The sequence below is a fragment of the Salvelinus namaycush genome, chromosome 26 (assembly GCF_016432855.1).
Source record: "Salvelinus namaycush isolate Seneca chromosome 26, SaNama_1.0, whole genome shotgun sequence".
NCBI classification, from domain to species: Eukaryota; Metazoa; Chordata; class Actinopteri; order Salmoniformes; family Salmonidae; genus Salvelinus; species Salvelinus namaycush.
The window spans coordinates 39,527,022-39,587,158 of NC_052332.1; the positions used below are offsets into that span (position 1 = coordinate 39,527,022).

Sequence of the window (60,137 nt, forward strand, 5' to 3'; positions counted from 1 at the left end):
CCTCTCCTGCTCTACTGCCCTCCCCTCCCATCCTCTCCTCTCCTGCTCTACTGTCCTCCCTCTCTCTTTCCTCTCCTCTCCTGCTCTACTGTCCTCCCCTCCCATCCTCTCCTCTCCTGCTCTACTGTCCTCCCTCTCTCTTTCCTCTCCTCTCCTGCTCTACTGTCCTCCCCTCCCATCCTCTCCTCTCCTGCTCTACTGTCCTCCCTCTCTCTTTCCTCTCCTCTCCTGCTCTACTGTCCTCCCCTCCCATCCTCTCCTCTCCTGCTCTACTGTCCTCCCTCTCTCTTTCCTCTCCTCTCCTGTTCTACTGTCCTCCCCTCCCATCCTCTCCTCTCCTGTTCTACTGTCCTCCCTCTCTCTTTCCTCTCCTCTCCTGCTCTACTGTCCTCCCCTCCCATCCTCTCCTCTCCTGCTCTACTGCCCTGCCCTCCCATCCTCTCCTCTCCTGCTCTACTGTCCTCCCTCTCTCTTTCCTCTCCTCTCCTGCTCTACTGTCCTCCCCTCCCATCCTCTCCTCTCCTGCTCTACTGCCCTCCCCTCCCATCCTCTCCTCTCCTGCTCTACTGTCCTCCCTCTCTCTTTCCTCTCCTCTCCTGCTCTACTGCCCTCCCATCCTCTCCTCTCCTGCTCTATTGTCCTCCCTCTCTCTTTCCTCTCCTCTCCTGCTCTACTGTCCTCCCATCCTCTCCTCTCCTGCTCTACTGTCCTCCCCTCCCATCCTCTCCTCTCCTGCTCTACTGCCCTCCCCTCCCATCCTCTCCTCTCCTGCTCTACTGTCCTCCCTCTCTCTTTCCTCTCCTCTCCTGCTCTACTGCCCTGCCCTCCCATCCTCTCCTCTCCTGCTCTACTGTCCTCCCTCTCTCTTTCCTCTCCTCTCCTGCTCTACTGTCCTCCCTCTCTCTTTCCTCTCCTCTCCTGCTCTACTGTCCTCCCATCCTCTCCTCTCCTGCTCTACTGCCCTCCCCTCCCATTCCCCCCTCCTCTATGCATGCTCCTCTACTAACCCACAGTCTTTAGCATCTCTGATGAGCAGCATCTCTGATTGGTTCTCCTGTGTCTCCTCTACCTCAGGCCACCGCTCTTGATAAGGAGGGGCAGGTTCTCAGACGAAGATGCAACCAGGATGTGAGCTCACGCCTATTGCCGTTGACAACACAAACAACAACAACAACGGAAAAACCGACTAGCTGCCTCCCCAGCCCGACCCTCGCCCCCCTCTTTCTGACCTTTATCCTCGGCTCCGTCCCTAACCCTGACCCCTCCACCAGCCACCTAACCCTGACCCCTCCACCAGCCACACCCCAGCGTTGAACCATGAGGATATCTCTCTCAGCTCAGCTGGGACTGTTCGTTCTCCTAACTCCCCCTTTTAGAGGTGGGACTGTTCGTTCTCCTAACGCCCCCTTTTAGAGGTAGGGAGAGGGATCAAATGTTCTCCTAACGCCCCCTTTTAGAGGTAGGGAGAGTGGTAATATGTTCTCCTAACTCCCCCTTTTAGAGGTGGGGAGAGGGGTCATATGTTCTCCTAACTCCCCCTTTTAGAGGTGAGAAGAGGGGTCATATGTTCTCCTAACGCCCCCTTTTAGAGGTAGGGAGAGGGGTCATATGTTCTCCTAACTCCCCCTTTTAGAGGTAGGGAGAGGGGTCATATGTTCTCCTAACTCCCCCTTTTAGAGGTGGGGAGAGGGGTCATATGTTCTCCTAACTCCCCCTTTTAGAGGTAGGGAGAGGGGTCATATGTTCTCCTAACTCCCCCTTTTAGAGGTAGGGAGAGGGGTCATATGTTCTCCTAACTCCCCCTTTTAGAGGTAGGGAGAGGGGTCATATGTTCTCCTAACTCCCCCTTTTAGAGGTAGGGAGAGGGGTCATATGTTCTCCTAACTCCCCCTTTTAGAGGTAGGGAGAGGGGTCATATGTTCTCCTAACTCCCCCTTTTAGAGGTAGGGAGAGGGTAGAGATGGGAGAAGAGGGGTCATATGTTCTCCTAACTCCCCCTTTTAGAGGTAGGGAGAGGGGTCATATGTTCTCCTAACGCCCCCTTTTAGAGGTAGGGAGAGGGTAGAGATGGGAGAAGAGGGGTCATATGTTTTCCTAACGCCCCCTTTTAGAGGTAGGGAGAGGGGTCATATGTTCTCCTAACGCACCCTTTTAGAGGTAGGGAGATGGTAGAGATGGGAGAAGAGGGGTCATATGTTCTCCTAACTCCCCCTTTTAGAGGTAGGGAGATGGTAGAGATGGGAGAAGAGGGGTCATATGTTCTCCTAACTCCCATTTTTATAGAAGTAAGGGGGGAGAGATGCGAGAAGAGGGGTGATACGTTCTCCTAACTTCCCCTTTTAGAGGTAGAGAGATGGTAGAGATGGGAGAAGAAGGGTGACATGTTCTCCTAACTCCCCCTTCTAGATGTAGGGGAGGAAAGTAGAGGAGATAGGGGAGTGGTCTTTCCTCCTCCCCCTTTCCCCCCCATCTCCCCCTTCTAGAACAGAACAGAGGGACTGGGGACAGGGGAGGGGAGAGATAGAGAGACTGGGGACAGGGGAGGGGAGACAGAGGGACAGGGAATAGGGGAGGGGAGAGATAGAGGGACTGGGGACAGGGGAGAGATAGAGGGGCTGGGGGCAGGGGAGAGATAGAGGGACTGGGGACAGGGGAGGGGAGAGATAGAGGGACTGGGGACAGGGGATGGGAGAGATAGAGGGACTGGGGACAGGGGAGAGATAGAGGGACTGGGGACAGGGGAGAGATAGAGGGACTGGGGACAGGGGAGAGATAGAGGGACTGGGGACAGGGGAGAGATAGAGGGACGGGGGACAGGGGAGAGATAGAGGGACTGGGGACAGGGGAGGGGAGAGATAGATGGACTGGGGACAGGGGAGAGATAGAGGGACTGGGGACAGGGGAGAGATAGAGGGACTGGGGACAGGGGAGAGATAGAGGGACTGGGGGACAGGGGAGAGATAGAGGGACTGGGAACAGGGCGGGGGAGACAGAGGGACTGGGGACAGGGGAGGGGAGAGATAGAGGGACTGGGGACAGGGGAGAGATAGAGGGACTGGGGACAGGGGAGAGATAGAGGGACTGGGGGCAGGGGAGAGATAGAGGGACTGGGGACAGGGGAGGGGAGAGATAGATGGACTGGGGACAGGGGAGAGATAGAGGGACTGGGGACAGGGGAGAGATAGAGGGACTGGGGACAGGGGAGAGATAGAGGGACTGGGGACAGGGGAGAGATAGAGGGACTGGGAACAGGGCGGGGGAGACAGAGGGACAGGGAATAGGGGAGGGGAGAGATAGAGGGACTGGGGACAGGGGAGGGGAGAGACAGAGTGACTGGGGACTGGGGACAGGGGACAGGTCGGTGGCCGATGGTCAAGAAAAAGGAGAAGAGGTGAAGAAGACATAAAGGACTTTTCCAAACATCTTCTCATGGAACAGAGCACATGTTGGAGAGCTGTAGATCTGAAGAGGGTTGACATGCTAGTTAACCCTTTGTGAGGATCAGAGTTCTACGTAGTAGCAAGGACTGACTCTCCTCTAGATACAGTCTGGGTCAACCTGTACCAGCAGCCACCTATGGGACACCTTTTAATACAACACTCCATGTTTGTATTTGTCTTTTAAATTTAGTCATTTTTTCCACTGAAGTTTGAAGAAAAATGATGTCGTATGGTGGTTAATGTTTCTAAAGAACTTGTTTTGGAAACAGAACAATTGAAAAGTAGTGAAATAGAGAAAAATGTATAGGTATATTTAGCTACAGTTAGTTTTTCTGGATCAGGCACTTCCTAGATGAACGGTCTGATCTCTCTCACAAGCAGCTGAAAGAAAGAGATGAACAGAAAGGAGAAAGCGAGAGGTGGTCGATACGCAACTCCATACTCTTCCTCTTCTTCCTCACCCTACTCTCTCCAGAACACTGATGTCTTTCTGTAGTGTTTGGCTACTAGCTATACTTCAGTACACATGAACAATTTACAGACCATAGCTCAACTACATGCTAGCTGCACCTGGACTCCACTTCCAGTCCAGTAGACAGGGGTTTATTATGGCTAAGACAAGACCAGAGGTCTGTTCAGTAGACAGGGGTTTATTATGGCCAAGACAAGACCAGAGGTCTGTTCAGTAGACACAAAACATTTCTAAATGTAGTAGGAACCAAACTAACTTGGCTAATTAGAAAGCTTTAATTAACGTTTTCCTTATTTTGTGCTCTTCTGAACACGACTCGACCCCGAGGTACTCTCTGTCCGTCGACACACGGTGTTGCAGGTAGAAATAAGTAACATAGATCACATTTCACAAGGAAAAGAGAACAATGTATTTTCTATAGATGTAATATCTATATCTGCAACACTATTCACTGTTCTCTCCATGTAGCCAGAGGAGCACAGTGGGAGACGTCTCAAATGGTACCCGTAGTGTTCTGGTCAGACGTAGTGTACTATATTGAATAGGGTGCCATCTGGGACTTACATCCGGACTAACTAACTCTTTAACAGAACATGGTTTGGTGACAGGGTCTTGTTTGTACTCTATGTAAATAATATAATTTAATTTATTTTAATAGTTCACAATATATTTCTTTATCTACATCTAAAAAACCCATAACAATACGAGTCAGTGTACATTCATATCTAATAAACAGACAGTCGGCCTGGATCAACTTCCTGTCACACGACTCGGGGAATGACGACAACTTTCCTCTTCACGGTGTCTTCAGGGTACCGTAGTCACATAGTTTCTAAACTCGCGAGACTTATGGGAACGCTTGCGAATCAGACTCGGCGGACCTGACCGAGGTTAAGAGAAGTCAATGAGGGAAGTTGAGAATTATTCCTTTTAGTTGTTCATTTTCTTTATTTTTGAAAAGGCAACAACCTAGATTTAAACCGATGTTCTGAGTAGCTGACCATGTTCTTACTACGACCTCGTCGACGTGTCACACGGACACCTTCTCACTTTCCTCAATAAACAAAAAAGACAAACAAACAACTTGATATGGAAGGAGTGCGCAGTTCAGCGTGTGACGACCGTTAGACCGCGATGACGTGTTTCTGTGCATGCGTTTATGCTAGCCAACGTCGTCATGACATCGCCATGATCGGGGGGTTTCTATTGGAGGAGTTGTTTCTACATATATCTTCACACTTAACCAACTTTGCTGTAGTGTTTAACCAGTCACCACCGTAGCTATCTGGGAAACGTGGTGCGTTCAGTTCAACTCCTCTCCCCAGTGTATTAGAATCAGTTGTATGCGATACCTATACCTCTGTTCAACTATTAAAATCAATACTGTTGACCTGCGTGTGGGATTTTATTTAATGAATATACTCTAAATGAAATCAGAAATGAATTGTGTATGTACCAGCCTGCGTGTTATTACTGTGTCTGCTGCAGCATCCACATTATGGGTTCCTCCTATGGGTTCCTCTGGGTTCCATTATGGGTTCCTCTGGGTTCCATTATGGGTTCCTCCGGGTTCCTCTTATGTGTTCCATTATGGATTTCATTATGGGTTCCTCCGGGTTCCTCTTATGAGTTCCATTATGTGTTCCATTATGGGTTCCTCTGGGTTCCTCTAATGAGTTCCATTATGGGTTCCTCTTGGTTCCATTATGGGTTCCTCTGGGTTCGATTATGGGTTCCTCTGCCAAGGTGTTGTTGATGCATGCCGTCAACTCCTGGATGGTATTTTAAGTATCAGCTAAGCACATTATATGTTATAACAATCTGTTACTCGACGGCAAAGTGAATGACGAAGCACGCAACCGTTGGTTGGTGCATGCAACGTCTGAGTAAGGGAACGCGACCAAAAGTTCCCACCCCAGAGAGTTTGATTAGATGGCACATTTGAGGGCCTTTTCTCAATCTGATTACGTTGACTCCTTGCATCCTCTCCTCCTTTCCTCTCCTCCTTTTGAAACTGTCAAATGGAAGGAAGGAGAGGAAACCTGGAAACAAATGTCTGACTTGCGCCTATATGGGCTCGTTCAAGTTTCATAGTGTTGCATTAGGTTTTAAAAATGGTCAGAGTATGGCCTACATGTCGACGGCATGAACTTCACAAAAATCATGTGATCAAAGGTCATGAAGTTCTGACTGCAATCAACTGCAAGTTTCTGCAGTTGCTCTTTAATGACTTCATCCATTTTGGGAGACTTTATTGTCAACCAATTATTAGGATGTTTTTGTTTGACCCACACAAACGTGACCAAAGACATGACTGAAACAGGAACCAACTTGTTGTGATTTTTGTGTTCAGTGGATACAGTGCCTTCGGATTCAAGTATTCAGACCCCTTGACTTTTTCCACATTTTGTTACGTTAAAGCCTTATTATAAAATGGATTAAATACAAATAAATCCTCAGCAAACTACAAACAAATACCCCATAATGACAAAGAAAAAACAAGTTTTTTGAATTTTCTGCACATTTATACAGTAAAAATATATATATAAAACGTATTTATATAAGTATTCAGGCCCTTTGCTAAGAGATTCAAAATTGAACTCAGGTGCATCCTGTTTCCATTGATCATCCTTGAGACATTTCTACAACTTGATTGGAGTCCACCTGTGGTCAATTCAATTGATTGGACATGATTTGGAAAGGCACACATCTGTCTATACAAGGTCCCACAGTTGAAAGCGCATATCAGTGCAAAAATCAAGTCATGAAGTCAAAGGAATTGTATGTTGAGCTTCGAGACAGGACTGATGAGGCACAGATCTGGGGAAGAGTACCAAAACATTTCTGCAGGAATGAAGGTTCCCATGAACTCAGTGGCCTTCATCACTCCTGAATGGAAGAAGTTTGGAACCACCAAGACTCTTCCTAGAGCTGGGCACCCGGCCAAACTGAGCAATCATGGGAGAAGGGCATTGGTCAGGGAGGTGACCAAGAACCCGATGGTCACTCTGACAGAGCTCCAGAGTTCCACTGTGGAGATGGGAGAACTTTCCAGAAGTAGAACCGCCTCTGCAGCACTCCACCAATCAGGCCTTTATGGCATTCTGAAGCTGAGCTGCAGCCTTCATTATTGGAGGAGATAAACAATGCTATTCTGTCCCTATTAATAAACAGGTAGGCCCACCTATTATTTTTTAAATAGGAAGAACATAACAATAATATCGGGGACACCAGGCCTGGTTTTCATAGCTGATTTTGAAAAGGCTTTTGATAAAGTACGACTGGAGTTTATATATAAATGCCTAGAATATTTCAATTTTGGGGAATCTCTTATAAAATGGGTTAAAATTATGTATAGTAACCCTAGGTGTAAAATAGTAAATAATGGCTATATCTCAGAAAGTTTTTTTTTTTTTTATATTTTATTTTTGCATTTTCCAATTAACAACATTCAAGACAAACGTGAAAAGATATTAGACAACAATAGGACAAAATGACAATAACAGATGAGCATAACAAAGAAAGAAAAAATAAAACAAATTATAATTATATATACAGACATACAATAAAAAAAAATTATAATGAGACATTGGATCATATGGTCACCTGCCGTAGGCTACATATTATACGTTATGTGTGAAACATTATATAAGGATAATATAGAGATTCATTCAATGTGATGTGGGGGGAGATTCTCCATATAGTCAATAAAAGGTTGCCAAATTCTGTAAAATGTATTTAACTTATTCCTCAAGCGGTAAGTAATTTTCTCCAGTGGGATACAACTATTAACTTCTGATAGCCACATTGCAACTGGCAGGGGGGAATCCATTTTCCATTTCAAGGCGATACATTTCTTGGCAATCGCTAGCAATATTTCTGTTAGCTTTATAGTATGGCTTTGCCTAAGATTGGTGTTAGTAAAGTTGCCCAGTAGACAGACCTCCGGGTCTAGAGGGAATGCAACCCCATGAATTGAGGATATGGTATCGCATACCCCCTGCCAGAAACCGTGTAGTTTTGAACACTGCCAAGTGGAATGGAGGAATGTTCCTTCATCTGAGCCACATCTAAAACATAGGGAGGAGATATCAGGGTTGAACTTGTGCAGTCTAGATGGGGTGATATAGAGCTGATGGAGGAAATTAAACTGGATCAGTCTGTATCTGGAGTTCAATGTGGATGTAACACCATCCCTGCATAGGTCACTCCATAGACCCTCATCAAGATCAATACCCAGATCTTTTTCCCATCTAAGTCGGGGTTTATCTAGCCCAGGCAGTGTTAGTCCTGACATAAGAGCATCGTAAACACGGGAAATGGTCTTGAACAGTGGTTGGTCTGCGTGGCAGAGTTGTTCAATAGGTGACATCTTAGGTAGGTTCCATTGTCCCTTGAGAGACACCCTAATAAAGTTTCGTAGTTGTAGGTAGCTAAAGAAGTCCCTGTTAGGCAAGTGGTATTTCTGTTTCAGCTGATCAAAAGACATAAGAACTCCCTCCTCGTAACAATGTTCCAGAAGAGTGATCCCCTTATCAGACCATGGTCTAAAGTTACTATTCTGGAAAAACATAGGAATCAATCTATTGTTCCATAAAGGGGTTTTAGGGGAAAGGAATCCCCCTCGTCCGAACAGCTCATGCAGTTTGCACCATGCCAGGACAGAATGTATGATTAAAGGGTTGTCTGTGATGGTTTTTATAGATTTTCTGTCCCATTTGTAAAACAATTCTGCCCCAGTGTCATCATTTACCTCAAGCTTTTCAATGTTCAACCATGAGGGAGAGGGACCCTTGTCAAACCTCTGAGCCAGAAACCTAGACTGTGCTGCCCAGTAGTACATTCTAAAATTGGGGAGGTTTAAGCCCCCTTGACTGTAATCCAGGGTCAGTTTATCCAGGCCAACCCTAGGGGTTTTGCCGTGCCAGATAAACCGTCTGGTCATCTTGTCGAGAGAGGAAAAGAATGCTGCGGGAACAGGGATAGGGAGAGATTGAAACAGATATAGAAATCTGGGCAGGACATTCATTTGAATTACATTGATTCTACCCAGTAGAGTGAGAGGTAAGTCCATCCATTTACAAAGGTCACCCTCCACCTTTTGCAACAAATTGGCCAGATTGAGTTTATAGAGGTTGTTCAGGTTACCATCCACCATTATGCCCAAATATGTGAAGCCCATAGGCGACCATCTAAAAGGAAACTTGTGCTTGATGGTATGATGGTCAAAGACAGACAACGGTAAGATTTCGCTTTTATCTAAATTGACCTTATATCCAGAGAAAGAACTATAACACTGTAGTAGGATCTGCAAGTGAGAGAGGGAGTGTTCTGGGTTTGTTAGAAATAAGATAAGGTCGTCCGCAAAGAGTGATAATTTATGGGTATGGGGGCCCACCTCAAAGCCATGTATGTCAGGGCACGTTCTAATAGCCTCAGCCAACGGTTCGATGGCGAGGGCAAAGAGGTGGGGGCTAATTGGGCAACCTTGTCTGTTCCCCCTATGGATCTCAGAAAGTTTTAAACGATCTAGAGGAGTCAAACAAGGTTGTCCACTATCGACATATCTATTTATTATTGCCATCAAAATGTTAGCTGTTAAGATTAGATCAAACAATAATATTAAGGGATTAGAAATCCGTGGCTTAAAAACAAAGGTGTCATTGTACGCTGATGATTCATGTTTTCTTTTAAAACCACAATTAGAGTCTCTCCACGGCCTCTTAGAGGATCTAGATACTTTTGCTATCCTCTCTGGATTAAAACCAAATTATGATAAATGTACCATATTACGTATTGGATCACAAAAAAAAGCAAATTTTACATCACCGTGTAGTTTACCAATTAAATGGTCTGACGGAGATGTGGACATACTCGGTATACAAATCCCAAAAGAAATAAATCATCTCACTCCATTAAATTCTTATAAAACATTAGCAACAATAGATAAGATCTTGCTACCATAAAAAGGAAAATACCTGTCTAATTGTGGAAAAATCACCCTGATTAACTTTTATTCATATCACAGTTGACCTATTTGCTTATGGTTTTGTCTTCACCTAGTGACCTGCTTTTCAAGTGATATGAACAAAAAAATATTAAATTTTATTTGGAACGGCAAGCCAGACAAAATTAACGAATATGAATTCGGAGGGCAGAAATTATTAAATATTAAAGCATTAGACCTCTCACTAAAGGCATCAGTCATACAAAAGTTATACTTAAATCCAAACTGGTTCTCTAGTAAATTGGTAGAAATGTCTCATCCTATGTTCAAGAATGGCATTTTCCCCTTTATTCAGATTACACCTGCTCACTTTCGGTTGTTTGAAAAGGAAATAATCTCCAAAATATCTTTATTTTTTAAACAAGCCTTAGAAAGTTGGTTGCAATTTCAGTTTAATCCACCTGAAAAGACAGAACAAATAATACAAACAAATATTGTAGTTAAACTCAAATATACTAATTGATATGTTTAAAAATTATACCTTAAAAAAGGTATAATTTTAGTGAATGATATCATAAATAGGACTGGTGGAGTTATGTCACACATGCAGCTAACACAGACATATGGAAATGTCTGCTCTACCCAAAATTACAACCAATTAATTGCAGCATTACCACAAAAATGGAAGAGGCAAGTAGAAGGGGAAAAAAGTAAGGAACTTGTATGTCGGCCCTGTATTAAAGAACATAAATGGTTAAAGAAAAGTGTGATAAATAAAAACATATATCAATTTCATTTAAGGGCCAAAAAACTGACAGCTGTGCCAAATAAATTGCTAAATAGTTGAGAAGAGATTTTTGATGTACCCATTCCATGGCACATGGTTTATGAATTGATATGCAAAACAACGCCGGATTCAAAATGTTGAATTTTTAATTGAAATTACTGTACAAAATAGAATGTTATATATATGGGGGATACAATCTTCCCAGCTCTGCAGATTCTGCTGTGAGGAGGCAGAGTCATTAGATCATTTATTTTGGTATTGTCCATAATTGTCCATATGTAGCTCGATTTTGGTCACAGGTCCAGGAATGACTGAAGAATTGCAGCATTTGCCTCGAACTAACGCTGCAGATAGCAATACTGGGCGGTTTGAAAAGCCATAGTCAATCAATCAATAATATAATAATTATTTTAGCAAAAACTTTTTTTTTAAATTTACAATCTGTAGAAGCTATGAAAATTGAAAGGTTCAGTATTTTTGTGAAGCATCACAGCACAGTTGAAAAATATATGGAAAATATGAATGCAAAATGGATGATGTTGAGAGATAGATGGGAGGGGTTGAATGGAGCTGAAGGGTGGGACTAATAACAAGATAACCAATGTAAATCATATGATGTCTGTAAAATGTATATAGGTTCAGAAATGTTGTGAAATAGCACAGTTACAAATAGAAATCAAACTGGATGGACATCAGAAATAGAGGAAGGAATAAAAACAAAGAAAATATAACTATTGTAAAATAGACTGTGTCTGTAAAATGTGTATAAGATGTATAAATCGAAGGTAAAAGCTGAAGTGTTTATTAGTTTACTCCAATTGGGGGAATGGTGGCAGGGTTTGCAGGGAATAATAACGTTTTTTTCATAGAAAAAGTATGTATATCTATATAGGTATGTGTGTACCTATATAGACATACATATACATATATATACACACATACCTATATAGACATACATATACATATATATACACATACCTATATAGACATATACATATATATATATATGTATATGTATGTCTATATAGGTATGTGTATATATATGTATATGTATGTCTATATAGGTATGTGTATATATGTGTATATGTATGTCTATATAGGTATGTGTATATATGTATATGTATATCTATATAGGTATGTGTATGTATATATGTGTATATGTATGTCTATATAGGTATGTATATATATATGTATATGTATGTCTATATAGGTATGTGTATATATGTGTATATGTATGTCTATATAGGTATGTGTATATATGTATATGTATATCTATATAGGTATGTGTATGTATATATGTGTATATGTATGTATATATATATGTATATGTATGTCTATATAGGTATGTGTATATATATATATGTATATGTATGTCTATATAGGTATGTGTATATATGTATATGTATGTCTATATAGGTATGTGTATATATATGTATATGTATGTCTATATAGGTATGTGTATATATGTATATGTATGTCTATATAGGTATGTATATATATATATATATATGTATATGTATGTCTATATAGGTATGTGTATATATATGTATGTCTATATAGGTATGTGTATATATATATGTATATGTATGTCTATATAGGTATGTGTATATATGTATATGTATATCTATATAGGTATGTGTATGTATATATGTGTATATGTATGTATATATATATGTATATGTATGTCTATATAGGTATGTGTATATATATGTATGTCTATATAGGTATGTGTATGTATATATGTGTATATGTCTGCATACGTGTATGTATATGGATATATATATTTACCCATTGGAAATGATGCAGACAATTACATTGATGGAAGCAACAATCTTTCCGCAATATTAAGCTGATCCACCCCTTAAAAATAAATAGTTAGAACATAACCCCAGAGGGGCAACGTTTACTACCTAAAATACTGGAATCATCTGGTTACCACCAGTGTTGTGAATACAGTGAGGTCGTTGACACAACAAACAATGGGACGCCTTTTCACACTGAGATTTATTTGTCAAAGGTCCGCGGCGGCTCTGTGTAAACTATGCGTTTATATTGGAGACACGTTTATAGCAGTGATTGGCATCTAACTACTGTTATTGTATTTCTAAGTAGCAGCCATTTTGTTATTGTATCTCTAAGTAGCAGCCATTTTGTTATTGTATCTCTAAGTAGCAGCCATTTTGTTATTGTATCTCTAAGTAGAAGCCATTTTGTTATTGTATTTCTAAGTAGCAGCCATTTGGCAATCAGGGAAACTATTGTTCTGCCTGACTGTGGTGCCTTTTATCTGAATTGTTAGGATTATCTTGTGACGAGAACAAAACTACTTATTTTGCTCAAATAGAGAGATAATTAAATTGTGTTTTCTTTGAAAAGATGGGCCTGGCTGAGAATAGAACATTCAGTTTTCTGCCTCAGTGTGGTGCTGTTTGCTGCAAATTTTGGGGATTATCTTGTTATTTCTGGATTATCTTGTGATGAGAACAAAACAATTAATTTTACTCAACTAGAGACTGAAATTAAATGGTGTCACTTAAAAAAGATGTCCCTGACTGGGACATCTTATTCTCCTCGTGGTTATCCAATAGTTGTTGGTTCTTTACCTGGTAACAACAAGTGAAAAGGACTGAAACAATAGACAACTTATTTTACTCAACTAGAGATGTAAATAAATGGTGTTTCTTTGAAAAGATGTGCCTGACTGACATGAAAAATACATTAAGGGGAAATTATCCACAGACATGGAGTCTGATTATCTCTTTATTTACAATGCTGGTTGCCATGGTTAACACAAACACAGGACATTGAATGCTACCTAAATTGACTCAGATAAGTAAAGTGCAGTATCCTACAGTATCACAGAGGTCAAACAGGTGTTAGTCAGATTATCCAGTGTCCACAGCAACACTATTGATTATTCTCTACCCCCAGTGTATGTGGTGTACTACGGTCTTAACCCCCCAGTGTATGTGGTGTACTATGGTCTTAGCCCCCCAGTGTATGTGGTGTACTATGGTCTTAGCCCCCCCAGTGTATGTGGTGTACTATGGTCTTAACCCCCCCAGTGTATGTGGTGTACTATGGTCTTAACCCCCCAGTGTATGTGGTGTACTATGGTCTTAGCCCCCCAGTGTATGTGGTGTACTATGGTCTTAGCCCCCCAGTGTATGTGGTGTACTATGGTCTTAGCCCCCCAGTGTATGTGGTGTACTATGGTCTTAGCCCCCCAGTGTATGTGGTGTACTATGGTCTTAGCCCCCCAGTGTATGTGGTGTACTATGGTCTTAACCCCCCAGTGTATGTGGTGTACTATGGTCTTAGCCCCCCCCCCCAGTGTATGTGGTGTACTATGGTCTTAGCCCCCCAGTGTATGTGGTGTACTATGGTCTTAGCCCCCCAGTGTATGTGGTGTACTACGGTCTTAGCCCCCCAGTGTATGTGGTGTACTATGGTCTTAGCCCCCCAGTGTATGTGGTGTACTATGGTCTTAGCCCCCCAGTGTATGTGGTGTACTATGGTCTTAGCCCCCCAGTGTATGTGGTGTACTGTGGTCTTAGCCCCCCAGTGTATGTGGTGTACTATGGTCTTAGCCCCCCAGTGTATGTGGTGTACTATGGTCTTAGCCCCCCAGTGTATGTGGTGTACTATGGTCTTAGCCCCCCAGTGTATGTGGTGTACTATGGTCTTAGCCCCCCAGTGTATGTGGTGTACTATGGTCTTAGCCCCCCAGTGTATGTGGTGTACTATGGTCTTAGCCCCCCAGTGTATGTGGTGTAAAACGGTCTTAACCCCCCCAGTGTATGTGGTGTACTATGGTCTTAACCCCCCCAGTGTATGTGGTGTACTGTGGTCTTAACCCCCCAGTGTATGTGGTGTACTATGGTCTTAGCCCCCCCCAGTGTATGTGGTGTACTATGGTCTTAACCCCCCCAGTGTATGTGGTGTACTATGGTCTTAGCCCCCCAGTGTATGTGGTGTACTATGGTCTTAACCCCCCCAGTGTATGTGGTGTACTATGGTCTTAGCCCCCCAGTGTATGTGGTGTACTATGGTCTTAACCCCCCCAGTGTATGTGGTGTACTATGGTCTTAACCCCCCAGTGTATGTGGTGTACTATGGTCTTAACCCCCCCAGTGTATGTGGTGTACTATGGTCTTAACCCCCCAGTGTATGTGGTGTACTATGGTCTTAGCCCCCCAGTGTATGTGGTGTACTACGGTCTTAGCCCCCCAGTGTATGTGGTGTACTATGGTCTTAACCCCCCAGTGTATGTGGTGTACTACGGTCTTAGCCCCCCAGTGTATGTGGTGTACTATGGTCTTAACCCCCCAGTGTATGTGGTGTACTACGGTCTTAACCCCCCAGTGTATGTGGTGTACTATGGTCTTAACCCCCCAGTGTATGTGGTGTACTATGGTCTTAGCCCCCCCAGTGTATGTGGTGTACTATGGTCTTAACCCCCCAGTGTATGTGGTGTACTACGGTCTTAACCCCCCAGTGTATGTGGTGTACTACGGTCTTAGCCCCCCCAGTGTATGTGGTGTACTATGGTCTTAGCCCCCCAGTGTATGTGGTGTACTATGGTCTTAACCCCCCAGTGTATGTGGTGTACTATGGTCTTAGCCCCCCCAGTGTATGTGGTGTACTATGGTCTTAACCCCCCAGTGTATGTGGTGTACTACGGTCTTAACCCCCCAGTGTATGTGGTGTACTACGGTCTTAGCCCCCCCAGTGTATGTGGTGTACTATGGTCTTAGCCCCCCAGTGTATGTGGTGTACTATGGTCTTAGCCCCCCCAGTGTATGTGGTGTACTATGGTCTTAGCCCCCCAGTGTATGTGGTGTACTATGGTCTTAACCCCCCAGTGTATGTGGTGTACTATGGTCTTAGCCCCCCAGTGTATGTGGTGTACTATGGTCTTAGCCCCCCAGTGTATGTGGCGTACTATGGTCTTAGCCCCCCAGTGTATGTGGTGTACTATGGTCTTAGCCCCCCCAGTGTATGTGGTGTACTATGGTCTTAGCCCCCAGTGTATGTGGTGTACTATGGTCTTAGCCCCCCCAGTGTATGTGGTGTACTATGGTCTTAGCCCCCCAGTGTATGTGGTGTACTATGGTCTTAGCCCCCCAGTGTATGTGGTGTACTATGGTCTTAACCCCCCCCAGTGTATGTGGTGTACTATGGTCTTAGCCCCCCTCCAGTGTATGTGGTGTACTATGGTCTTAGCCCCCCAGTGTATGTGGTGTACTGTGGTCTTAGCCCCCCAGTGTATGTGGTGTACTATGGTCTTAGCCCCCCCAGTGTATGTGGTTTACTATGGTCTTAACCCCCCAGTGTATGTGGTGTACTATGGTCTTAGCCCCCCAGTGTATATGGTGTACTGTGGTCTTAGCCCCCCAGTGTATGTGGTGTACTATGGTCTTAGCCCCCCAGTGTATGTGGTGTACTACGGTCTTAACCCCCCAGTGTATGTGGTGTACTATGGTCTTAGCCCCCCCAGTGTATGTGGTGTACTGTGGTCTTAACCCCCCAGTGGATGTGGTGTACTATGGTCTTAGCCCCCCCAGTGTATGTGGTGTACTATGGTCTTAGCCCCCCCAGTGTATGTGGTGTACTATGGTCTTAGCCCCCCAGTGTATGTGGTGTACTACGGTCTTAGCCCCCCAGTGTATGTGGTGTACTATGGTCTTAACCCCCCAGTGTATGTGGTGTACTATGGTCTTAGCCCCCCAGTGTATGTGGTGTACTATGGTCTTAGCCCCCCAGTGTATGTGGTGTACTATGGTCTTAGCCCCCCCAGTGTATGTGGTGTACTATGGTCTTAACCCCCCAGTGTATGTGGTGTACTATGGTCTTAGCCCCCCAGTGTATATGGTGTACTGTGGTCTTAGCCCCCCAGTGTATGTGGTGTACTATGGTCTTAGCCCCCCAGTGTATGTGGTGTACTACGGTCTTAACCCCCCAGTGTATGTGGTGTACTATGGTCTTAGCCCCCCCAGTGTATGTGGTGTACTGTGGTCTTAACCCCCCAGTGTATGTGGTGTACTATGGTCTTAGCCCCCCCAGTGTATGTGGTGTACTATGGTCTTAGCCCCCCCAGTGTATGTGGTGTACTATGGTCTTAGCCCCCCAGTGTATGTGGTGTACTACGGTCTTAGCCCCCCAGTGTATGTGGTGTACTATGGTCTTAACCCCCCAGTGTATGTGGTGTACTACGGTCTTAGCCCCCCAGTGTATGTGGTGTACTATGGTCTTAGCCCCCCCAGTGTATGTGGTGTACTATGGTCTTAGCCCCCCAGTGTATGTGGTGTACTACGGTCTTAGCCCCCCAGTGTATGTGGTTTACTATGGTCTTAACCCCCCAGTGTATGTGGTGTACTACGGTCTTAGCCCCCCAGTGTATGTGGTGTACTATGGTCTTAGCCCCCCAGTGTATGTGGTGTACTATGGTCTTAACCCCCCAGTGTATGTGGTGTACTACGGTCTTAACCCCCCAGTGTATGTGGTGTACTATGGTCTTAACCCCCCAGTGTATGTGGTGTACTATGGTCTTAGCCCCCCCAGTGTATGTGGTTTACTATGGTCTTAACCCCCCAGTGTATGTGGTGTACTACAGTCTTAACCCCCCAGTGTATGTGGTGTACTACGGTCTTAACCCCCCAGTGTATGTGGTGTACTATGGTCTGAGCCCCCCAGTGTATGTGGTGTACTATGGTCTTAACCCCCCAGTGTATGTGGTGTACTATGGTCTTAGCCCCCCCAGTGTATGTGGTGTACTATGGTCTTAACCCCCCAGTGTATGTGGTGTACTACGGTCTTAACCCCCCAGTGTATGTGGTGTACTACGGTCTTAGCCCCCCCAGTGTATGTGGTGTACTATGGTCTTAGCCCCCCAGTGTATGTGGTGTACTATGGTCTTAACCCCCCAGTGTATGTGGTGTACTATGGTCTTAACCCCCCAGTGTATGTGGTGTACTATGGTCTTAACCCCCCAGTGTATGTGGTGTACTATGGTCTTAGCCCCCCAGTGTATGTGGTGTACTATGGTCTTAGCCCCCCAGTGTATGTGGCGTACTATGGTCTTAGCCCCCCAGTGTATGTGGTGTACTATGGTCTTAGCCCCCCCAGTGTATGTGGTGTACTATGGTCTTAGCCCCCCAGTGTATGTGGTGTACTATGGTCTTAACCCCCCAGTGTATGTGGTGTACTATGGTCTTAGCCCCCCCCCCAGTGTATGTGGTGTACTATGGTCTTAGCCCCCCAGTGTATGTGGTGTACTATGGTCTTAGCCCCCCAGTGTATGTGGTGTACTATGGTCTTAGCCCCCCTCCAGTGTATGTGGTGTACTATGGTCTTAACCCCCCAGTGTATGTGGTGTACTATGGTCTTAGCCCCCCAGTGTATATGGTGTACTGTGGTCTTAGCCCCCCAGTGTATGTGGTGTACTATGGTCTTAGCCCCCCAGTGTATGTGGTGTACTACGGTCTTAACCCCCCAGTGTATGTGGTGTACTATGGTCTTAGCCCCCCCAGTGTATGTGGTGTACTATGGTCTTAGCCCCCCAGTGTATGTGGTGTACTACAGTCTTAACCCCCCAGTGTATGTGGTGTACTATGGTCTTAGCCCCCCAGTGTATGTGGTGTACTGTGGTCTTAGCCCCCCAGTGTATGTGGTGTACTATGGTCTTAGCCCCCCAGTGTATGTGGTGTACTATGGTCTTAGCCCCCCCAGTGTATGTGGTGTACTATGGTCTTAGCCCCCCAGTGTATGTGGTGTACTACGGTCTTAAACCCCCAGTGTATGTGGTGTACTATGGTCTTAGCCCCCCAGTGTATGTGGTGTACTATGGTCTTATCCCCCCAGTGTATGTGGTGTACTATGGTCTTAGCCCCCCAGTGTATGTGGTGTACTATGGTCTTAGCCCCCCAGTGTATGTGGTGTACTATGGTCTTAGCCCCCAGTGTATGTGGTGTACTATGGTCTTAGCCCCCCAGTGTATGTGGTGTACTATGGTCTTAGCCCCCCAGTGTATGTGGTGTACTATGGTCTTAGCCCCCCAGTGTATGTGGTGTACTACGGTCTTAGCCCCCCAGTGTATGTGGTGTACTATGGTCTTAGCCCCCCAGTGTATGTGGTGTACTATGGTCTTAGCCCCCCCAGTGTATGTGGTGTACTATGGTCTTAACCCCCCAGTGTATGTGGTGTACTATGGTCTTAGCCCCCCAGTGTATATGGTGTACTGTGGTCTTAGCCCCCCAGTGTATGTGGTGTACTATGGTCTTAGCCCCCCAGTGTATGTGGTGTACTACGGTCTTAACCCCCCAGTGTATGTGGTGTACTATGGTCTTAGCCCCCCCAGTGTATGTGGTGTACTATGGTCTTAGCCCCCCAGTGTATGTGGTGTACTACAGTCTTAACCCCCCAGTGTATGTGGTGTACTATGGTCTTAGCCCCCCAGTGTATGTGGTGTACTGTGGTCTTAGCCCCCCAGTGTATGTGGTGTACTATGGTCTTAGCCCCCCAGTGTATGTGGTGTACTATGGTCTTAGCCCCCCCAGTGTATGTGGTGTACTATGGTCTTAGCCCCGCAGTGTATGTGGTGTACTACGGTCTTAAACCCCCAGTGTATGTGGTGTACTATGGTCTTAGCCCCCCAGTGTATGTGGTGTACTATGGTCTTATCCCCCCAGTGTATGTGGTGTACTATGGTCTTAGCCCCCCAGTGTATGTGGTGTACTATGGTCTTAGCCCCCCAGTGTATGTGGTGTACTATGGTCTTAGCCCCCCAGTGTATGTGGTGTACTATGGTCTTAGCCCCCCAGTGTATGTGGTGTACTATGGTCTTAGCCCCCCAGTGTATGTGGTGTACTATGGTCTTAGCCCCCCAGTGTATGTGGTGTACTACGGTCTTAGCCCCCCAGTGTATGTGGTGTACTGTGGTCTTAGCCCCCCAGTGTATGTGGTGTACTATGGTCTTATCCCCCCAGTGTATGTGGTGTACTATGGTCTTAGCCCCCCAGTGTATGTGGTGTACTATGGTCTTAGCCCCCCAGTGTATGTGGTGTACTATGGTCTTAGCCCCCCAGTGTATGTGGTGTACTATGGTCTTAGCCCCCCAGTGTATGTGGTGTACTATGGTCTTAGCCCCCCAGTGTATGTGGTGTACTATGGTCTTAGCCCCCCAGTGTATGTGGTGTACTATGGTCTTAGCCCCCCCAGTGTATGTGGTGTACTATGGTCTTAGCCCCCCAGTGTATGTGGTGTACTATGGTCTTAGCCCCCCAGTGTATGTGGTGTACTATGGTCTTATCCCCCCAGTGTATGTGGTGTACTATGGTCTTAGCCCCCAGTGTATGTGGTGTACTATGGTCTTAGCCCCCCAGTGTATGTGGTGTACTATGGTCTTAGCCCCCCAGTGTATGTGGTGTACTATGGTCTTAGCCCCCCAGTGTATGTGGTGTACTATGGTCTTAGCCCCCCCCAGTCTATGTGGTGTACTATGGTCTTAGCCCCCCAGTGTATGTGGTGTACTATGGTCTTAGCCCCCCAGTGTATGTGGTGTACTATGGTCTTAACCCCCCAGTGTATGTGGTGTACTATGGTCTTAGCCCCCCAGTGTATGTGGTGTACTATGGTCTTAGCCCCCCAGTGTATGTGGTGTACTATGGTCTTAGCCCCCCAGTGTATGTGGTGTACTATGGTCTTAGCCCCCAGTGTATGTGGTGTACTATGGTCTTAGCCCCCCAGTGTATGTGGTGTACTATGGTCTTAGCCCCCCAGTGTATGTGGTGTACTATGGTCTTATCCCCCCAGTGTATGTGGTGTACTATGGTCTTATCCCCCCAGTGTATGTGGTGTACTATGGTCTTAGCCCCCCAGTGTATGTGGTGTACTATGGTCTTAGCCCCCAGTGTATGTGGTATACTATGGTCTTAGCCCCCCAGTGTATGTGGTGTACTATGGTCTTAGCCCCCCAGTGTATGTGGTGTACTATGGTCTTAGCCCCCCAGTGTATGTGGTGTACTATGGTCTTAGCCCCCCAGTGTATGTGGTGTACTATGGTCTTAGCCCCCCTCCAGTGTATGTGGTGTACTATGGTCTTAGCCCCCCAGTGTATGTGGTGTACTATGGTCTTAGCCCCCCAGTGTATGTGGTGTACTGTGGTCTTAGCCCCCCAGTGTATGTGGTGTACTATGGTCTTAGCCCCCCAGTGTATGTGGTGTACTGTGTTCTTAGCCCCCCAGTGTATGTGGTGTACTATGGTCTTATCCATGATCTCGCTAACCCTCATCTTTTCTCTCTCTCTGTCTCCCCTTCCGGAGGGCCTGAGGCTCTTGGACCGCGACTGAGGACAACCCTGTCCCAATCCCACCCAATGCCACTCTACCAATTACACCTGGCCCCCTCAAGTCACTGACAGCTCCAAACACTCCCCAAACACCCAGAAATTTGGATTCCATTACTTACCATGATGTCTTTATGAAAAGTAATCTGACCATAGGGTCTTGAAGTGTTAGGACTCTCTCTGTAGTCATTATGGACATTGTCAGAGCCTGCTGGTTATTAATACTGGTATTGTTCTATCCTTATTGAATGTATGAATAAAGAAAGACTATTCTTTTATTTTCAATTAAGACAATGAAGACATTGTTATATTGAATGTATGTCTTTTATACAGTCTTTATCTCTGTATTACAGCAAGTCAAATAAAGATGAGTGCAAAATCAGGAAGTGTGACTTCTTTCTCCATTGGTTTCCTAAGGCTGAGGTATTTCGTCAGTTATCAGTTATTCCATACCAAGGTCGAATGGTAACTGCACCACACACAACTGCAACGGGAACTAATTCATCTCATTGGTACATGACTGTTCAGTCTGTTAAATATTCCACCAATGAAAATATGGATATCTTAAACCTCCAAAAACACAACAAAGGAAGTTTATAAATTAAAGTAATTAATAGGAAAAGTATTTTTATTTGATACAGTGGTTCTTCTTTTAAAAGTATTGAGCTTATGCCGCACCCGTTAGTGGTAGATGGTGGCATTGTCACATCCTGATCTGTTTCACCTGTCTTTGTGCTCGTCTCTACACACCTCCAGGTGTCGCCCCATCTTCCCCATTATCCCTAGTGTATTTATACCTGTGTTCGCTGTTTGTCTGTTGCCAGTTTGTTTTGTTCATCAAGCCTACCGGTGTTTTTCCCCTTGCTCCTGTCTTTTTCTAGTTTTCCCAGTTTTGACCATTTCTACCTGCCCTGACCCCGAGACTTCCTGCCGTTGTGTACCTTGTCACACCACCCTGGATTATTGACCTCTACCTGCCCTGACCCCGAGACTGCCTGCCGTTGTGTACCTTGTCACACCACCCTGGATTATTGACCTCTGCCTGCCCTGACCCCGAGACTGCCTGCCGCTCTGTACCTTATGGACTCTGATCTGAATTACTGACCTCTGCCTGCCCTTGACCTGTCGTTTTGCCTGCCCCCTGTTCTAGTAATAAACTAGTGCCCCTGCATTGATTATTGAACTCTAAATAAAGCCACCGTTAAATTCAGCTATCCTTTACCCATCATCCCACAAATCATCGAACAAATACACGGGGCGCAGTACTTCACGAAACTGGACATGAGGTGCGCCTACAATCTGGTGCGCATTTGTGCAGGCGACGAATGGAAAACGTCTTTTTCTATGACCACGGGCCATTACGAGTGTCTCTTAATGCCTTTTGGCCTGTCTAATGCTCCTTCAGTCTTCCAGGCCTTCATTAACCTCTTTGGGCTCAAGGGGCAGTATTGAGTAGCCAGATAAAAGGTGCCCATTTCAAAAAGGCCTCGTACTCAATTCTTGCTCGTACAATATGCATATTATTATTACTATTGGATAGAAAACACTCTCTAGTTTCTAAAACCGTTTGAATTATATCTGTGGGTGAAACAGAACTCGACTTTTAGGCAATTGGCAATTTTCCTATGTGTATGTCAGAATGCAGAATTTTGCTGGCTGTTCTGAGACCTGTGTATTAATTTGCCTGTCCTCTATTGGTTGAGATGCACTGCATACGCCTTCCCCTGGGTGTCAGCGAATAGGGAGACTTGAAATGGAGTTTCTACGTAGTTCCCAAAGGTTATAAATTGCTTGGAACCGAAATGTCCCATCTTTCCACTCTTCGCTCTGACGCAGGGAGGGTCTTGGCATGTCATGTTAGAAGCTCTTGTTTTAGCTCCTAGTTATATCCGGCACTGTTTTTATTCGATATAGGTGTTAAAGACATCGTAATGTTGTTATTTTAAACCGAATTATATCAGTTTATGTCAGTATATTGCAATTTTCGGGTATTTATTTTCGTGACGTTGTAGGAAGTTGGGTATCTCTGGCCCACATGGCTATTGTTTACTGCTAATTGCAACGTTGAAGACGACGTTCTCCAACCTAGCAACGATTCTTTTGGACAAAGGACACCTTTCCCAAGATTCTGATGGGAGTTCATCCAAAAGTAAGAACTATTTATGCTGATAATTCATTGTTCTGTTGGAAAAAGTAAAATGCATAAGACGCCATTACTTGCAGTGTAGCCTTGCTTTATCGCACCCTGCATTGCGCAGTAACGTTAATTTTAAAAATGTAATTCAGCGATTGCATTAAGAACTAATTTGTCTTTCAATTGCTGTCCAACCTGTATTTTTTTAGTCAAGTTTATGAATAGTTTTCGATAAGAATAGGGGCCTTTCCAAGATGGCGCCGGACAGATTGCTTGAGTATTTGGACACATTCATTGTATAAGCACGATTTGTGCCGCTAAATATGCACATTTTCGAACAAACTCTATATGCATTGTGTAATATGATGTTACAGGACTGTCATCTGAAGAATTCTGAGAAGGTTAGTGAAAAAAATTAATATATTTTGGTGGTTTCTACGTTATCGCTATTTTTGCCTTGAATCAATGCTGTTGTTATGTTTGCTATTGTGCTAAGCTAATATAACGCTATATTGTGTTTTCCTGTAAAACACTTGATAAATCGGAAATATTGTCTGGAATCACAAGATGCCTGTCTTTCAATTGCTGTACACTATGTATTTTTCAGAAATGTTTTATGATGAGTATTTAGTTATTTGGCGTTGGTGTCTGTAATTTTTCTGTCTGCTTTCGGTGCAATTTCTGACTGTAGCTGCAATGTAAACTATGATTTATACCTGAAATATGCACATTTTTCTAACAAAACATATGCTATACAATAAATATGTTATCAGACTGTCATCTGATGAAGTTGTTTCTTGGTTAGTGGCTATTTATATCTTTATTTTGTCGAATTTGTGATAGCTACTGATGGAGTAAAAAACTGATGGAGTAAGAAAAGTGGTGTCTTTTGCTAACGTGGTTAGCTAATAGATTTACATATTGTGTCTTCCCTGTAAAACATTTTAAAAATCGGACATGTTGGCTGGATTCAGAAGATGTGTACCTTTCATATGCTGTATTGGACTTGTTAATGTGTGAAAGTTAAATATTTAAAAAATTATTTAAAAAAAATATCTTTTGAATTTCGCGCCCTGCACTTTGAGCTGGCTGTTGTCATAAGTGTACCGACGTCGGGCTTGCACGCCAAACAGGTTAACATGGTGTTTCGGGACATGCTGGGACGGGGCGTAGTGGTTTATACGTGCCCAGCACGTTGTGCTGCGAAGATTGTTGTAACATGATCTATGGAGATGGAGGAGCCTCGCATCAGCGCAGTCAGGTCATGGCCCATCCCCAACTCCGTGAAACCAGTCCAGCGATTTCTGGACCCCTCACTTCCCTTCATCGGCGAGGTGGATGCCTCCGAAGTAGGAGTCGGGGCAGTGCTGTCCCAGCGCACCGGAACCCCCCAAAACTGCGGCCCTGCGCCTTCTACTCCAAGCAGCTGAGCCCCGCCCAAAGGAACTACTACATAGGGGACCGTGAACTCTTTTTGGTCAAGAAGGCTCAGAAGGTGTGGAGGCACTGGCTGGAGTTGTCCAAACACCCTTTCCCGGTGTGGAGGCACTGGCTGGAGTTGTCCAAACACCCTTTCCTGGTGTGGAGGCACTGGCTGGAGTTGTCCAAACACCCTTTCCTGGTGGGGAGGCACTGGCTGGAGTTGTCCAAACACCCTTTCCCGGTGGGGAGGCACTGGCTGGAGTTGTCCAAACACCCTTTCCAGGTGTGGAGGCACTGGCTGGAGTTGTCCAAACACCCTTTCCCGGTGTGGAGGCACTGGCTGGAGTTGTCCAAACACCCTTTCCTGGTGTGGAGGCACTGGCTGGAGTTGTCCAAACACCCTTTCCTGGTGTGGAGGCTAAACCAGAGCCAGGTTCCAATTCACACTTTCTTATACGTCTCTTCCTGCTCCATCTGTGCCCAGTCAAAAACACCTCCCTTCTGGAAAGCTCCTTCCCCTGCCGGTTCCACAACGACCCTGGTCAGTGACAGAGAGAGAGAGACGTTGACAATGTAAGTAATAATGAACTTGCCATGTCAATAAAGTCAATTGAATTGAATTGAATTGAATTGAGAGAGAGGCTCAATTTAATGACAGTGCCTGACGATATCCTGCTTTAAGATATCGTACACGTTATTATGGCTCTAACCATAATGATGAGACAACCTTTGATGAAACTTTAACTGTTTACTTAAGGTATTTTTTTATTCCTCATTAAATATTCAAATGATACTGTATCTGTCCTACATGTGTGTGTGTGTGTGTGTGTGTGTGTGTGTGTGTGTGTGTGTGTGTGTGTGTGTGTGTGCGTGTGTGTGCGTGTGTTTGTGTGTGTGCATGTGCAATTGTATGCATGTCATTGTGAGTGTACGTGCATGCATTTGTGTTTGAGTTTGTGCATGAGTTTGTGTGTGTGTTTTATGTGTGTCCCCCCTTCTGAACACTCTAGCCCCTAGCTCTATGAATAATGTATGTATGAAGAGTAGGGGTTTGGCAATTTAAGAATCCCTGAATCCTCTTCCTTTTAAATTATTCATTCAAAGAAATCCAGACTTTGGAGGACACTTTCTCTTCTTCTTACTTCTTCACCTAATATATTTCCTTCTTCCCTTTCAGATCGTCACGGGGTCTACCAGAGGATCTGGGTTCAGATGGTCAAGGGGCCTACCAGAGGATCTGGGTTCAGATGGTCAAGGGGCCTACCAGAGGATCTGGGTTCAGATGGTCACTGGGCCTACCAGAGGATCTGGGTTCAGATGGTCAAGGGGCCTACCAGAGGATCTGGGTTCAGATGGTCAAGGGGCCTACCAGAGGATCTGGGTTCAGATGGTCAAGGGGCCTACCAGAGGATCTGGGTTCAGATGGTAATTTAATAGGATCTCTATGTGGTGAATTGTAGTGTTGCTGATGTTATAATATTTCATTTAACTGATTGGGTTCAACCAAAGATTTTCTATTATATTGACAAGATATTAGAGTTACCGCTCCATATAGATCCTATTAAATTACTAGAGGGGCTGTGTCATAAACCCTTAAAGTTCCAGAATGGGGTGAAAATGGCAGCCATATTGGTCAGGGAGAAATCCAAACCAGTCTAATTGGAATGAATGGCAGTAGAGGCAGAATCCTGATTTAACAGAAAACTAAAACAAAGGTATATGATATCTCACAAATTGTGTAATAGAATTATTGCCAACCTAAAATGTAACAGTTTATAAATACAGTTTAAACGAGTTTTATGCAATTTGTCTGTGTATATAACCTCTAAAATATATGTAAACAGACCATAAATGTCTCAACAACAAAGACATCTTTGAAAGCTGAGACTGCTATGATACAGTATGAGACAATAGCAGTACTTGTTGCATTGACAACTTGTCTAAGTCCCATCATGTACTGATTTCAGCCAGTGTTTGTCTGTGGATTCACTGCCTTGTCTGAATGGAATGTTGCCATTTTGGAATGTTGCCATTTTGTCAGTTAATTTGAAACATGTATGGAATCATTCCTCTAAAACGGTCTGGCTAGCTAGCTAACAAACACACAGTGCAGATAAATTCTTAAAAAATCATTATTTTACACAATATCTTATCAAAGAACTGGCAAACCAACAGTTGACCAACTCCCTGACCAAAATGGCTGACATTTATCCCATCATAAGAAGATTAATGTCCATTCTGGTATTCTAATTCCTAATTCTTTGGGACAACTCTAACAATGGAAATACATGTCCTCAAAGATGGAAGGCAGGCGGAAGGAAGCGAGATCAGGTGGGACCATTCTGACCAATGGAAGGGCAGATCCATGTGTGAACAACAGGTCATAGAGATAGATAGAGCTCTCATATTTGTATCTGTACCATTATAGCTTCTGTGACAGCATGGGCAAGCGTCATTGAGGCTATCTCCATTTTAAAGTGGTCAATTTCTTCTTCTTCATTGGCTGATTGCTCCCAACTCATAGGATCCCATCCAGTTGACGGAAGCCCTCAATGGCGACGTCCATGCTAAAACCAGGTTTATCTATGATGTCCTCTATCTATCTCTATGACACCAGGCACAACTCTGATATAAGGTTAAAAAAAATCTATGTTGCCGAAATGCCACGTGCGTTCATTTTTATCATTTATATCAGTATATTCGTAACAACATAATCATTACAAAACTTATATTAGATCAAATAAGCCTCACATAGCAAATTAGCAAATCTATTTTTTGTTGACCAAATTCAACACTCGTTGACCACCATACAAAAATTCCTCACTCCGTGGGCTTATTTTCATGGACAGATTTTGGGTGGAGTAAAACCTTTCGCTTCGCCTGCCTCATCCTCACTAGTTCAATGTGGTGGTAGTGTGTGTAAGCTTAGTATCTGTGGTCATATCTCATTGGAATTCTGGAAAGATATATCCTGCTAAGCCGCTTCAGTGGCTGAGAAAGAGCGAGAGAGAGAGGCCAGGATTAAGCCAGTGAAGGGACAAGATAGAAAGACAGAGAAAAAGAGAAGAGAGACAAATAGAAGCCATGAGAGCAGACAGAGGAGAGAGAGAGACAGGTAGAAGCCAAGAGGTAGAAGCCAAGAGAGCAGACAGAGTAGTGAGAGAGAGGAGAGAGAGAGACAGGTAGAAGCCAAGAGAGCAGACAGAGTAGTAAGAGAGAGAGACAGGTAGAAGCCAAGAGAGCAGAGAGAGGAGAGAGAGAGACAGGTAGAAGCCAAGAGAGTAGACAGAGTAGAGAGAGAGAGACAGACAGGGAGGCGAGAGAGTAGACAGAGTAGAGAGAGAGAGAGACAGGTAGAAGCCAAGAGAGCAGACAGAGGAGAGAGAGAGAGAGAGAGGTAGAAGCCAAGAAAGCTGACAGAGGAGAGAGAGAGACAGGTAGAAGCCAAGAGAGCAGACAGAGTAGTGAGAGAGAGGAGAGAGAGAGACAGGTAGAAGCCAAGAGAGCAGACAGAGGAGAGATAAATGAGAATATCACAGTATTAGAGGAGACAGAGGAGAGAGAGATGAGAATATCACAGTATTAGAGGAGATGAGAATACCACAGTATTAGAGGAGATGAGAATACCACAGTATTAGAGGAGATGAGAATACCACAGTATTAGAGGAGATGAGAATACCACAGTATTAGAGGAGATGAGAATATCACAGTATTAGAGGAGATGAGGTGTTACTCCCCTGTGTGTTTTTATGTTCTTTCAATTAGCACGGCATTGCTCCCATAGTTGGCTCAGCCTTTGTTCTAACATGTATGAAATATGCATAGCCTCCTGTCTCGTATACCATACATTACTGGATGTCCTGCGGCAGCCTTTTTCAAACCTCTCCTTGGGGACCGACAGCCATTCCGTGTAATTTGAACTATTCCAGAACTAGCACACCTGATTCAACTTTGTCAACTAATCGTCAGGAGCTTGACATGTAGAATCAAGTGTGCTAGTTCACTAGCCTGACGACTCACAGTAAATTCATCCGCTGCTCTGTCGTTCGCTACTTACTTTTGTCTGAGACTGCCATATTTGAAGTCGTTTGTGGTGACGAGGGACACGAGGAGTGTCGTACCAAACAAAGTCATCAGAGACCGGATCGTCTTTAACCAATCAGAGTATAAAAGCCACTGATGAATTTTCAAACCGTCGTTTTTCCCACTTGTGATCTGGCTCTGAGCCAAAACATTGGTTTCAGGGCCAGACGGCCCTGAATGTGTTCGCTGAAGGGTCGGGGATGTACTCAGATCCAGACTCACTATGGAGAAGAGACTAACGTCCATGGGCGTGGAGAAGCATTTGGCCGGAGCAAGGATTCTGGGTAGACAGGCAAAAAAAGAAATGTCCTCTTACTGTCAACTGTGTTTATTTTCAGCAAACTTAACATGTGTAAATATTTGTATGAACAAAAGATTCAACAACTGAGACATAAACTGAAAAAGTTCCACAGACATGTGACTGACAGAAATGGAATAGTCTGTCCCTGAACAAAGAGGAGGTCAAAATCAAAAGTAACAGTCAGTATCTGGTGTGGCCACCAGCTGCATTAAGTACTGCAGTGCATCTCCTCTTCATGGACTGCACCAGATTTGCCAGTTCCAAGGCACTTGCAAGTTCCTGGACATTTCTGGGGGGAATGGCTCTAGCCCTCTCCCTCCGATCCAACAGGTCCCAGATGTGGCCAATGGGATTGAGATCCGGGCTCTTCGCTGGCCATGGCAGAACACTGACATTCCTGTCTTGCAGGAAATCCCGCACAGAACGAGCATTATGCCTGGTGGCATTGTCATGCTGGAGGGTCGTGACAGGATGAGCCTGCAGGAAGGGTACCACATGAGGAAGGAGGATGTCTTCCCTGTAACGCACAGTGTTGAGATTGCCTGCAATGACAACAAGCTCAGTCCGATGATGCTGTGACACACCGCCCCAGACCATGACGGTCTCCACCTCCAAATCGATCCCGCTCCAGACCTCCACCTCCAAATCGATCCCGCTCCAGAGTACAGGCCTCGGTGTAACGCTCATTCCTTCGACGATAAACTCGAATCCGACCATCACCCCTGATGAGACAAAACCGTGACTCGTAAATGAAGAGCACTTTTTGCCAGTCCTGTCTGGTCCAGCGACGGTGAGTTTGTGCCCATAGGTGATGTTGTTGCCAGTGATGTCTGGTGAGAACCTGCCTTACAACAGGCCTACAAGCCCTCAGTTCAGCCTCTCTCAGCCTATTGCGGACAGTCTGAGCACTGATGGAGCGATTGTGCGTTCCTGGTGTACCTCGGGCAGTTGTTGTTGCCATCCTGTACCTGTCCCGCAGGTGTGATGTTCGATGTACCGATCCTGTGCAGGTGTTGTTACACGTGGTCTGCCACTGCGAGGACGATCAGCTGTCCTTCCTGTCTCCCTGTAGCGCTGTCATAGGCGTCTCACAGCACGGACAATGCAATTTATTGCCCTGGCCACATCTGCAGTCCTCATGCCTCCTTGCAGCATCCCTAAGGCACGTTCATGCAGATGAGCAGGGACCCGAAGCATCTTTCTGTTTTTCAGAGTCAGTAGAAAGGCCTCTTTAGTGTCCTAAGTTTTCATAACTGTGAACTTAATTGCCTACTGTCTGTAAGCTGTTAGTGTCTTAACAACCGTTCCACAGATGCATGTTCATTAATTTATATGCTTCATTGAACAAGCATGGGAAACAGTGTTTAAACACTTTACAATGAAGATCTGTGAAGTTATTCAGATTTTTCAGAGTTTAGTTAAGGGCTACAGCTAAATTGTGAATCGTCCGAGAGGTTTGAAAAAGGCATTTGTCCTTTCCCCTTTTTAACATGGACAGCATTGACTCAAGTCTTCACAAAGGCACTGACACACACACAGCCTGGAATTAGAGCAGGCTGGGATATCAGGGAGCAACATGGAATCAGCATCTTCAACCACTTCCCTCGTCTTCTGGGATTAGTGACAACAGCCGGCCTATGTGTGTGTGTGTGTGTGTACGTGCGTACGGATTAGTGACAACAGCCGGCCGAGGCCAACGCTCTTATCTCCATGCTTCAGTCGTTCAATCCTTGCATAGACGAAACACATTCATCCAGTGGCCCACAGGACCAGCTTGGCCTCGAAAGGAATCATGGGAATTACCGAGCAGCCCCTAAGGATGGCATGCTCGGCTATGATTGGTCAAGCAGTGTTATGACATGTACTCTCTCTCGACTCTTGCCTTTGGGTTCCTCTTAAAAGAGACAACCAAAGACAGACCTCAACTATTCAACTCAACCTTCCCTGCCTAAACAAATTGAGTCAGACTCTGGCATCATTACTGAGAAAAATGTGATAAGTGATGCTTTTAATCAGCATTTTGTATAGGCAAGCTTTTATTTAAATTCAATTCTAGTTTAATTGACCCTGGTCAGCCAGTCGACTGCTCTTCCCTCTCCGCTCTTCCCTCTCCGCTTTTCCCTCTCCGCTCTTCCCTCTCCGCTCTTCCCTCTCCGCTCTTCCCTCTCCGCTCTTCCCTCTCCGCTCTTCCCTCTCCGCTCTTCCCTCTCCGCTCTTCCCTCTCCGCTCTTCCCTCTCCGCTCTTACCTCTCCGCTCTTCCCTCTCCGCTCTTCCCTCTCCGCTCTTCCCTCTCCGCTCTTCCCTCTCCGCTCTTCCCTCTCCGCTCTTACCTCTCCGCTCTTCCCTCTCCGCTCTTCCCTCTCCGCTCTTCCCTCTCCGCTCTTACCTCTCCGCTCTTCCCTCTCCGCTCTTCCCTCTCCGCTCTTACCTCTCCGCTCTTCCCTCTCCGCTCTTGCCTCTCCGCTCTTGCCTCTCCGCTCTTGCCTCTCCGCTCTTCCCTCTCCGCTCTTCCCTCTCCGCTCTTACCTCTCCGCTCTTCCCTCTCCGCTCTTCCCTCTCCGCTCTTCCCTCTCCGCTCTTACCTCTCCGCTCTTCCCTCTCCGCTCTTCCCTCTCCACGCTTCCCTCTCTCAGACTCTAGTTGGCTCGATGGAAGATCAGTGAATCTTTTGTTTTCATTTCAACAATGTTGTAGTTGTGATGTGCTAGATGCCTTGCTTAAGGCCTCTACTCAGTCTGTAAAGCTGAAGCGTTACAGAATCCACAATAGAAATGTAAAGGTGATTTCCCATTGAGCCGACGTACTGTATGCAGCGTTTTACCGTGATTGCAATCTCTGCTAAAGCGGGAACATTTCCTTTAAATTTCAATCATGTTGTAAAGCTGAACTTCTGTGACACGGATTGAATAGAGCCCTAAGATTGATGTAAAAAAAAAGAATCCACTGTGCAAATTTACTCAATCCTTTCTTGCTACAGCTTGCTACTCCCCTGATAGCAGAAACCATTTTTTACCTAACGGTGGTTTCTGGTTCCATCCCTAGGGTCTGGAAGGAGGCCCATATCCTCCCCTGGTTCCATCCCCAGGGTCTAGAAGGAGGCCCATATCCTCCCTCTGGTTCCATCCCCAGGGTCTAGAAGGAGGCCCATATCCTCCCTCTGGTTCCATCCCCAGGGTCTGGAAGGAGGCCCATATCCTCCCCTGGTTCCATCCCCAGGGTCTGGAAGGAGGCCCATATCCTCCCCTGGTTCCATCCCCAGGGTCTAGAAGGAGGCCCATATCCTCCCCTGGTTCCATCCCCAGGGTCTGGAAGGAGGCCCATATCCTCCCCTGGTTCCATCCCCAGGGTCTAGAAGGAGGCCCATATCCTCCCCTGGTTCCATCCCCAGGGTCTGGAAGGAGGCCCATATCCTCCCCTGGTTCCATCCCCAGCTGTTTAAATCCCTGCTGTTTGTTGCTGTTTCTATCGGCCCTACGAGCTGTGCTGGCTGGAATTGCATGGCGTACCAGCGTTAGCCAACGTTGATACCGACATTTTGCCCAAAGTTATTGAAGGTTGGAGTAATGGAGAGGACAGTGTTTCGCTATTACAGGTGAAGGATCTTTTAAATCAACAGAAATATGTCTTCAAGCAATTGTTACAGCAACAAGAAAATCGCTTCAAGAGCTTTGTCCAAATACTCAACTAACAAATGAAAGGACGATCTGAGACGTCCAAGACCTTAATAACAGCTTGCAGTTTTTCCCAGGGAGAGGTGGATGTCCTAAATTAAAAGCGTTCTCCCAGAAGCTTGGCTGGTGCATAAAACCCTGTGAATTCAGACTGACTAAGAGGTGTAATGGGTTCACACTAAAAAAAGGATGTCTCATAAAAGCTAATTTCATTATTCAATGTTTTAAATGTTTTACTGCATCAAGGGATGGCGTACACAGACACTTTCGTCTTTACAGCCTTCTTCATGGTGTAGGTATAATTTTCTTTAATCCATAACAGGATTTAAAGTATGTAAAGTATTTAAAGTATGTAAAGTTGTAAAGAACAACAGAAGAGGTGGATGTCCTGAAAGAGACTTGTGTCACGCTCTGACCTTAGAGAGACTTTTTATGTCTCTATTTGGTTTGGTCAGGGTGTGATTTGGGGTGGGCATTCTATGTTTTGTTTTTCTATGATTTTGTATTTCTATGTTTTGGCCGGGTATGGTTCTCAATCAGGGACAGCTGTCTATCGTTGTCTCTGATTGGGAACCATACTTAGGTATCCCTTTTCCCTCCTTTCTTTGTGGGAAGTTAATTTTGTTTGTGGCACATAGCCCTTGAGCTTCACGGTTGTTTTGTATTGTTTATTGTTTTTGTCGGCGTCATTTCTAATAAAGAGGAATATATACGCTCACCACACTGCGCTTTGGTCCACTTCTTTTGACGGCCGTGACAACTTGCAGCAAGATGACAACAAACTTTAAGTCCATGCGAGATGGCATCAGCACTGTGTGTGAATCATTATTACAGATGACTGGAAAAACAGACTATCTAGAGGGACACTCCAGGAGGAATAATATTGTTGTGGATGGCATACCAGAGTCCATATGACACCTGGATGGAGTCTGAGGAGTAAGTGTGAGAAAAATTATCACAGAAAAGCTGCAGATGGATCATAGGTAGATTGAGGTGAAGCCACGCCCACGGGTCTGGAATACCTGTAACGAGCCCAGGTGACAGACCCAGGCTGGTAGTGGTCAAGTTCCTACGTTTCAAGGACAAGATGGATGTTCTAGAGAGAGCCAAGAACTTGAGAGTAACCAACACATTCCTCAACGAGGACTTCTCTGAAGCTGTGCGCCAGAAAAAACTTATCAGCTATGAAAGCTGCCAGAGAGCGTGGGGACATTGCTTACATCCGAAAGACTCATTGTCCACCCTCCGTTCCAAAAGCCTGGGAGGAGTGAGATAGCCAAGCTACCGGGTCAGTAGCTTCAGTCCAACATCACACACACACACACACACACACACACACACACACACACACACACACACACACACACACACACACACACACACACACACACACACACACACACACACACACACACACACTCACAAGGGAATGTTTGACTGACTAATTTAGTGAAACAATGTTTTCCTCATCAATCTACACACTGAGCAAAAAAACTACATTTTCCACAGTTGATTCTACAAGGAACCCAGCAGGGTTCTACCTGGAACCATAAAGGGTTCTACCTAGAACCAAAAAGGGTTCTCATATGGGGACAACAAAATAACTCTTTGGGAACCCTTTTTTCTACGAGTGTGTCGTTTCCTATGTATTTGTATGTATTATGTATTTAATATAGATCCCCATTAGTTCCTGCCAAGCCAGCAGCTACTCTTATTATGGAGCTCCGTTAGTTCCTGCCAAGGCAGCAGCTACCCTTCCTGGGGTTTATTATGGATCCCTATTAGTTCCTGCCAAAGCAGCAGCTACCCTTCCTGGGGTTTATTATGGATCCCCATTAGTTCCTGCCAAGGCAGCAGCTACTCTTCCTGGGGTTTATTATGGATCCTCATTAGTTCCTGCCAAGCCAGCAGCTACTCTTCCTGGGGTTTATTATGGACCCCCATTAGTTCCTGCCAAGGCAGCAGCTACTCTTCCTGGGGTTTATTATGGATCCCCATTAGTTCTGCCAAGCCAGTAGCTACTTTTCCTGGGGTACAGCAACATAAGACAGTTACATACAATACTACATGACATTACATTTCATAAAACCTTACCCAACACATTCAATGTGTTCCCTTAGGCCACCACTCCACCACATCTATGTGTACGTGTAAGTAGAGTGTGTGTCTAATCATGTGTATGTCTGTGCCTGTGTGTCTCTTCACACTCCCCGCTGTTCCATAAGGTGAATTTTTATCCGATTTTTACAAATCTGATTCTACTGCTTGCATCAGTTACCTGATGTGGAATAGAGTTCCATGTAGGACTGTGCACCTCCCATAGTCTGTTCTGGACTTGGGGATTGTAAAGAGACCTCTGGTGACATGCCTTGTGGGGTATGCATGGGTGTCCAAGCTGTGTGCCAGTAGTTTAAACAGACACCTCAGTGCATTCAGCTTCTCAGCACTTCTTACAAAAACAAGTAATGATGAAGTCAATCTCTCATCCACTTTGAGCTATGATAGATTGACATGCATATTAATGTTAACCCTCCGTGTACATCCAAGGGTCAGTCGTTCTGCCCTGTCCTGAGCCAATTGTATTTTTCCGAGGTCCGTCTTTGTGGCACCTGACCACACGACTGAACAGTAGTCCAGGTGCGACAAAACCAGAGCCTGTAGGACCTGCCTTGTTGATAGTGTTCTTAAAAAGGCAGAGCAGCGCTTTAATATGGACAGACTTCTCCCCATCTTAGCTACTCAAAACCAACATGTTTTGAGCATGACAGTTTACAATCCAGATTTACTCCAAGCAGTTTAGTCACCTCAACTTGTTCAAATGATTTGTCCCAAATACAATTATTTTAGTTTTTTTTATATTTAGGACTGACTTATTCCTTGTCACCCATTCTGAAACTAACTACAGCTCTTTGTTAAGTGTTGCAGTGATTTCACTCGCTGTAGTAGCTGATGTGTATAGTGTTGAGTCATCCGCATACATAGACACACTGGCTTTACTCAAGGCCAGTGGCATGTCATTAGTAAAGATTGAAAAAATGTAAGGGGCCTAGACAGCTGCCCTGGGGAATTCCTGATTCTACCTGGATTATGTTGGAGAGGCTTCCATTTTTTATTTTATTTTTTTATTTTTATTTAACCTTTATTTAACCAGGTAGGCTAGTTGAGAACAAGTTCTCATTTGCAACTGCGACCTGGCCAAGATAAAGCATAGCAGTGTGAACAGACAACAACACAGAGTTACACATGGAGTAAACAATAAACAAGTCAATAACATGGTAGAAAAAAAGATAATCTATATACAATGTGTGCAAAAGGCATGAGGAGGTAGGCAATAAATCGAATAATTACAATTTAGCAGATTAACACTGGAGTGATAAATCATCAGATGATCATGTGCAAGTAGAGATACTGGTGTGCAAAAGAGCAGAAAAGTAAATAAATAAAAGCAGTATGGGGGGTGAGGTAGGTAAATTGGGTGGGCTATATACCGATGGACTATGTACAGCTGCAGCGATCGGTTAGCTGCTCGGATAGCAGATGTTTAAAGTTGTTGAGGGAGATAAAAGTCTCCAACTTCAGAGATTTTTGCAATTCGTTCCAGTCGCAGACAGCAGAGAACTGGAAGGAAAGGCGTCCAAATGAGGTTTTGGCTTTAGGGATGATCAGTGAGATACACCTGCTGGAGCGCGTGCTAAGGGTGGGTGTAGCCATCGTGACCAGTGAACTGAGATAAGGCGGCACTTCACCTAGCATAGCCTTGTAGATGACCTGGAGCCAGTGGGTCTGACGACTAGGGCATACAGGTCGCAGTGGTGGGTCGTATAAGGTGCTTTAGTAACAAAACGAATGGCACTGTTTAAAGAACACCCTCTGTGTTCTGTCAGACAGGTAACTCTCTATCCACGATATAGCAGGGAGTGTAAAGCCATAACACATACATTTTTCAATAAGCAGACTATGATCGATATTGTCAAAAGCTGAACTGAAGTCTAACAAAACAGCCCCCACAATCTTTTTATCATCATCAGCCAATCATCAGTCATCTGTGCTGTGCTTGTTGAATGTCCTTCCCTATAAGTATGCTGAAAGTCTGTTGTCAATTTGTTTACTGGAAAATAGTATTGTATCTGGTCACACACCATTTTTTCCAAAACTTTACTGAGGTTTGGTAACAGGCTGATTGGTCGGCTATTTGAGCCAATAAAGGGGGCTTTACTATTCTTGGGTAGCGGACTTACTGTTTATTCACATGTTTTGTAATCAAATCATGCGTGGACCAGTATCTCTGTTTGATACACAAAAAGAAGCTGTAGTTGGTGTGTTGGAATGAATAGTCAAGGTTTCTCCAAAAGTCCAGTGTTTGTATGGGTAGACCAGACAGAAGGTACGTTTATTATTGTCTCTAAAAATAACATCATTATACTTGTTACAACTCAGAAACGTAAGATATTTTTGGTAAAGCTATTTGATTGGTCGGCTATTTGAGACAGTCAAGGGGGCTTTACTATTCTTGGGTAGTGGAATTACTGTTTATTCACATTGCGACAAAGAGGAAGGTCCTAAGATTTGCTTATCTTACCAATGAAAAAATGATTAAAGTAGTTTGCAATATCAGTGGTTTTGTGATGAATATGATTCAATGAATGATGGAGCTGAGTTTGCCTTTTTGGCCAAAATTGTTAGGTCAACTAATAAAGGCCAAGTTTTTGAGTGCAAAGATGGAGAAGGATGGTAGATGGCTTGATCAGAGGAAGGGAGATGGTTGATGGAATCTGGTGATGATTTTGTAGAGGGACTCTGGGAACCAGCTTGAGTCGTGTAGCGACTGCTCTTCTCCTTCACAATGTATTGCACCCACTTGGGTGATGCCTCAGCAGCTCTGGGCGCCAGAAAGCTTACCACACACAGTTCAGAGCAGTAACAGTTGGGCAGTCGTCCTCACTATTAGTCCTCTGCCTCAGCACTGCATTCCTCTACTGCATCCACCATTCCTCTCACACTTCAGGTGACTCTCAGATCCTCAAAGAGTTCTACAGCTGCACCCTCGAGAGCATCTTGACTGACTGCATCACCGCTTGGTATGGCAACTGCTTGGCATCCAACCACAAGGCGCTACGGAGGGTAATGTGTACTGCCCAGTACATCACTGGGACCAAGCTCCTTGCCATCCAGGACCTCTACGCCAGGTGGTGTCAGAGGAAGACCTTAAAAATTGTCAAATGTGGGCCTCCCGGGTGGCGCAGTGGTCTAGGGCACTGCATCGCAGTGCTAGCTGCGCCACCAGAGTCTCTGGGTTCGCGCCCAGGCTCTGTCGCAGCCGGCCACGACCGGGAGGTCCGTGGGGTGACGCACAATTGGGCTAGCATCGTCCGGGTTAGGGAGGGTTTGGCCGGTAGGGATATCCTTGTCTCATCGCGTTCCAGCGACTCCTGTGGCGGGCCGGGCGCAGTGCGCGCTAACCAAGGGGGCCAGGTGCACGGTGTTTCCTCCGACACATTGGTGCGGCTGGCTTCCGGGTTGGAGGCGCGCTGTGTTAAAGAAGCAGTGCGGCTTGGTTGGGTTGTGCTTTGGAGGACGCATGGCTTTTGACCTTCGTCTCTCCCGAGCCCGTACGGGAGTTGTAGCGATGAGACAAGATAGTAATTACTAGCGATTGGATACCACGAAAATTGGGGAGAAAAGGGGATACAATTTTAAAAATTAAATAAAATTAAAATACTCCAGCCACCCAAGTCATAGACTGTTCTCTCTGCTTATGCGACACAAAGATAAATAACATACAACCAGTTAGTTAGTTTTCTTGCACCTGCTACTGAAATGGTGGCTCCAGTTTAAATGGTTTTAAAAAAGTATTCTTATACATTTTCAATTCTGAATGCGGGTTTTTGGTGAATAAAAATTCAACCTATTGGATATCCTGACTTCCAATAGGAATTACACATCACTTTGCAAGCCAGCATAAAATGACTTGCAGGCCTGATGTGGCCTGTAAACCAGGAGTTTCCTAACACCACTGTGATTGAGTAAAAAAATAAATAAAAGGCTTTGTGATGTATTGTATTGTCATAGAGTTTAAACTGAAAATAGCATTCGCCTAGATACTCACTTGGTGAAAGCCACAGGTCTTTGAAATTAAAGAATTAAATAACCATGTGTCTGTCACTAACAAATAAAGTCATGGGTGGTAACTCTACAATTCACTGGGAAATGAAACATTCTTACACTGAGAAAGTGTAACAAACTAAGCAAAGTGAGTCCAGTTGACTCTAAATCAGGTGTTATGTTTTACACTGTAGGAGTTATGTATTACTCTACAGTAGAGCTATGGAAAACCCACAGTCAAGTTCATTTGAACACTTTCAGAGTTGAATGGGCAACACTGCAACAGAGTTAAATCTTGAACACGTTCAGAAGTGTTATTTTAACACCAGTTCAGTGGGACTTATACGTTCGCTGAAAATACGTTCGGAGTTAAATGTACACCATTGATTTTGCTGTGAGGGGGCAAGCAGGTGTGGGTGTGTGTGTACACGTGGTCGTGTGTTATTTGTGTGCTTTCAATAGGCATGGCCATGCTCTCTGTAGTTGGCTTACTCTTTGTTACATGGTGTATGAAATATGCAAAGCCTCGTATATTGTTTATTTCCACCCTATGTATAACCGGTGGTTTGGAATAGATGTCCTATGGCTTTATAAAACCTCTTCTCAGGGACCCTCAGCAGTTCCATGTATTTTAACTATTCCAGAAACTAGCACCCCTTATTCAACTTGTCAAATAATCATCAAGCCCTTAACTGGGAGAATCAGGTATGCTAGTTCAGGGCGACAACAAAATGGTGAAACGTCTGGGGGGGTCCCTGAGGAGAGGGTTTGGAGAAAAGTTCAAATGAGCTTCCATAGTTTTGTAAGCAACCCCTTAACCTAGATCTGTAGTTACGTACCTGGAGCAGAGAGGCATCAGGGAAGGACTGAGTAGAGTCAGGTGTCAGATGTAGAGGAGGAAGGAACGTACACTGACAGAACACAGCCTGTTGTGCCTTATTGGTTAATCATAACACTCACCCACTGGCAAGATCGCAAGGAAATCCATTTATGGGCAGGACATAGTAACATTGGGCAGGGTGATGCTCCGACCTGTTTCACCTGTTCTCTCTGTCCTTTACATAAGGTGTGTGTAGTAGTTGGCCCGTAGTCACTGCTGTTTTGTAATCATGCATGGACCAGAATCTCTGTTGGATACACAAAAAGAAGCTTGCTGTAGTTGGTGTGTTGGAATGAATAGTCAAGGTTTCTCCAAAAGTCCAGTGTTTGTATGGGTAGACCAGACAGAAGGTACGTTTATTATTGTCTCTAAAAATAACATCATTATACTTGTTACAACTCAGAAACGTAAGATATTTTTGGTAGAGCTATATCGTTTGCACCCAATAGCCTCAGAGAAAAGCAAAACGTTCAGTCTGCGGAGTTCCCAGCAAACATGTCCACATTGGCTTTGGAGGATTGTTAACGTGGGGCTATGTAACACACACACACACACACACACACACACACACACACACACACACACACACACACACACACACACACACACACACACACACACACACACACACACACACACACACACACACAGGTAGAGAAGCAAGAGGTTATAGAAGAATGAAACACATTAATTGGTGTAATTGTGTCTGTGACCTTAGATGAGACCTTCACATGGTGTTGTTAGACTGGGGTTATATAGTTCCATTACATGGTGTTGTTAGACTGGGGTTATATAGTTCCATTATATGGTGCTGTTAGACTGGGGTTATATAGTTCCATTACATGGTGTTGTTAGACTGGGGTTATATAGTTCCATTACATGGTGTTGTTAGACTGGGGTTATATAGTTCCATTACATGGTGCTGTTAGACTGGGGTTATATAGTTCCATTACATGGTGTTGTTAGACTGGGGTTGTATAGTTCCATTACATGGTGCTGTTAGACTGGGGTTATATAGTTCCATTATATGGTGTTGTTAGACTGGGGTTATATAGTTCCATTACATGGTGCTGTTAGACTGGGGTTATATAGTTCCATTACATGGTGTTGTTAGACTGGGGTTTTATAGTTCCATTACATGGTGTTGTTAGACTGGGGTTATATAGTTCCATTACATGGTGCTGTTAGACTGGGGTTGTATAGTTCCATTATATGGTGTTGTTAGACTGGGGTTTTATAGTTCCATTACATGGTGTTGTTAGACTGGGGTTATATAGTTCCATTACATGGTGTTGTTAGACTGGGGTTATATAGTTCCATTACATGGTGTTGTTAGACTGGGGTTATATAGTTCCATTACATGGTGTTGTTAGACTGGGGTTATATAGTTCCATTACATGGTGTTGTTAGACTGGGGTTATATAGTTCCATTACATGGTGTTGTTAGACTGGGGTTATATAGTTCCATTACATGGTGCTGTTAGACTGGGGTTATATAGTTCCATTACATGGTGTTGTTAGACTGGGGTTATATAGTTCCATTACATGGTGTTGTGAGACTGGGGTTATATAGTTCCATTACATGGTGTTGTTAGACTGGGGTTGTATAGTTCCATTACATGGTGTTGTTAGACTGGGGTTGTATAGTTCCATTACATGGTGTTGTTAGACTGGGGTTGTATAGTTCCATTACATGGTGTTGTTAGACTGGGGTTGTATAGTTCCATTATATGGTGTTGTTAGACTGGGGTTATATAGTTCCATTACATGGTGTTGTTAGACTGGGGTTGTATAGTTCCATTACATGGTGCTGTTAGACTGGGGTTATATAGTTCCATTACATGGTGTTGTGAGACTGGGGTTATATAGTTCCATTACATGGTGTTGTTAGACTGGGGTTATATAGTTCCATTACATGGTGTTGTTAGACTGGGGTTGTATAGTTCCATTACATGGTGCTGTTAGACTGGGGTTATATAGTTCCATTACATGGTGTTGTTAGACTGGGGTTGTATAGTTCCATTACATGGTGTTGTTAGACTGGGGTTATATAGTTCCATTACATGGTGTTGTTAGACTGGGGTTGTATAGTTCCATTACATGGTGTTGTTAGACTGGGGTTATATAGTTCCATTACATGGTGTTGTTAGACTGGGGTTGTATAGTTCCATTACATGGTGTTGTTAGACTGGGGTTATATAGTTCCATTACATGGTGTTGTTAGACTGGGGTTATATAGTTCCATTACATGGTGTTGTTAGACTGGGGTTATATAGTTCCATTACATGGTGTTGTTAGACTGGGGTTGTATAGTTCCATTACATGGTGTTGTTAGACTGGGGTTGTATAGTTCCATTACATGGTGTTGTTAGACTGGGGTTGTATAGTTCCATTACATGGGGTTGTTAGACTGGGGCTATATAGTTCCATTACATGGTGTTGTTAGACTGGGGTTATATAGTTCCATTACATGGTGTTGTTAGACTGGGGTTGTATAGTTCCATTACATGGTGTTGTTAGACTGGGGTTATATAGTTCCATTACATGGTGTTGTTAGACTGGGGTTGTATAGTTCCATTACATGGTGCTGTTAGACTGGGGTTATATAGTTCCATTACATGGTGTTGTTAGACTGGGGTTGTATAGTTCCATTACATGGTGTTGTTAGACTGGGGTTATATAGTTCCATTACATGGTGTTGTTAGACTGGGGTTGTATAGTTCCATTACATGGTGTTGTTAGACTGGGGTTATATAGTTCCATTACATGGTGTTGTTAGACTGGGGTTGTATAGTTCCATTACATGGTGTTGTTAGACTGGGGTTATATAGTTCCATTACATGGTGTTGTTAGACTGGGGTTGTATAGTTCCATTACATGGTGTTGTTAGACTGGGGTTGTATAGTTCCATTACATGGTGTTGTTAGACTGGGGTTGTATAGTTCCATTACATGGTGCTGTTAGACTGGGGTTATATAGTTCCATTACATGGTGTTGTTAGACTGGGGTTATATAGTTCCATTACATGGTGTTGTTAGACTGGGGTTGTATAGTTCCATTACATGGTGTTGTTAGACTGGGGTTATATAGTTCCATTATATGGTGTTGTTAGACTGGGGTTGTATAGTTCCATTACATGGTGTTGTTAGACTGGGGTTATATAGTTCCATTACATGGTGTTGTTAGACTGGGGTTGTATAGTTCCATTACATGGTGTTGTTAGACTGGGGTTATATAGTTCCATTACATGGTGTTGTTAGACTGGGGATATATAGTTCCATTACATGGTGTTGTTAGACTGGGGTTATATAGTTCCATTACATGGTGTTGTTAGACTGGGGTTATATAGTTCCATTATATGGTGTTGTTAGACTGGGGTTGTATAGTTCCATTACATGGTGTTGTTAGACTGGGGTTATATAGTTCCATTACATGGTGCTGTTAGACTGGGGTTATATAGTTCCATTACATGGTGTTGTTAGACTGGGGTTATATAGTTCCATTATATGGTGTTGTTAGACTGGGGTTATATAGTTCCATTACATGGTGCTGTTAGACTGGGGTTATATAGTTCCATTACATGGTGTTGTTAGACTGGGGTTATATAGTTCCATTACATGGTGTTGTTAGACTGGGGTTATATAGTTCCATTATATGGTGTTGTTAGACTGGGGTTATATAGTTCCATTACATGGTGCTGTTAGACTGGGGTTATATAGTTCCATTACATGGTGTTGTTAGACTGGGGTTATATAGTTCCATTACATGGTGTTGTTAGACTGGGGTTATATAGTTCCATTACATGGTGTTGTTAGACTGGGGTTATATAGTTCCATTACATGGTGTTGTTAGACTGGGGTTATATAGTTCCATTATATGGTGTTGTTAGACTGGGGTTATATAGTTCCATTACATGGTGTTGTTAGACTGGGGTTATATAGTTCCATTACATGGTGTTGTTAGACTGGGGTTATATAGTTCCATTACATGGTGTTGTTAGACTGGGGTTGTATAGTTCCATTACATGGTGCTGTTAGACTGGGGTTGTATAGTTCCATTACATGGTGTTGTTAGACTGGGGTTATATAGTTCCATTACATGGTGTTGTTAGACTGGGGTTATATAGTTCCATTACATGGTGCTGTTAGACTGGGGTTATATAGTTCCATTACATGGTGTTGTTAGACTGGGGTTATATAGTTCCATTACATGGTGTTGTTAGACTGGGGTTATATAGTTCCATTACATGGTGTTGTTAGACTGGGGTTATATAGTTCCATTACATGGTGTTGTTAGACTGGGGTTGTATAGTTCCATTACATGGTGTTGTTAGACTGGGGTTATATAGTTCCATTACATGGTGTTGTTAGACTGGGGTTGTATAGTTCCATTACATGGTGCTGTTAGACTGGGGTTATATAGTTCCATTACATGGTGTTGTTAGACTGGGGTTATATAGTTCCATTACATGGTGTTGTTAGACTGGGGTTATATAGTTCCATTACATGGTGTTGTTAGACTGGGGTTGTATAGTTCCATTACATGGTGTTGTTAGACTGGGGTTATATAGTTCCATTACATGGTGTTGTTAGACTGGGGTTGTATAGTTCCATTACATGGTGTTGTTAGACTGGGGTTGTATAGTTCCATTACATGGTGTTGTTAGACTGGGGTTATATAGTTCCATTACATGGTGTTGTTAGACTGGGGTTATATAGTTCCATTACATGGTGTTGTTAGACTGGGGTTATATAGTTCCATTACATGGTGTTGTTAGACTGGGGTTGTATAGTTCTATTACATGGTGTTGTGAGATATTTCATATGTATGAAATTCAGTTCCCTTTTATGAGTGAACTGCCCTTAGGAAGTAACACACCCAGTATGTGTCCTAAATGGCTTTATATTCCCTATATAGTGCACTACATTCAACCAGAGCCCTATGAAGTAGTACACTATACAGGGAATAGAAGGCCATTTGTGACAAATCTCTAGTGTAGGATCCGCCTCCTGCATCATGTTTTTCTACATGTAGGAGTGATTTAAGTAAAAACGAAACTAAATCTGTCTCTGTGCAGCAGGATCCATTTGGAGACGACAGAGCACAAGATAAACTCTATTCCGGAGAGAGGAGAGAGCAGAGTAAGTATCAATAATAAAATTAGGGAAAAGACAAAGCAGATAAAGGGATTATCTAAATTAAATAGTATTAGACAGAAGTTCATTGAAATAATGGTTGAACTAATCCCCTGTCACTGGCAACGTTTACAGAGGACGTGAATGTTAAGATGGTGGCAGAGGACGTAAATGTTAAGATGGTGGCAGAGGACGTGAATGTTAAGATGGTGGCAGAGGACGTAAATGTTAAGATGGTGGCAGAGGACGTAAATGTTAAGATGGTGGCAGAGGACGTGAATGTTAAGATGGTGGTGGAGTTTAGACGTGTTAATAAAAGTATTTTGGTGGTGAATGGAAAACTGAATACGTTTTGACAACCACATATACACATACTATGGCAATTACATTCGCTATGAGTTTAATTACTGAGAACGGCAGGGAGGTGTATAACTTTGAACGGAGTTGATGGGAACTAACACATAGTGTCACGTGTAGGATCTCCTGCATACTGTTGTTCCATGGAAGTAGGAGTCCCAGCAAACATGTTCACATTGGCACGATTTGGGCCCAACCCGGGTTAAAATATTGGCCCCATGTAGGTCGCCAACATTCGACCGATGCGACTATACTGTAGTAAATATACTACACTCTATAGTATCCCGCATGTGTAGGAGTTACCATAGAATTTTGTAGTATACTGTAGAATACTACAGTAATGTCTGCAAAACCCTACTTTTTTTTTAACTATAGTAAATACTACAGTATTTAATTTGCTTATACCCATTCCCCTCCCCATATCCCAACATGCAGGTTATAAAAAATAGCAGAAGCGCTGAACAATCTGTTCAGACCCCAGTCCTACCTACAGTGTCTACAGGTTATAGACAATGTGCTCTTTTAGTATTTCTCCAGTAATAGTAAAAGAGCAAATGAGAAAGCCTCCAATTCTCTGTCAAAGATAATAACACAAAAACACTATAGTAAATATTACAGTATACTACAATCTGCAAAAACACTACAATAAATACTACATTATACTACAATCTGCTAAAACACTACATGAATTACTACAGTATGTTATAGTCCACAAAAACGATACAATAAATGTTACAGTATACTACAATCTGCTAAAACACTACAATAATTACTACAGTATACTACAATCTGCTAAAACACTACAATAAATACTACAGCATACCACAATCTGCAAAAACACTACAATAAATACTACAGTATACTACAATCTGCAAAGACACTACAATAAATACTACATTATACTACAATCTGCAAAAACACTACAATAAATACTACAGTATACTACAATCTGCAAAAACACTAAAATAATTACTACAGTATACTACAATGTGCAAAAACACTACAATAAATACTACAGTTTACTACAATCTGCAAAAACACTACAATAAATACTACAGTATACTACAATCTGCAAAGACACTACAATAAATACTACATTATACTACAATCTGCAAAAACACTACAATAAATACTACAGTATACTACAATCTGCAAAAACACTAAAATAATTACTACAGTATACTACAATGTGCAAAAACACTACAATAAATACTACAGTTTACTACAATCTGCAAAAACACTACAAGAAATACTACAGTATACTACAATCTGCAAAAACACTACAATAAATACTACAATATACTACAATCTGCAAAACACTACAATAAATACTACAGTATACTACAATCTGCAAAAACACTGCAATACATACTACAGTGTACACTACAGTTCTATTTTACTACAGTATTTATACTATAGTTAACTGTAACTACTACAGTATACCACAGTAAATACTACAGTATTCATTGTAGTGTTTTGCCAATTTTTTTGCTGGGTTTTTGATTGTGGGTTAACCCGTGCTGGACTTGGTGTGGGCTTTTTGTGGCCAGCATGTGTTGGGCTGATTTGAGTTTGGTATAGGCTAGGCCTGTGTTGGGCTGGTCTCGGCTGGCCTGTGTAAGGCTAATGTGGGCTTGGTGTTGGCTTGGTGTGTTGGGCTGGTGTGAGCTTGGTGTGTGCTAGCCTGTGTTTGGGCTGGTGTGGGCTTGGTGTTGGCTTGGTGTGGGATAACCAGTGTTGGGCTGGTGTGAGCTTGGTGTTGGCTAGCCTGTGTTGGGATGGTGTGGTCTTGGTGTAGGCAAGCCTGTGTTGGGCTGTTGTGGGCTAGCACGTGCTGGGCAGGTTGGGCTTGATGTGGGATAGCTAGTGCCCACCTTACCCACCGAATACCCACATGGGGCCAATGGGGTCATATTTTGCTGGCTTTCCTGGCTTCTATGGCAACAGACCAACAAATACAGACAGCTTACAGTAGCTTTATACAGTAGGTGAGGAATCAGGGCAAAGGGTTTCAAAATGCCTTCCATCCCATTCACTAGGAAATAACTTTAAAAGTGTATGCTTTTACAGTATATGTATGGTATTTCGTTTGTAAGGTGCGTAGTTCAACAGTATTTTAGCTGTATAATATCGAGCTGAAATTGTCTTTTACATGTATTAGAAATACGTATTTTAATTACTTCTGAGTATTTTGTCTTTTGAATTACACTGGGCTGAACTACAATCCAATGTATTCGATATTTGGTATTCTCAAAATACTGTCATTTGTATTTTCAAAATGCAAAATACGTTTACATTTTGTAGCCCCCCCTTTTCAACCTGCATTGGTATCAGAAGTCTAATTGCACTAGGGTGTAATAAGAGCTTCTGCTCCATCAAAAATATAAATGTATATGTAAAGGTGAACACGTGCAAAGCATGCTGAGTATTATTTTAATGAGCTCCGCCCTGAAATGAGGTAAAAAATAATACCCAGTGTGCTTTGCAGTTTATTTTGTTGTGTTCATTTTCACTTATATATTTTGATTTTGGTAATTTAGCAGACACTCTTATTCAGATTGGCTTGCTCAATTACGGTAGGTAAACGACAACATTTCACAGTCATAGCAAGTAAAACTTTTTTGTAACTGTTACTAAGAATGTTGTTGCTGTTCATCCCGCCTACTTGCAAATGTATGTTTGTATTCTAAAATGCAAAAAAATATATTTTTATGAAATACTGTACATTACAAAATACAAGTATGGTATTTTGTTTGTAAAATGAGTAATTCAGCAGTGTTTTAATTATATCAGATCAAGCTGAAATTGTCCCTTGAACTTTATGGTATTTTGTATCAGTATTTTTTCATTGTATTTAGTCATTTTTGTCCATCCTGGTTTTCATTCATCAAACTCAATCTTATTTTGACTGAAATGTTGTTTGTTTTCTGAATATTCTCCCTGTAGATTGAACATGACAAAACATGTTGAAAATAACCAAGATCAACTGGAACAAATGACAGCTCCACGTAAAAATAACATCGTCTTTGTTTAACAAAGCTTCATTCAAATGTGGCCTTTGTTAAACCCAATAGAAAGCAAGGAACAAAGTCCTGACCAACAACCATTGGCTTGATCTCAAATCAGGCAACTCTTTCTGAACCTCTCTCTGAACACAGCCTCTGAGCACACTATACGTCTCAGATTCTTGGCCATGCCTCGCACTCATGTGATTCGCTAAGATAAGATATATGCAATACATTAGTTGGAGTGGTTGATATTCCAGGCTTATCTGTGCTGTACTTAGTAATAGCCTAGGGGAAAAGGTTACTCCCTCCTTGCCACAGGAATTATCAGCCTTTGCAGGCGTCATCAGATGCCACAGATGCAAATCTCTTTTCCCTCCACTGTGAGAGAGTCTCAACATAGCTACCTGTCATGGCAGGCAAAGTGATGCCAACCCTACCCAATGCTGGAGGGGGGGTTATTCTCATGGACAGTGAACTCAAGGACTCACTCTCATTTCTAGACGTCTTGAGTGCAAGTGAGTTTGAAGGAGAGCAAATCGACCCAGCAGTAGCTTTGGAGACGGAGTCAGATTTTTACAAGGGAACCCCACCCAAATGGATGACCTTTTACCTGGCTGATGAGAGGGAAAACTCTGATGGCAGTGCCACATCTAGAGGAGAAGAAAAGGACATTGAATTTATCAGAAGAGATGGTTACGAAAAGCTGAGGGAACTCATCAAGTTACAGAGACAGGGCAGTTGGAGTGTAAACAGTATTAAGCTGTTGCACCAGCCAGGCAGTGGAGGAACCACCCTGGCCATGCAAATACTCTGGGACCTGAGGAAAGAGCTCAGGTGTGCTGTTCTGGTCGACCCGTCTTCTGACAAGAAAGATATGGGCAAACAAGTCCAGAAAGACCCCCTGTCGGACACCAGGACTATTGCTAAACAGGTGGTCGAACTTTTTGCAACCGGTGATCCAGAAAACCAGAATACAGTGCTTCTGTTGCAAGACAATGAACACCTGAGGGACCACTTACAGGACTTTCTCATCAGAGAAATAACAGAGCAAAAAATCAGTGCTAAATTCCCTGTGGTCATCATTCTACAATGCATACGCTCGACCTGTATCATAGACGATGAGGAGGATGAGAGTAGAACTGAGGCAGATTTACTCCTGAAATCACGTCTTTCTGACAAAGAGAAAACAAGCTTTGTTAGCAAAGAAAAACTAATACAGAGGCATCACAGAGACGAGATGGGGAAGTTTCACGGCTTTAACGTAATGCAAAATAATTTCAATGAAGAATACGTGGCAAAAACATTTTGTTCAGAAAAGGGAAAAGAAATCACCAAATATCTTCAGCAAAACAAAGTCTCCCGCAACACCAAACTCTTTGCCTTTTTAGCTCTGGTGAACTCCTATGTTCCTGGCTCCTACCTCTTACAGTCACAGTGTGAGGCATTCCTCAGCCATCAAGACCCCTTCGGTGTGAACCTGTCATTTGAGAAACGCATGCAACCTTTCAGTGATCTCATAGTCACATTCTCAAGACATGGAGGAGAAGACAAGAGAGTCCGCATAGCACACCCAGTACTTGCACATCAATGTGTTCAGTTGCTGGCAGATGCTGGTATAGCTAGGAGCTCTGCAACACTGGACTTCCTGCAGTACTTAACCAGACAACAAATCCAGCCATCCTTGTTACTGTTCTTCAAAGACATGTTAACAAAGAGAGAAACAACCTCAAATGGCCAAGAGATCTTTTCCAGGTTAATTCTAGATATTGAGAAACATGAAGGCATTCCTGAATGTGCAAATGTGTTGAAAACCGCGTCAGAAACATTTAAGCATGACCCGTTCTACCCTCAATCTCTTGCACGTTTTTACTACATCAAAATGTCTGATTTTACAAGAGCTGAGATTTGGGCTGAAAAAGCTAAAGAGAGAGTTCCCACCAACTCATTCATTGCTGATACACTGGGACAAGTTCATAAGAACCATTTGTATAAACAAGTCAATGGAAAATCAGGTGGATCAGGGACCAGAGACATTTTGTTTTGGGCAGAGAAAGCCATCAAGGCTTTCAAACAAGAGGAGGAGTTAGCTGAAAAGGAATCAGTGAATCACATGGAGGGTGACAGTCCAACAAAAATGTATCACACCTTCAACAACAGGGGAATCTTTGGTTATCTACAGGTTGCTAACATTGTTTATAATTCCCTCACAAATCTCAACCCAAAATGGAGAAAAATCCTTACCCAGGAAATATCAGCTGAACATCTCTCGATGTTTGAGGACAGAAAGCTCATGAAGTACCAGACTTTCATCACCAGCCTCAGAGTTTCGGTTGAAAGGAAATTTTATAGTTTTTTTGAGAGTTACCTCACTTACTCTGAGCCCAGGAACTGGAAGGATCAGACACCATACTTTCAGCGAGACATTGTTGATTGTTTTTGCAAGTATACAAGTGCCCCCAGTCCAAAAGAGGACCTACCATTAAAGACACTCAAAGAAAAAATGGCCTCTACCTTTCCTGGCCTCTCCTCTCTCAATCGAAATGCGAACTTGAGTAAAATCACAGAGCTGTGGAAAATAATCAATAAAGAAAACCCTGACGATGTTAACACTGCCTGTAATTACATCCTGGCCAACATCCTCCAGACCAATGGCCCAGTCGCATCTCCAGAACCCGCAACTCTACCACAACTTAGAGACATTCTTCAGAAGTTCATGGAGGAAGAAAATACCAAACTTTGGACTCCAGAGTTTTACCTCCTTGTCCTCCTGCTGTTTTGGCCCGAGGAGGCAAGAGAGGGCGATGTCACCAATGACATTGATCTTAACAAGTATGTTGAGTGCATGAAACAGGCCTTTGACAACAAATACAAGAAGTACCTACAATCTAGGGAACTTGTGCCCTTGTTTTACCTGGGAAAAGGTGCTGGGTTGAAAAGACTTGTTCACAAATCAAGCATAGACGACATCTGTGCGCATCTGAAAAAAAGGAAATCAAGGACTCTCAATAAAACAAGAGGCAGTGCAGAGATCAGGGACACTTGCATTCAGGATCACCTTCTTCGTGTCAATGGAGTGGTCAGAGTGCATAAAGCATTTGCCCGTATGGCAGATAAAGAGATTGAGATTTGTCCCCAGAAACAGGCCAGTGTGTGGAAGGATGGTAACATCTCATTTTACCTTGGCTTCAATATCAGTGGCCCTGTGGCTTTTGACATAAAGTACACAATGCGTACAGTGGGATCTGGAGCAAACGTTAAGAAACAAAAGGATGATGCCATTGGATCAGAGGGAACCAGAATGCAAGAATCAAAAACATTCAATCGAGGTAAGTCATACCTTGACTTGTATTAGGTCTATTCCACATGATGGTGCCCGTTTTAAATGTTAGTAATGACTGTAAAACTTTCTGAAGTAAATGTTTACCTGGCAATGTTGAATTACCAAGACATTGGGGGCAAAATAGGTGACTTACTAAAAAATGAATACACAGATGAAAGTTAGTCTTATACAGAATATTATGTGGGGTGAATATCTTGATTTATATTTATGTTTGACAGTTATTTATGTGGTTTAATACAAATATACAATGGTGTGTATACTATATCCGTGGGTTTGTTTCTGAGATAGACTACCAGATGTCTCCAAGTCCAAAACAAGTGAAATAATGTTGACCATTGATTCTTATTTCAGGGATTCCGATGGGCTTTAAGACTTCTAGCCACATTCATGTAAGTAATAACCTAAATGTTGGCATACTGAAGGGTTGAGTTCAATTCCCTTTTAATTCCGTTAATTCAGGAAGTAAACTGAAATTCCAACTCCAACACTCTCAATGCACGTACCACGCTTGAATGCTCCACGCCCTCTTCTTGTCGGCCAAATATAGTTTCGGATACGTCGTCAGGCCTTGCCTTGCCTTGCCATCAGGAAGGTGATGTCGTTAAACATCAAATTTGTTAAAATTACTTAGTAACATTCACAGAATTAGAAAAGCGACAACAATGAGACCAATGGAGGAACATTTTAAAACGAGTGTTTCCACATCGCATAACCACTACAAAGCTGATGCTAGATAGCTAGCCTCTTCCATACACTTAACATAGCTGGTTAGCAAGCTAGCATCAAAGCGTTTATATTGAGGTCGCAAGGAGGTTCTGAGAACGTTTTACTCTGGTTCCTTAAAAGTTATCCTGGGAGGTTTTATTGATGTAATTTATTAACGAGGTTTAATAACAAGGTTTTTTTAATATTGTAAAACTTCAATTAATAGCCTGGGCTTTTATTTTCTTAAATCACTGAACACAACAGGCACTTATTAGAGACAGGCTTCTATTTAAGCCAGGCGTATATTTCCTTAATGCACACAGCTTTTCCTCCTTTGCATAGTTCATTGTTAGATTCAAGCATTCACTTACAGCAGTTTAATCAATATCTTCATTTTCTGCACTAATGTGATATCATTTACATACTGTGTCACGTTTCGTTTGTTGTAGTATGACTCTATTAATTTCAGTTTTACCGTAACGTCCTTTCATTCACTGAATGTTTCAATAAGACTTTTAATAACACTGCTAGCTTATTTTGGGTAAACTTTTTTGAACTCCAATCACATGGAAATTCACTAATCATGCAAACACATGTATTTTATATTGTGACACGGCATCGGTGAGATTCAAACCTATGATCTATTGTTCTTTATCAATTAGTCCACTGCACCACCAGGATGTCACGGTTGTGTGGAGAGACGGAACCAAGGCGCAGCGTGATTAAAGTTCCACATACTTATTCAAGTGAAACTTCCAAACAAAAAGAACCAACGAACCGTGACATCAGAGGTGCTGCATGCACTAACTCAAAACAATATCCCACGAAGCCGGTGGGAACAGGGAACCCTTAAGTATGATCCCCAATTAGAGACAACGAACCTCAGCTGCCTCTAATTGGGAACCATACCAAGAGCACCAACATAGAAATAATAAACCTAGAACACCCCCTAGTCACGCCCTGTTCTACTATACCATAGAGAACCAATGGCTCTCTATGGTCATCTAGCGGGACATGTTGTTTATGTAAACAAAGCTGTTCATTTTAGTCTATTTCAAAAGAAACAAACTTTTACAAACTTTTAAAAATTGCCCCCAAACTTTTAAAAGTTCTTCAGAGATCTTTGATGATCTTAGAAGACGCCTTGTTGTACCCCTAATTTGTAGAGTGTAGGGACCAATAATGCAACATGAACACCATGGCTAGACAGTTGGTCTTAAAGACAATCAAAGTGCTCTCTAACTCTGTGCTCTGTGTCATTGTGTGTTATGTATAAGAGTTTGATTAATAAAAGTTGTATTGTATCAAAGCATGGCATAATGACAGTCTCAAACACAGGCGTGGAAAGTCTCTCATTCCAAACAGAGGCAAATATTGTAGGTAATGCATCCTGTTGTTATTAACATCATCACTGCTTAGTAGAGAGAATGTAGGCCTTAAAGTGTTGGCTGACATGTTTGTGTTCCTTTTTCTATTCCAGACCCCAACTCTTTTGACAGAACCTGAATTGAAAAACATCCATCCACAATTGACAAAAACCCATTACAGGTTAGCCTTTATTATCCATGAATACGTTTTTTCACTTGAAGGGGAAGGTCAGGATTTTACAACCTTTATGTTAGATGGTTCCTCACGCTGACAGAAGTCTAAAAACCAGGAGAAAGTGTAATTCATGGTTCAGTTGTGTCTAAACAGCCGCTCAGTTGGAGTGATGACGTGTGCAAATGTTCAAAATGTCACGGCCAAATCAACTCAAATCAACTCCATATTTGGTTTGATGTTAATTAAGAAGAAAGAAAACACGCCCCTATTACCTCCATTGATTGTTTGCTAGTGGTTGCCAGGTTAGTTGAAGTTTGTAGGACTGTTTTATTTCTTTCTTTAAACATTTGTCTTTTTGCAAGGGGAGCCCTGCTTCATACAAAACAATGCAGCAGGATGATATAATATATAGAATAAATTATATAAATACAACAATAAAGGCAGTATCATCAGAAATAAACAATACTAAACAATGCTAGAAAAAAACAGTGAGGTCCAAAAGTATTGGGACAGTAAATTCTGTTGTTGTAGTTTTGTCTCTGTACTTTGGATTTGAAATGACACAGTGACTATGAGGTTAAAGTGCAAGACTGTCAGAAATTACAGCACTTTTTGTATTAGCATTGAGACAAATTAACTTATATGTGTATTAAAGTACACTGAACAAAAAATCTAAATGCAAAATGCAACAATTTCAAATATTTTACGAAGTTAAAGTTCATATTAGGAAATGTATGTATTTGATCCTAGTCTATGGATTCCACATGACTAGGAATACAGATATGCATCTGTTGGTTACACCAGAGCATCCCAAACATGCTCAATGGATGACATGTCTGGTGAGTGTGCTGGCCATGGAAGAACTGGGACATTTTCAGCTTCCAGGAATGGTGTACAGATCCTTGCGACATGGGGCTGTGCATTATCATGCTGAAACATGAGGTGATGGCGGCGGATGGCACGACAAACAGGCCTCATGATCTCGTCACGGTATCTCTGTGCATTCAAATGAACATTGATAAAAATGCAATTGTGTCCGTAGCTTATGCCTACCCATACCATAACCCCACCACCACCATTGGGCACTCTGTTCACAACGTTGACATCAGCAAACTGCTTGCCGAAATGACACCATACATGTTGTCTGCGGTTGTGAGACAGGTTGAACATACTGCCAAATTCTCTAAAACGACGTTGGAGGCGGCTTATGGTAGAGAAATTAACATTACATTCTCTGCAAACAGCTCTAGTGGAGATTACTGCAGTCAGCATGCCAATTGCACGCTCCCTCAAAACTTGAGATATCCGTGGCATTTTTGTTGTGTGACAAAACTGCTCGTTTTAGAGTGGCCTTTTATTGTCCCCAGCACAAGGTGCACCTGTGTAATGATCCTGCTGTTTAATCAGCTTTTTGATATGCCACACCTGTCGGGTGGATGGATTATCTTGGCAAAGGAGAAATGCTCACTAACAGGTATGGGAAAAAAAATGTGTGCACCAAATATTTGAGAAATAAGCTTTTTGTGCGTATGGAACATTTCTGAGATCTTTTATTTCAGCTCATGAAACATGGAATCAACACTTTACATGTTGCCTTTATATTTTTGTTCAGTATATTGTATATTATATTGTGTAGTAAACAGGTAAGTATGTGGTCCCGTATTCAGAATGACTAACATCAAGCTACAGACTCCACAAACTGGTTGGATGCATTTGGTCAGATTATTTTGTTCCCAACAGAAAGGAAAGGAATGGTAAATAATGTATTGTGTCATTTTGGAGTCACTTGTATTGTAAATAAGAATAGAATATGTTTCTAAACACTTCTACATTAATGTTGCTAATGATGGATAATTAATCGTGAATAATGATGAGCGAGAAAGTTACATAAATATCATACCCCAAGACATCCTAACCTCTCACAATTAGAACAACAGGGGAAGTTAGGATATGATATTAAAGCAGTATTTGTACTGCTTTATTACACATAAGTGAATTTGTCCCAATACAGTACTTTTGGTCCCCTAAAAGGGGGGACTACAGTATGTAAAAAAAAAACGTGCTGTAATTTCTAAACGATTCACCTGATATGGATGAAAATACCCTCAAATTAAAGCTGACTGTCAGCACTTCAACTTCATAGTCATTGTATCATTTCAAATCCAAAATACTGGAGTACAGAGCCACAACCTTTAGAGCTCACTGTACATTTTGTCTGTGAAAAGGTCATTTACCAATTCCCTAAAATGCCCAAAAGGCAGTAGGTAATTTTAGGGAACTCAGTTTGGAACACGGTAGTGAAAACAACCAAGGACAGCCGACTTTTTACACACTTCAGCACTCGCGGTTCCATTCTGTGAGCTTGTGTGGCCTGCCAATTAGCGACTGAGCCGTTGTTGCTCCTAGACGTTTCCACTTCACAATAACAGCACTTACAGTTGACCGGGGCAGCTCTAACAGGGCAGAAATTTGACGAACTGACTTGTTGGAAAGGTAGCATCCTATGACGGTGCCCCGTTGAAAGTCACTGAGCTCTTCATTACGGGCCATTCTACTGCCAATGTTTGTCTATGGAGATTGCATGGCTGTGTGTTCGATTTTATACACCTGTCAGCAACTAATCCACTAATTTGAAGGGATGCCCACATACTGTGCCTTTGGCCATGTCGTCTATTTCCTTCCTCTGTTTGTTAGAAGCGATGTGAGGTAATATGGGAAATTCTGCAAGAGAGCTGTAAATGAATAGAATACAATGTTGCATTCTCTGCTTTACCAGTGACAGCCAGCCCACTTTCTGATACAGATCACAGTGATGTCAAATCGGTCACACGTAATAACGCGGTGGCAGCAGCGTTCATATATATTATATCGCCGTAGTCAAAGCGACATCATTTATTTTAAATATAAAGAAAACCGAACAATGGATTATAGTTTCTCCTGGCCCATACACTGCTTCCTGGGTGAGAAACCAACTAAAATATTTATTCAAATGAGTGCCACTTCTGTCCTGCGGCCCCCAGGCTCCAGTGCCCCCATGCAGGCCTGTTCCAGTGCAGGTTGACAGGGCTGGTGTTTCTGATGGAGGGGGAGGGGGAGGTGCTTTACAGGACTGTCCAATGGGACGACAGTCTCCTGCACTCCACAGGCCGGACACCTGCCGGACCTCTGTTCAGCATTGAGTGTCCTCAGGGATCTGTTCGTCAGTTACACCTCCCACACTGTGAGATTCCCTCTGGTGAGTTTTACACGACGTCTTCATCAAAGTTCTAATGTCAACATCTGGCCAAATAGACAATTGTAACACCCACATATTCTTGGCATAGAGCAGAGTCATTAAAGACTTCAACTGGGTACATGGTAAGGAAACAGGTCACGCTAGACAGAATTACACAAATGTTGTTAATTACTAATTAATTAAGGTGTTACAGTTACAGAGGTAAATATGAAAAAGCTCTAATTGAAACAAACTGCTTGTCTACTACAGAAGTCCATCAAACAGCGTAGAAATGTCACAGTGTCCGATTTCAAAAAGGCTTTACAACGAAAGCAAACCAAATGATTATGTTAGGTGAGAGCCTATTCACAGAAACACAGCCATTTTTCCAGCCAAAGAGAGGAGTCACAAAAAGCAGAAATATAGATAAATATAGATCACTAATTAATTACTAACTTTTGATGATCTTCATCAGATGACACTCACACTACAGAAGTCCATCAAACAGCATTCTTAAAGTTGTTTAAGTTGTAGGGTTAAGTACACACGGTTGAAAGAGAAATGTCACAGCAAACTATTTAGGGCCCAATTCAAACAGATACGCTTTAGCGGATGTTTTAACGGTGTAGGAGGTGGAGTTGCTTTACAGCTGTCAAATACACAAATGGCTCCCAGCATTATACAGTACCTAAAGCGGACATTGCCATCGCCTGCACGGAGTCGAATTAAAGGAAATCCAATGCAGCCTTGTTTACAAGTTCAAACACTGGAATTTGAGATGTAATCTACACCTCCATTAAACTGATAGAAATACTAATAAGATTTACAACAAAAATACTCTATTGTACTCTAACACCTTGACAGTTTGGCTGCTTGGAGTCAGCAGTCTACCTCTCTCTCCTGATCCGGCTTCAAATCAAATAAATATATTTGTCACATGCGCCGAATACAACAGGTATTACCGCGAAATGCTTACAAGCCCTTAATGAACAATGCAGTTCAAGTAGTAGAGTCAAGAAAATATTTACTAAATAAACTAAAGTAAAAAAAAATCGAATCAAAAAGTAACACAAGAAAGTGACATAACAATAACGATGCTATACAGGGTACAGAGTCAATGTAGAGGCTATATACAGGGATTACGAGAGGCGTGGAGGTATATACGGTATTACGGTACAGAGGCAGTGTGGAGGCTATATACAGGGTATTACGGTACAGTGTCAATGTGGAGGCTATATACAGGGTATTACGGTACAGAGTCAATGTGGAGGCTATATACAGGGTATTACGGTACAGACTCAATGTGGAGGCTATTACAGGGTATTACGGTACAGAGTCAATGTGGAGGCTATATACAGGGGGTACGGAACAGAGTCAATGTGGAGGCTATATACAGGGGGTACCGGTACAGAGTCAATGTGGAGGCTATATACAGGAGGTACCGGTACAGAGTCAATGTGGAGGCTATTACAGGGGGTACCGGTACAGAGTCAGTGTGGAGGCTTATACAGGGGGTACCGGTACAGAGTCAATGTGGAGGCTATATACAGGGGGTACCGGTACAGAGTCAATGTGGAGGCTGTATACAGGGGGTACCGGTACAGAGTCAATGTGGAGACTGTATACAGGGGGTACCGGTACAGAGTCAATGTGGAGGCTATATACAGGGGGTACCGGTACAGAGTCAATGTGGAGGCTATATACAGGGGTGCCGGTACAGAGTCAATGTGGAGGCTATATACAGGGGGTACCGGTACAGAGTCAATGTGGAGGCTATATACAGGGGTACCGGTACAGAGTCAATGTGGAGGCTATATAACAGGGGTACCGGTACAGAGTCAATGTGGAGGCTATATACAGGGGGTACCGGTACACAGAGTCAATGTGGAGGCTATATACAGGGGGTACCGTACAGAGTCAATGTGGAGGCTATATACAGGGGGTACCGGTACAGAGTCAATGTGAGGCTATTACAGGGGGTACCGGTACAGAGTCAATGTGGAGGCTATATACAGGGGGTACCGTACAGAGTCAATGTGGAGGCTATATACAGGAGGTACCGGTACAGAGTCAATGTGGAGGCTATATACAGGGGGTACCGGTACAGAGTCAGTGGAGGCTATATACAGGGGTACCGGTACAGAGTCAGTGTGGAGGCTATATACAGGGGGTACCCGGTACCGAGTCAGTGTGGAGGCCATATACAGGGGTACCCGGTACAGAGTCAATGTGGAGGCTATATACAGGGGGTACCGGTACAGAGTCAATGTGGAGGCTGTATACAGGGGGTACGGTACAGAGTCAATGTGGAGGCTGTATACAGGGGGTACCGGTACAGAGTCAATGTGGAGCTATATACAGGGGGTACGGTACAGAGTCAATGTGGAGGCTATATACAGGGGGTACCGGTACAGAGTCAATGTGGAGGCTATATACAGGGGGTACCGGTACAGAGTCAATGTGGAGGCTATATACAGGGGTACGTACAGTCAATGTGGAGGTTATATACAGGGGTACCGGTACAGAGTCAATGTGGAGGCTATATACAGGTGGTACCGGTACAGAGTCAATGTGGAGGCTATATTACAGGGGGTACCGGTACAGAGTCAATGTGGAGGTTATATACAGGGGGTACCGGTACAGAGTCAATGTGGAGGCTATATACAGGGGGTACCGTACAGAGTCAATGTGGAGGCTATATACAGGGGGTACCGGTAAAGAGTCAATGTGGAGGCTATATACAGGGGTACCGGTACAGAGTCAATGTGGAGGGCTATATACAGGGGGTACCGGTACCGAGTCAATGTGGGAGGCTATATACAGGGGGTACCCAGTACCGAGTCAATGTGGAGGCTATATACAGGGGGTACCCGGTACCGAGTCAGTGTGGAGGTATATACAGGGGATACCGGTACAGAGTCAATGTGGAGGCTATATACGGGGTATTACGGTACAGAGTCAATGAGGAGGCTATATACAGGGTATTACGGTACAGAGTCAATGTGGAGGCTATATACAGGATATTACGGTACAGAGTCAATGTGGAGGCTATATACAGGGTAAACGGTACAGAGTCAATGTGGAGGCTACATACAGGGTATTACGGTACAGAGTCAATGTGAGGCTATATACAGGGTATTACGGTACGAGTCAATGTAGGCTATATACAGGGTATTACGGTACAGAGTCAATGTGGAGGCTATATACAGGGTATTACGGTACAGAGTCAATGTGGAAGCTATATACAGGGT

General features: G+C 43.4%; 2 protein-coding genes across 2 annotated transcripts in view; both read left to right on the forward strand.

Moving 5' to 3' along the window:
• The window catches only part of dclk1a (doublecortin-like kinase 1a), an 85,432-nt gene extending 82,943 nt beyond the window's left edge, over positions 1-2,489 (forward strand). Inside the window, exon 13 of the mRNA XM_038965541.1 lies at positions 1,075-2,489. Within this exon, the coding sequence (XP_038821469.1) occupies positions 1,075-1,132 (58 nt within the window). The 3' untranslated portion in view covers positions 1,133-2,489. The remainder of the gene's footprint in view (positions 1-1,074) is intronic.
• A 21,855-nt stretch (positions 2,490-24,344) lies between these two features.
• On the forward strand, positions 24,345-56,942 carry LOC120021157 (sterile alpha motif domain-containing protein 9-like). Its single transcript, XM_038964795.1, has 6 exons — positions 24,345-24,922; positions 25,725-25,972; positions 48,586-51,411; positions 51,777-51,814; positions 53,611-53,678; positions 56,693-56,942. The coding sequence occupies exons 1-6, from the start codon at positions 24,345-24,347 to the stop codon at positions 56,940-56,942; spliced, it is 4,008 nt and encodes a 1,335-aa protein (XP_038820723.1).
• Positions 56,943-60,137: the final 3,195 nt, after the last annotated feature.

Coding starts and splice junctions, on each gene's coding strand:
- LOC120021157 (XM_038964795.1), top strand. CDS start 24,345: ATGATCTATGGAGATGGAGGAGCCTCGCATCAGCGCAGTCAGGTCATG. Junction 25,973..48,585: donor AGAGGATCTGGGTTCAGATG/GTAATTTAATAG, acceptor TCTCATTTCTAG/ACGTCTTGAGTGCAAGTGAG. Junction 51,815..53,610: donor AGACTTCTAGCCACATTCAT/GTAAGTAATAAC, acceptor TTTCTATTCCAG/ACCCCAACTCTTTTGACAGA.